Source organism: Apteryx rowi, unplaced genomic scaffold (genome assembly GCF_003343035.1).
Source record: "Apteryx rowi isolate R43461 unplaced genomic scaffold, aptRow1 scaffold_615, whole genome shotgun sequence".
NCBI classification, from domain to species: Eukaryota; Metazoa; Chordata; class Aves; order Apterygiformes; family Apterygidae; genus Apteryx; species Apteryx rowi.
In genome coordinates this window covers 551-72,639 of record NW_020450889.1, presented here as the reverse complement: position 1 = coordinate 72,639, position 72,089 = coordinate 551, and the positions used below count along the sequence as shown (strand labels likewise).

General features: G+C 37.8%; 2 protein-coding genes across 2 annotated transcripts in view; one reads left to right on the top strand and one right to left on the bottom strand.

Annotated features, from left to right (window-relative positions):
- The window catches only part of MPLKIP (M-phase specific PLK1 interacting protein), a 7,146-nt gene extending 609 nt beyond the window's left edge, over positions 1-6,537 (top strand). The window contains exon 2 of the mRNA XM_026083763.1: positions 5,417-6,537. Within this exon, the coding sequence (XP_025939548.1) occupies positions 5,417-5,620 (204 nt within the window). The 3' untranslated portion in view covers positions 5,621-6,537. The remainder of the gene's footprint in view (positions 1-5,416) is intronic.
- A 21,844-nt stretch (positions 6,538-28,381) lies between these two features.
- Positions 28,382-71,459, bottom strand: CDK13 (cyclin dependent kinase 13; the record flags this gene model as incomplete). The annotated part of the gene is made up of 13 exons (XM_026083764.1): positions 28,382-33,184; positions 34,366-34,923; positions 38,233-38,438; positions 41,021-41,152; positions 42,236-42,352; positions 44,457-44,534; positions 44,653-44,754; positions 47,501-47,557; positions 50,368-50,557; positions 61,710-61,880; positions 66,816-66,955; positions 67,805-67,972; positions 70,849-71,459. Coding segments are annotated over 13 exons (3,387 nt in total), but the record flags the coding sequence as incomplete, so codon positions are not given.
- Between the last annotated feature and the right edge of the window lie 630 nt (positions 71,460-72,089).

Sequence of the window (72,089 nt, the reverse complement as noted above, 5' to 3'; positions counted from 1 at the left end):
GCAGCATACTTCTCCTCCAGCTCGATTTTCACGAGAAAGACAGGCTTGCACCGCACAGAACAATATCCAGCCTCCCCCCGGTAGAGAGGGAGAAGAGACCCTGATTCAGGCAGCTGAATCAGGAAATCCTGCTCAGGAAAGGGAAGAGGGCCCCAAGCCTGTCTGAGGCCCAAAGTGAAGAGACAAGGTCCCATAAGAGTGTAGCTTTCCTCCTTTTCATATTCTGACAAGTGAAGGTGGAGGAAAAAAAAAAACAAACATCACCCTTAACTGCAGCAAACATCTTTCCGTTCTATTCACTGCTCTTGGATCAGTTTTCTTTAAAAGAAGAGGGAGAAGTTGTATGCTTTAACTTTGCCTATGATGTCTCACATGATGGAAGCTGCTGTATATGCACACAAAGCTTTCTGAGATATGAGAAAAGTAAGGAATGCTCTACTAAAGAGAATTAAGCTGAAGTTACTTTAAACTGAAATGACAGCATCTGCTGGATAATAGAGCATCTACGTGAAGTCTTACGCATTGCACTGAAAGTTTTAATATATATAGTTTTCCCCAAGGGTTATCAACAAGTTCTGAGTTGTTTGAGTTTTCAGATGGTTTGGTTGGGGTATGTGACTTGCAGTGAAGATAGGCATGACAGTTCTTGAGATGATGTCACTTTTATGAATGTAGCTGGCTATATGCAATATTAGAAGAACCTTAAACTAAAAGGGTAAGAAATGATATTTGCAGTACAGACAGTGGTAGAATTTTCAGATGCTCTTATTGACATTTTAAGGAAAGGGTAATAATGAAGTCTAATCTTAATATAGACTAGTAAAATACAAAGCAACCCTTTCATTCAAAAATATGGTCTGATTATTTTCTACCATGTGGATGGCTATCTTACAGCAATCTCATTGTTGGTGGAAGAGGATCATTATGAACGTTACACATTTTCTTCAACACAATATCTAAAGCTCTCCCAGTGCAGATGCATACAAATTGCTTAAACTTCGATATCTGTTCAAAAAGGCAAAGGATGTGGGGTTCCTGCCACAGTAGTACCTCATTTTTGCATTAAAATGGCTCTGGCAGATTTGGTAGGGGTTTTAGTCACAGATGTCTAATCTACCTACAGAAGATCACGCTTTCGTTGTTCACTTAAGTGTGCTTTTTAGAAAGCCTTTCTCAAACTTACTGAGTGAATATGTAGGAATCTTTTTGCCTCTATTTTTAGTCAGAAGTGTTTTATGTCAGGAACTGAGGGTAGAAACGGTCTCACTGGCTCCATCCTTGGCTTTAGGAAACCTGGCAGTGACATAAAGAAGGTATAGATTTGAATCCAGTCACAGGGTAACAGAGATTGTCACAACACTTTCCCTTTTCCCCTTTCCTTCCACAGACCTTGTGAGTAGTTTAGAAGTATTGGCCAGGTAGTGCTATTTTTTAGGACTAGAAGGACATTTGTATTCCTGTAACTTCACCTAGGACTAAGCTAATGTGTATGTATTTGTACGTTTATACACATTGGGGGGTTTGGCTGGGAAAAGAACAGAGGCAATCATGGAGGGGGGAAATCTCTTAAACCAAGATTCCCCATTTTGTTTGGCATGGGCAACAATACCAAACATTTTGCAGATGCCATCATAGTTATCTTTTTCTGTCTAGCTTCAGTTAAGCCTTCCAGTAACTTTTAACGTACCATTCAAGACTGTCCCTACAAAGTAGTGCATGTCTAAATCAGGCAGTAGAACTTAGTTCAGAGACTACTTGAGCTAGTGGTGACAAATGTAGCATGCCTCCCAGGTGCCACATTTCACAGTATAGACATGCCTGTAATCTCCTGTAAATGTAGACCTTTGTGATAAGAGAAATGAACTGTTCCATAAAGACTTCAGTAATTGTAATAAAGAATCTCAGTGCATGAGTCCATGAGTAGATTTAGCTAGGGGTTTTATTGCACGCTCTAAACTTTGAATTTCTGTTGGGGGCAATAGACTGGTTATTGCCTTTTCTTCTGTAGACTCCATTTTTAAGAGAAATGCTCTTGAAGTTTATGACACTACTGTCATCTTTGAGATTAAAATCTTAAGTGACCCTTTAAAATCTCTCATCAGGAAATCCAAAAGACAGTTTATATTTACTTTAGAGTTTTATTTTATGTCATGTCATTAGTATTCTGTGCTCATTTTTGTGCTTGTAGACTTTCATTTTCTAACATGGACAGAAAGCCTAGAGGAAGAACATAGCTTAAGAACAGTTTTCCAAAATGGCTGATTTACCTTTATGTGGCCAATACTTTACTAAGCTTTCTGTCTTTCCACAGACATTTGCCTACTTCTAAATTTTATGCCAACAAGTTTGTTGAAAGTCTCGAACATAATCACCTCTTAAAATTAATATAGAATATAGAGTTTCCCCTTCTACACTGAACAGGAGTTAGTGAAACAGTAGCTAGTAGTGGTGAGGGGTTGAATATTGTTCCAGAATGTACAAAATCTTGCAAAATGGTACAGTTGTGATTTCTGTATCTTTGTGCATCTGTGAGCAGCTAAAATTACATCCATTGAAACAGGCTGATAAAGGGAGTGATTTTTCAAGGGAAAATTACCACATTCATTAACATGTTAACAAACAGACACAGAAGGCAGTTCCTTTCCTACTGTTTAGAAATATYTGCTGTCTGGAAGGATTTTTTTTGTATTGTATTGAGAATAGGTTGACCTTATCTTTAAGGAAAAGTTAATGATGACAGGCCATTGGCACCAGCAGAGATTTGGACCAACACTAATGACAGTAAAATATAAAGTTTTTGTTTGTTTTTGTAAGATGTATTTAGCACCAGTTTTTCTTGCACAAAATGGTGTTACTTGCACAGGTAGGGTTATATGTTTCCTTTCTCCACAGGCCTATAATGTAATTACGCACCTTTTGATTTTTTTCTTAAGAAAAGAGCATATAATGACTAGCATTCTGAAACAAGAAATTAATATCACATGCTTAAATTTAACACTAATTGAAGCAGTCGGTCTTGAGTTACATCGTAATACATTTCCTAGACTTCAAACATGCAAATAGATCAGTGTTTCTGATGCCCTGCATTATACTGTAGTGAAATTTAATACTATAAAATAAATCCATCCAAAATAATCTTACCATTGAATTATTTTGTTCTCCCACTGGATACTGCAAATCCAGTTATGTCAGGTTGGCTTTCTTCTGAGTGCTGCAAACTGGACATAACATGAAAAAAACTCCACGCACAAACTATCTTACAATATAGAAGTTACAGGGTTTCTACTAAACATGGTGTTTTAATGAGTTAATTTTTGATTTTAAAGATATAATGCACTGTGTAGTAGAGTGCTTTATTACTTAATGTGAGCGCTTACAGGACATTAATGCAACTTTTACTAGTGCATGCTGACTTGCTCTAGGAACTCATTGTCCCTTGGAAAGTTTTTAGGTGTATTCTGTGTGATTCTCTGATCTTTTCCCCTTGGTTTAGGTACAATACTTCAGAGTACTTCTCTACCTTTTAGTGATTTTTCTCGTTTGAGACCATCATTATCTAATTGCACTACGAAAGACTAAATCAGATGCCCTGTAAATTAGAGTTGGATATTCCTGTGTTTGGCTGTGTATCCATTATCATCAGCATTTAGGAGTTCTAGAAAAGTACTTACTGGGACCATACAAGTAGGCTGCTCCTGCTGCAGCACATTTTCAGAAACTGGCTCAAGACTAAGTAGTTTCTAAAGAATTTTGTCCTGGCTAAGCATAAGGGCCTTAACTCTATGGTGCCATTTCTCATTTTTACCCAGATATTGTTTCATATGATCAATTTAGGTACATAGATTCTGTAGGGCTTATTACTCGCATTCAAACACCATCCCCTCTGCTCCCAAAAGCCAGAAAATTAAGCCTTTAATCAGTGTTTTTACCCTCCCTTACAAAGGCAGATGCTGATTATTTGCCTCAGGGAATCCTGTTCTTCTAATCATTCAGAATGCAATAGGCTTATTTGTCAACTAACTTTTGTGTATCTGTAGTATTCGGTCATTTAACTCAGTCTGGTTGAAACAAGCCAATATAAATGAATGCAACTTCCTCTTGTAGATAAAACCTCACTTTTTTAGGGAAGGATGCATCTCATGCTACTTTGTATAATTCATTCATCTTTTTGTCTCAAAGTATAATTGGCATAGCCATATGTGATACTTAGCTTTCTTGCTTAGAAGAATAGCCTCTCTGCATGRGTACATCCCTCATATATTGAAAGAATTCATGACCTCCAAGAAATATCGCTTTAGTAATCGAGGAGGGATAGGAAGACTTTGGAATAACCAGCAAGGTTAGATTGGCCTGTGCAGGAGACTACAAGAATGCCAAAAGAGATTTTATTTACCATGTTTCCACGTAAAGATAACACTTAACTGGAGTTGTTTGGGAGCACTGACAGTGACTGCACATCATGCTTAGATAAATCTTTATCCAAATTAGACTTTCCATGCACTGTTTATTTAGAGGCTGTCAGGGACATTACTCAGAAAAGTGCTTTAAAAGAATAACTTTTAAACCTGCTCCTTTTTGTGTTTGATTTTAGGTATTTACAAACTTTTTTGGGGGGTGGGGAAAGACACAAATCTGTTGCTCTATGAAACAAATCAGAATAAAAGAACAATGGATGATACTTACAGGAGAAAAAGAGTATAGAAATTTCCTTTACATCATGGCCCTCTTAAGATCTGCAGCAGGTTTGTAGACACAGTTTTGGTTGTCCTTGATCTTAAAAAAAGTTCAAATATGAAAGCTGCAGGCAAAAGTTTTTCTTTCTATGCAATTGATGCTTAATCACTGATTACTGTAGTAATGCCATCCAGATTTGCATATCAAAAGAAAGTCATCTGCTCTCAAATTTGACAAAATACTAATTTGGTTAAAACAGGGTATTTTTCACAGTAAGTTCACCAATAAACCAGTATGCTTGGGTCATTTGTAGCTGTTGGCTTTATACAATGCTGAGTTTAATCTTTAAGTACTTAGTATCTGGCTTTTGCTCTTATAAACAGTATTAACTCTCCCTCAGCCTCTGCTCTGTTTTGTTGGTGAGCTTTTGAGTTAGACATGTTGCTGACTTTGTCRGCTTATGAAAACTAGTATCAGGCCTTTTTTTTGCAGTTGTGTGCCAGTGTGAAGAAAATGGGTATTTTGGAGAAGACTTTTTTTTTAAAAAAAAAAAAAACCTTGGTACATCACCATTCATAATTAAAAGTATAACAAAGCTAATATTTTCTGAGGAAGATGCAGTCAGGGAGTAGTAATTATCATTAATAGATCAACTTCAAAGCTCTGCTACATTAGAAGGAAGCTTTTTTTAGCTTGAATTAGACTATTAAATGTTTCTTTACCTGATGGTTTTCTTCCAAAGGGATCACCCAGGACATCTACTCCATTTGGTACAGCGCATGGCAGAGAGAAAAGAGTGTCTAATGATGTGGAAAACTATTACAGACCTTCAATGCTTGAGGACCCATGGGCTGGCCTAGAGCCAGTTTCTGTTACAGACATAAACCAACAATACAGCAGTCAGCAAACAACATATACTGGTAAAAAAGGGAGGTATTTCAGTTAACACTTTTTAAGGCCAAATAACTCCATCTTGTCAGGAAAACTTTGGGACAAAATTTTACATTTACACAAGATGAACAGTATCAAGACCTTAGTTAATGCTTTTATTTGATCACATGTCCACCCTTTTATCCAACTTTTTTTTTTTATTATTGCATTGGATATTTTTATGTATGGGGAGGGAAAAGGAATGGTAAGATAACTTACATTTCTGGCTACGTGGAAGTGCCTACCAGCTTTGAAGAACAAAGTGTTCTTTAATCACCAGCGACTGATTTGTGACTGTTAAAACAGATTTTCATATACTTACCTCTTCCATGCCAGATTGTTAGCCTTTTATTGTTAACTCCTTTAGGAAATGGTATTTTTTTTATGTTTCAACATTTTTAGAATGAAGTAACTTGGAAATACAATAAAGTTTTGTATATCCTTGTTTTGTAATGTATAAAGATTATTTTAGGACTTTTGTTAAGGTGTGCTTATTAAGAGAAATAGTATTAGTGAAATTAGGTGACTTCTGTAAATGTGTTTGTATGCTGTAGTTAATCTCTGATTTTTGTGTACAGTATTTTTTGTTAATTCTAGTGTAAAACAAGTGAAACATGACTTTAAGCCATCTCAGGAAACAAATGTATTGTCTTGGAAAGTTTAATTTGTTAAACCGGCTCTTGAATCATAAACATAATTCTGTAATTATTGACTTTTGTATTTAAAAAAAATCATATTTGGAACAGAATTAGACATTCTTGATCAGAGTAAACCAGTCTGTTTAGTGGCAATTTAAGTTTAACCAACACAAAACACCAGATTTAAATAAATGCAACTGTACTTTCTGGATCTAACCTTTAGAATAGCATAGAATGAATCAAACTTTGTTAAACAGTTGATGTTGGTACATACGTAGCATCTTATTTTTATCGATTTGTATCAAGAGTTTTCAATGTTGCTTTTAATTTTTACCTATGAGTGGCATCTTTGCCTAGAGGAGTCTTGTTTGGTGTGGGTGTGTGTGTGTATGCATGAGCATGTTGTTTTTTCATACTGAAGAGAAAAACAACAGGTTTTTGTTTTAGGGCTTGTCTTTGTACATGTAAGATCCATTCTTAAACCCACTAGTGGACACTTTAATCTAGAATAAATTAGAAATAGTTCTAACTGTAGACATACTCTTAACATGCCATGTTAAGCCTGCAGTAGATACCTATTTTCTTCTGAAAGTACCAGTATTTGTTGATCTTAGCTTTTACACAGCAGGTGGAGGGTGAAAGCTTATTTAAAAAAAAAAAAAAAAAAACTAAAAACATTAATTCAGTTTTCAAACATACATGTTTTGTCTTCAGCTTCTCCTACATTTCACAGAAAAAAATTTTTTTGTGGTCCTAAACTATGGTTAGGTAGAAAAGCACAGGGAATCATATTTGACTGTTTTTAGTAACTTGTCTTTTGCTGAGATACACTAGCCCTGTACTTATTCCAAGTCCATTTCAGGATAAATGTATTAGCTTAGTACCGCCTTCAGGAACAACTTTAAACTGAAAGGAGGAATAACTTGTTGAAGTTTGCTAGCTGAGTCTCTTGTACTTTTACAACCATAATCTAAAGTTTATCACTCATGTCGTCCCTCAGTTGACTTTTGTTGCTTTAATACTACATCCAAGATCTCTGCTCAGAGAAGTGAGATGTAAATGACTTCTTATTTTCAAGCTTTTTGGTATTACCTGCTTGATATCAAGAACACTTAAATCTTCATCCCAGAGTCAAAACTGGCAGCTATCAGTATTGCTATTTTTCTGTAGCACATACCAGCAAAACTGAGATGACTTGACAACAAGTTGTAGAAAGTCTAGAACTAATAAAGCAATTAAACATGTCATCAAGAAGAGTGAAGTATAAAGTTTTCTCCCCCCCCCCCCTTTTTTTTTAAACTTGACAGGTGCTGTAAAGCTCACAAAAAGTTACAGGGTGCTTAATTGAGTCATCTCTGTTACTATTTCTTTTGTAATTTAATGCAGTTTACTTTTTGCGTTTGGTGATCTTGGGGAAACAGATCTGTTGGTATCTGCCGTTCTTTAAGAGACTAAAGCTGTAACGTGTTCCCAGTTAGACATGAGAAGAAACTGGGTTTGGAAAGGAGAAAGGAAAAAAGAAAAGGATTCATGACAGAAGAGAGACTGTTAGAGGTGGGACTGCTTATGCAATAGCCAATATCAGCTGCCCTTGCACAGTGCAAAGATGCATTTTTCCACTTTGGCTTTCCAGTTGACCCAGGGAGCAAAGCCAGCCACCTCTGGTAATAACTGATAACTCCTGGAACCGGGTATCAGACATCAACGATGGTAAATGTTCCAGAAAGAATTGAGGAAATAATCTTGAAGCACTGTTTAATCAATACAGGCCTTMCACAATGCCATCTGTTAAGTTGCTGCTCCTGTGCACTTCAGAATATGACCCAACACTTATAAGTACATCATACTGCTAAAGTCTCCAATAATTTGGTCAAGAATCATCAGGAAATTAAAATATAGATGTGATAAGCTTACTAAACTCACCGTACCGCACCAAAAACTTAAAAATAATTTATCTTTTTTACTTCTGGGAGAAATTCTACAATTGCAGTTAAACTGGTCAAAATTTCAAAAATGTCATTGTTGAATAGCTGTAAAATGCATGAACACCTGTTCATAACTATACATATAATGTACTTAAAGCCAATTTAAGCTTTGCCTTTTTTGCTATAATACTCAGGAAGCTTAAGAACTCACTTCCTCACTGGTGRTTTTTTGTCCTTTTTCCCATATGGCAAACATTCTTTTCCCACATGTTTCTAATGGAGATAGGATATATCACTTCCCCATTTGTTTATGAAGCCTTTTCATAATAACAGTATGGATCTGGGAATAGTATTTGATAGTATAAAGTACAGTACAAATGCATCCTTTCTTCATGAGCCCATGAAACAAAATGGTGCCTGGTCTTGTTGATGAGTGGATTCTTCTGTACTGAACCCAGTAAGAATATGGGCATTATTCTTTCTGAACAGACTTCTTAGATTTTAAGGTAAGTCAGTTAACTGCTTTTCAGATGTTTGGGTTGGTACACTTTTTGTCCATTCTGTTCTGTATGCATTCTTTGTTCATCAAGACTTGCTTCTTGTTCACTTACTGTAAAGGATTTGCGTAACTTGTGACTAATTCTCTTCTAGCAAAAAATTAATTTGATTTCTTGACTTTTACTACTTTAAGTGATTAACAATGAACTGCATTGTTACTACATTGTGCTCATATCACAGTAAGATAACTTACGTCAGCTGAGTACAATTCTGTGTAATATGGCACACTCCAGGTGGGGAGCTATCCAAAGTTGTGTGCTGTAATATTTCAAAGGTARTTCAGGTTTGGGTTTTCACTGTTACTTTATAATATGGAATATTCATTCTTTAGCCTTTTAACTCTGGACACATTATTCACATTGATATTGTAAAATGAAGAATTTAGAATATTAGAACTTCAGTAATAGGATTTTTTTTTTTTTTAATAAGCAATAAGACGTAGAGATTTAGCATTTTTCTTATGTCAAAGCTGGGAACGCTTTGCAGAGGAAATGCTCCTGGGAAACAAAACAGATAACTCTTTTTGTGGTCAGGTAGTTTTTCTTTTCATGTAAGGTATCTTTATGTTCTTTCACTCTGTTTACATAAATACATTGATTAGACACCTAGAGGGAACATTTTGAAACATGCATTATATGGATAGTGTACAAATATCTGTTCTTCAGGAGCTCCCTCCCAAAGAAAAGTTTTTATAGTCGTATTTCTGGGGGAAAAAAAGAAAGTCCTGTTTGGGTTTCACTGAGTTATACCTGTGAGTAATCTTACTGACACAAGAGGCTATATACTCATGCAGTCAAGAGGATTTAAGTTTGAACATTGTATCATCCACTTGTCTTTCAGTGTTCTTCACCAACTCTGCAATAAACTACTATTTAGCAATTTTTCTGACTTCAAATTTATACACTTGCTTTTATGCATGAGGCAAGACTGTCTTGAACTGAATTAAACTTTTTTAAACAATATTTCCCTAAGTCCTCAAGGGTGAAGAGTTTGTTTTCTTTAGTCCAAATTTCAGCACTTGCCCTCTTGCAAACTTCCTTATATCAGGGGAGAGAAGAGAGGATTGGGTCCACTGCTTGCTGAAGAATCTTGTAATGATTTTGATATCTATAGTCATTCACAAGCTTGGGTACTAATTCTCATAGGTTAACTTTTATATTATTTGTCAAGGCTAAGACAAGTACTTCTCACCACAAATAGAGGAAGGAAATCACGAAGTTGTATTAACACTTAACATTAGTATAGCTCCAGCATTCAGCTGTTAGTTCACTATCAATTTTTTTGCCTACACTATTTTTTGCTTTTCAATTTCATTATCTGACCTTTTCCCTAAAATGTGTGCTTTGCTGATTTAGAGTTTAAGAACATGTTCTCAACCTGGAGTTGTGGTATTACCTACACTAGGCTTTCTCCTTAAAGCATTTTAGAGTTGGTTAGAAGACCTTTATCTCATCCTCATTACTTCTTACACGGCACTAAGAAACCTTTGAGTATCAGGCTAGAAACAGTTGGGCAGATGCTCAATGCCAAAACAAAGTCAGCAAAATACCATTCTTTTCCAAGACGTTACAACAAATTTCTTGCCACTTAGGTGCATTCGGGTCCAGAAGGTATTTTAACCCAAACAATAATCATCCATTCTGTTCCATCAGCTCTACTGGATTATAAATTTTACCAGATAATTCACCACTGAATTTGCTAATTTTGAGATAAATTTACCATGTAATTTGTAGTTTAACCCCTAAACTGCAGGCACATTTTATTCATTTGGAGTAAAATCACAGGTGAACTCCAATGCCTTTTATTCACTGATCTTCATTACTCATTCCTTTCTGAACTATAAATGCAAACATTTGTATACAAGAAAGTAACTTGTGCAGCTAATGTTTTAAAAAAAAAGGGGGGGAGGGAGGATGTGCCAGTCTCAGAGTGGATTTCTTAATAATGCTAACTATTGCTATTAAATAGGACCTTCTCCATCCCCCTTTAACAGGAAAAGAATTAAGCCAATGCTGATCATGTTGAAAAAAACACCATTCCACTCCCCAACAAAAGAGGAAAGGGGATTTCTCAAAAATAACTTCACAACCAAAAGAAGAATTCTTAGGCGGCTTCAAAACTAAGAGAACTGGTTCATTCTTATTTTCCTTCTGGAAAAACACCATCTTGTTACTAATAGCTTCAGGGCTGCTCATGCTATCTCCTTCAATTAAAGCCATCAAATCAACATTTAACCTGTGTTCTGACACATGCAAAGTCTGTTTTATATAGAATATTGTATCATAGTTAATTTCAGAAAACTGTAGGCTGTAATAGGCATGGGGTGTGGAAAGCTTTTGACACTAAAATTAGCATGTATTTCTTACCTGTTTATAGTATTCCTGCATTCAGATTTCAGATATCAAAATTTTCAAATTTTTTGGTAGGTAACTAAAAAAAATTAAATCTTCGAGATCCAGCAGGAAAGTAATTTTTGAGTGTTTAAATTAAAATCAATTTCCAAAATTGCTTAATTCTCACTATTAAGTTTTTCCAGGTAACAACAGCAGGATTGTGGAAGATGTATTAAATTTATACAAAACTAAGAAAAAAATTTAAGAGGTTTAATTTCATTCAGATATCAGTCTTAATTCAAGTAGCAGTGGCAGTTGCATAGTTCAGTTCAGAAGAACTTGAGCCTACTTTGTTCCTTACTTGAAAGAGCTTCCATTTTCCAGAATACACTAATGTAACTCACCAAGGTGTGCCGGATTAGAACTTTTAAAGTTGAAATACTTGCCTGGACATTACCGTATGCACAGTACGTGATGGAATATATGAGGAGGGATGTCATTTTAGTTTAGTTTAACCTTTTTAACCATATTAGCATATTCTCCCCTCTTTCATTTTTCTAAGCCTACTGTGAGCCACAGCATTATTGGAGTCAAGGATAAAAGAATTAAAATTCTTCTTTTATCTATTCATTAGTGACAGCATCTTTAGGAGGTAAAGATTTCAACATCATTTCAAGCTGAAATTTTTAGCATGATTATTTTAAGATGGGTTGCATTTATAAAAAATCTCTGCCTCTATTACCTTACTTTTATGAGCAGCCAAGATCATGCTGCTTGATGTTATATTAAAATACATTTAACCTTTCTGGTAACCATATGTATTTTGCCCCAGTCTAATTGCTGTGTAGTCAAGATAGTTAAAAAACTGTTAGCATAGATTTAACAAGTGTTTGCTTTGGGTTTAAATCTTTGTAGTTTTCATGGGGAAATTCCTAGAGTACAAACTGCCAAACATGATGTTGATACAACTATTAGTATAAATACTAAAAAATGGAAGAACAAAAGCTCTTTCACAGTGATGCATCATTTCTTTTTCAAGCATCACACTTAAGCTAAGTAATGCTGAAGCAAGAGAAGAGGAATTAAGCTAAAACTGACAACTTCTGTGGCTGACTACACAGCATAAACCACAAATAACACAGAACAAACACAAGATTAGAAACACTGCCAACTGGGGAGTAGTATCAGCAGTAGTTGGATTATGAACAGTAGTTGCACAGCACTTTGAAAATCAAACCACTACCTCCTGTGACTTAATGAAGATTTTTAGATCAATGTAAAATAAGACTTTGAGTTTTAGTCCCTTAATAAACAGATGTTGGGATTTAAGATGTTACAATTCCTGCAGCTGAGTATGCAGAAGAGAATATGTATTTCCACCAGTCCTCTGCAAACTCTAGTATCTTAAGTCTCATTACACGAGTTTTAAAGCTAAGATAGATTTTGCGTTTGAAGATCTCCATGGACAGAAAGGGAGAATAAACACCTGCAAATGGGCCAGGTGTACAGCTTGGGTTGGTAACTGCAGGAAGGTATCAAGAATCCATCTATTGATTCCTTGCAATTCCACTTTCCAACAGCTACTTCCCTTGTCTGTAAATTTTCAATAGTCTTGTGGTTGCTATAGCAGTTAAATGACACTACTAGGAAAATAACTTGGTTGTTCATTTCCAGATGTTAAGAAAGCAGTATGTGCACTGTACAACAGGTTAAGAAACTCTGCTGTAACTGTTTTCAAATGAATGAACTGCCAAATTGTAGCTCTTAAATCTGAACACAGCTTATATCACGAACAATATTCCTGTACTTACAATATCTTCTTAATTAAAGTCCAAGTATGTAGAAAGCTTGTGAAAAGATCCTTTGAATCCCCAATTTCAGGATTTCTATTATGTCTGGTTATATTTTCTGACAACATTTAATTTCCTCTTAGAATAATCATTGGATGTTTTATACATTGACTTTTCCACAGTATATCATCCTTGCTCCTGTGAGGTGGAGAAAAAATAGCATCTATACTTTGCAAATGTGGAACTAGTAACATCCATGGTTTAATTTCTCTCTGCTATCAGATGGCCCCAGTAAGCATATGGCAGAACTCTGTTTACATTAATTAAGTCTCTATCATTTATCTTCTTACAGTTTGGAAGTACTAGATTCTAGTACATGAATAAGCAGATCAGCAAGCCTTTGTGTACTTTTATATTTTAATCAAATAATTTGAAAGGACCTACTAAAGGTGGGTTGTTCTGTGTTTTTGTTTGGGGGGGGGTGACCCCCTTGACTTCACCCAGAGAAAATACTTACCTTACTCAGTCTTGCCTTTTCCCTTCTGCTGAGTCTTCTGTTGTCTTCTCCTCCGTGTTTTTCCTCAGAACTGTCTGTGCACCAGCTGTATCATAAGATTTATTTCCATGAAAAACCTATGGAGAAAAGTCTGCCTTTCCTACTACTTCTATTTGAATAGGCTTGATCCACCCTTCAACACTCCGCTAGTGGTAGCTGTCTACCGAAGTATTTGGTGGGATCAGTACTGCTCAACYAGCCGACATACCCAGTCCACTACAGATTCTGTTGGTTTAAGGTGCTGGAGATGGTAGAACTATGTCAACAGTAAAACACACAAATCCCCCCAGTTCCTCTAAATGACTATTTGGTTGCTTGGTGGAGTTTGTTGTCAGATGCACAGTGGGAATTGTGCAAGGTAAGCATGCCCCTACTCTCGTTGCTATCTTTTTCTCTCTAGATCAAGAGTAAGTACTCTTTTGAACATGCAGACAAGTGGTGTCAAATCTGTACTAAACATTGCAAGAGTAAAGGCAAAGTCATGCTGTGAGAAGACAGCAGAAAAAATGTATATAAAAAAGGGCATGGGAAAAGAGTGTTGTCTTGATTCCGTTTCTTCCTGTTAGCTTCCTGACATACCTGTCTCTTAAATACTCTGTTTTCAGTCAGCATATCCTTGCRGACAGTAGACTAAGCATGGGAGGCAGGAAGGGGCAGAGAGAGGGGAACTACCTTGTGGAAGTGTAAAATCAGGTGCCATCCCTTCAGCAGCCATGAAACGTTATTGTTTTTTAAGCCATGAATTACAGGAAAGCAGATGTGCATTTCAGAGAGAAGTGACTTTTATGAGTAGCAAAAATAAAAAGTCTTGTGTGCATAGGGACCTTTTTCTATTCAGTGTATTTAATCATTTACCATCAGTTAAAGTTTAGCTTCAATCCAACTCCAATTACTTTAATGCTAAGGTCTACTTTGGAAACTTTTAAACTGCCAGAAGATCTGCTACAGGGCAACTTTTCTCGGTCTTGTAAACTTTCCAATAAGAAGAAGGAAACAGGAAGTTTCAGGTTTCATTCTAGCCATGCTGATGTAGCATAGAGAAAAACAGCAGAAACATCTAATCAAAGTCTTCCCTTCACTAATGCTTGGAATGTTGCTATGTAGAATCCAAAACCTAACTCCAGTTCCTGGTCTTATTTACACACCTGGGAAGAGCATCAGCACAGCAGACTTCGCTCTGTCTCCAACACCTCTTTGCAGGGAGATTCGCCAGTCATAGGGTCTACACCTTCAAAATGATACCATTTCTCTTAAACTTCAGCATGAGCATTTTTTCAGCTGTTTGTGATTGCAGAACACTAGCACAGAATGTGTGTGGGAGTCTCAAATGGGCTGCATTTCTTCCCTTAAATGACACAAAAGAGTAGAAATCTCAAGAAAAGTACTAAGCCCTACATTCACTTTTTTTATTCTGTTTCTTTATGGGCTCTGCAACATTCCTTGTTGCTGGATCCTGCATTAAGTGCCTTCGCTCCAGACTCCCTTTGCACTCACTCTTTGCATATTCTTTTTGACTTTTGACTGTTGCTACATTTGAACCACATACCTCTCTCTAACTCCACTCCTTATACTACTTCCGCTTTTATGTGGCTTAAGCCATCCATAAGGTATCTATCTATCTATCTTCCTCGGAGCCATCTGTATCACTGGAAGATTTCACCATCCCAAACTGATTGATTATCACTGTCCCCATAGTTCAGCTGACAAAGCAGCTCTTGCAAGTGCTTACAAATCAAAAAAAAATAGAGCTTGAATAGTTAAATGTTTTTCAAGCTAAACTTGCTGACTTCTGAAACAAAGCTCACTCAAGTGAGCTTTTCCAACAAGAAAAATCAGGACAGACGCTGTCAATAACTCACTTAGCAGTAATAATGTTATTGTTACAACTTCAACCGCAAAGTGATTTGCAAAATGTATCTATCTCCATCTACAAGGGACCTGCATCTTCTTTGTTTTTCCTTCAAATTCTTTTCAGATGTCTGCTTTATTRCCTTTGCCTTGAGGTCCCTTCCCATTGGATCTTTCTTTCTTTCAAACAAATTCCAAATTCTAAGCATCTGTCAAAGAGGTAAGAAAAAAATATATATATAACTTTGTAAGTTCCAAGCAAAATATTTGCACACTGAGTCCCAAAGAGTGGGTGAAATGAATAGCTTCAAATATGCTCATTTATTAACCGGTATGGGATATAGATCTTTTCAGTAAAATGTGTATTCCAAAAATGAAAACAGTATGTGAAATGTTTTTTTCCTAGTAAGCTGTACATAGATTTCCTCAAATCCCACATCACACTGTCTTTCAGTCAGTGCTAGAGAGAAGTATGTGTCCTGACGTCCTGCACAATGTTAGGTCTAAACCTCACCTGGCAACTTCCACATCAAACCAACAACTTCCACTTAAACCAGAACATACAAGAAAATCATTAGAAAGTTATCCAGTATTTAAACATTTCAGATGGCAAACATTCAACCATCTATCTGTTGAAGTTGATCCCAAGCTTAATCACTGTTGCTTAAAAATCTGCTTTCTATCTAGACTGGCTTTGTCTAGCATTAGCTTCCAAACATTGGATTACATTTTACATTTTTATACTCTATTAAAGAGTCATATATCAAATCCCTATTCAAGGTGGGTGACCAAACCACATTTGAACTTCTCTAACAATCTAAACACAGCCATTAAAACCACATTAGGGCATTTTTTTCTATGACTGGAATTGTTTCCATATCTGTTTTCTGAAGCTTTTCTAATAAGTTTTAGACTAATAATATCATTAAAATCATATACTAAAATCCTACTCTCACTAATATTCCTCTGCGTATGTATCTAAAGGTCATATTAACCCTTAGTTTCAGCATCACACTGAAAGGCAACAGTCAGTCATTTTCACTGTCACTTCATTCCATTTTTTTGTGTCTTCTTGTTTTGTAAATGTGACTAACATCATTCATCTTACACATGTGATCTTAATTTCACTGTGTTAAAATATTAAGGTGTGATGAATAGCACCTAAAATAAAAGCTCCTGGAATATCCCAAATCTGAGCATAATAACCCTCCTTAATTTTAGACACTAGCTACCATATCTCTGGTGCCTTTATGTCTTGAAAAGCAGCTTCTGCAATAGTTGTCTCACAGGCATAAAGAGTTAAAACAGTTAACGGCTTTTTCTTGGAATTATTCTTTCCTCAGTTCAGTGACAAGGCAGAGACCAGGTCAGTCCAGCTCTAGTTCTGTGCAGGTTACATAGAACACAGAAATCTGCTTGTTCTCACTTTGTTCTTCCTTCTTTTAAATTCATAAGAATAAAGAAGTCCAGCAGGGCCAGGCCAGTGATCATCTAGTCCAGCACTAGTCTCCCGCAGTGGCAGCAGCAGATGCTGTTTAGGCAGAGCATACAATCCTGGCCGCTTCCTGTCGTCCCTTCATATTGCCAGGCATCCACTATTATATTGGGGATGCTGAAGTGTATATGCCTGTCTAGTTCTCCTTAATATCCTTTTGTAGACCTGTTGACTATGAATTTGCCAGTCCTCCTTTGAACCTATTGATAGTACTTTTCCTTTTAGAATATACTAGCATACTCAATTTGCTTGTCTTATAAAATACAAGAGCAAAATTGTCCAAGCTCTGTATACCTAAATGAACTAAATAGGTAAATAAAATTTTGAGACACAATATATGTCTACAGTATGAAGACCACTCAACTGGAGTTGCTACCTGAAAAAAAAAAATCTGATTCAAGAGCAAGTGTGGAATTTAAACGGAAGACTCCATTTCTCTATCTTTTGAGTGTCTGTTGGAGAGTGCAAACAACCGCTTTTTAGATGATTTAGTAATCAGTGCTCATCTCTCCAATTACTTTGCCTTCTAGTTGCTCCAGGCAGGCCAATGTGAAAGATCTGCATAGACAGATAGGAAAAAAGTAAAGCACAATTCTAGCAATAGCCTTAGATAGAAATTCATCTTATAAATGTTAACATAACTTTTAATATGAAGTTATCCAGAACATTAATTACACTTAATTAAGCACGACATCAACTTTTTAAGATGATAATACTATTTTACTCCATTTTACCGATGGGGAAATTAAAGCATAGAAAGTGAAGGTGTCTTGGTTAAGTCTTACTACTATTTAGTGACAGAAGAGAACCCAGCAGGGTTTTTCTGGGCTTCTTCTATTCCAGCAAAAGCTGGTTTATCAGTAAAACTTTCAGAGCAAGTTTTAGATGTATTGCCTTCCTGGGGGGAAGAGGGGATGCAAGCAGAAAGGGAGCTGCACTTTTCAACATACATTCACTGTAAATGGTAGCTGTTTAATTCTGTGAGCATCTCTGTGCTGTAACTACTGTATTCATTAAAATGTTCTAGATTCTGATTTAAGCTTGCAAATCTACTTTCAGTTGTTTTCCTAGGCACCCTTCAAATTTGCTATAAAGAATACAAATACATTCAGAAACATTACCTTTAGCAAAGTGGATCCGCTTCCTAGCTTGTTAGTATGCAAGGACTTGGAACAATTGAGAATCCCCATGATTTCATCAATAGTCCACACATTTGCATGGTTCACTGGTTCAAGGAGAGCTGCGTTTCAAGTCTTATGTGACCAAAATAAGTATGCCTATATATATATAAATATATGTAATAGAAGGTAGTTTTACTAGAAAAGCAAGATTCTACTCAAAAAGGAAATTTGGTCACTGATGTATTAAATGGAAATTCCTGCTGAAGTTAACAGGGGTTTTGATTCCATCCTTTATCTGACTTAAAATCTGCAATGGCAGCAGGAACAATTTCAAACTAATATAATATAATAATCTAATTAAGTTTTCATGTACTACACTACAGAAGTTAAGGTTGCAGTCTCAAAAAATAGACAGGAATACTTGTACTAYTGAATTTCATTGCATATGGAAATGATTTAGGCTATAATCAACAAAAATATAGCCATTTCCAGTGGAAGATTCTCAAGCAGTTATCAGAGAGTAAGCCAGTCATTACCTCTATTAGCTATTAATTTAAGGAGGCTCCCCCCCACCCCACCCCAGCCTTTTTATGACCAGTACCTTAATAACTGATAGAGGCATCGTCTGGCCAAGCAGCTGCTCACTTGTCTCCCCAACACAAATATGGTCCTGCTTTACATTAATAAGAAAGCAAAACGTGACAGTATTCTAAAATGCACTGCAATAAACTTTCTGCACTTCATATTACAAAGCAAAATTAAAGCACAATTTCACTTACAGAGTTGAGGTTGCAGATCTTCAGGTTTGATGTTCTTGGTTATTTGTTTTTCATCTTGTACACCGGAACACACATTTCACATAAATTTATGAGAAACAAATGTGGAACTTCACAAAGCAACTTCTTTTTTTTTAAGCCAGGAACTTTACTGTAAGTTGCTTAATCTCTTTCTAGAGCCTAAGACTATCAACAATTATGAGTTTTTCCATGCATTTTATTTTTAAAAAGCTACAGAAAATCAACCCTGAAATGTTAATGCATCATTAGTATAGCTTAAGTTCTGGAAGTGCACAATTTAATATTGCAACAGCTTGTAATATATTGCATGATGTAAAAAAATGTTTCACAAAACACAGGGTAGTATGACTGTCAGAAACCTAATTTATTGCTTTTTGTGACTAACTGCAGAGCTTTTAATGTCAACTGAGCAGATTTTTTCTTCCCACTTATGAAAATTTTTAGAACTGCTTTGAAGAAAAATAGTAACTGCAAGCTCTTCCAGTACACGTTGAAGCACACACCTTAGAAAAATCCTAGTAGTAAGAAATCTAATCCAGGTTGTTGAGTCTGTTTATGTGCTTATTAATTTAACAGTGTTGGTGTTCAGGGGAATAGCTGCTCTTAATGTGAGGCGTAGCTGTGTCCTCTCCTGTCCTGTGAAGTCCTCCAGCAGAATCACACAACTTGTCAAAGCATCGTGCAAACAGCTGATATTTTGTTGGAACATAAATTGAGTAAGTGTCCTATTAAACAATCTATCATTCAGCAGCAAAACACATGGCTTTGCGTTGTTCATGTTGATTCTGTTGTATTAAATTGTTTTGTCTGTGCATTATATAGAAAGTTGGTCATTTATCAATTTTTCCAATAGCTGAAGCCTTTTTCAATATTGATCTCACTTTAAAATACAACTATAAATGGATTCTGTCAAATTGAATTAGTGTCAGTGAAGCATCTTAGCTTAATGCTATATTCTGAGTATGAAATTTGGACCTTTCACTGTTATCTGCAGCCTCTCTTGTTGGGAGGAGGTTTTAGAGTTTTTGATTCCTGCAACAATTGTACACTTGTTGTGTACCCTTGTACAATTGTACACTAAATTGTACAGATTTAGGGTTTTATCTAACAAGCAGTAAAGAATCCCATTCTTGATCATTACTTTTTTCTTCCTAATACACCATTTCTATGGAGACAATCACCTCATTTAAAGTACTTTACCAGCTTTCTTATTTTGTTCTGGACTATATAGTGACTATATTTAATTCTGTTTATGGATGGATGTTGTTTACCCCCCTTCTGCTCTTGCCAACACATAGATGTCATAGTGATGAAAATATTTAGACAGAAACACATTTTAATCAAGAGAGGAGAATACCTTTTATTGGGACTGTATCTCAAACAATCACATATTTTTAGACTTGATGGAAATAATACAAATTCAAGTGAAACAAATATTTTAGGTAGTCATGCCAGTTTCACCAAATGATTTTGTTGAAAATTAAGTTTCTTTAAAATTTTTTGACATCTTCTAATTTAAACATTTTGATTTTTTTGATTGATTGTTTCAAAGAAAATAACATATGCTTTTAAATAAACATTGCTTCAAAACAGCAATCAAAAAGAACCAGTTATTTGCCAGCCTACTAATTACTTCCTGTTACAAGATATGGCGCTTCTTAATTTTTTCAGATCAATTGCATACACATGAATTCATATTTAAATGAATTCTGTGAAATTATAATTTCATATAAATTGCATACATGTGTGTGCATATTGTGAGCACAGTAAAATAAGACAGTTAAAAATTAATTCCCTGTCACAGACTTCATATTAGCATATCCTTTCTGCATTTCACATTTGTCCTTTATGCAAAGACAAGAACACCTTGTTTTCATCATACTGTATCTAGCCATTTATCTACAGTTTAAATAAACCCAGAGAGCGCTAGATTTCAGATTCAAAGTAATGCTTTGATTTAGTACTTCCCGTAATGAAGTGCCTAAAGTAGTAGTTTTCAGAATATAAAAGCTCTGTAATTCTGAAACCATGATACAGGATTTGAGAAATGAAAAAGAAGAGTCAAGAAGCTACAAGGGAGAGGTAATATTTGCTATTCACAACAAATGACGTGCTTCAATAAAGCATGCAAAAGGTTTATGTGAATGTCAAAAAGGAGTTTGCATTCTTAAGACTTAAAAGTTGCATGTAGAGCAAAAAAACCTCCAAAAAACAGAACAGTCTCCCATGAGATCAGTTAAAAACACAAGCCATCTTCTGTTTACTTATTGAAAAAATTTGAAATCAGGCTGCATTTTTGATACAAAAAGTCTCCAAAATTCTGTGGGATTTTTTTGTTATTGTTCCCAAAAGACAATATTGTAATTGCAAGTACAGTTTTGCAAATAAAAATTATTACTACTACCTGCATGTCTTCTTTCACTATCTTGCATAATTGTATGTGCCTGCTTGGAAGTCTCAGAGCAGGGTCTGCAATCCATAACTAGAAGCAATCTGGAGAGGAAAATATACACAGTTTCTAATAATGTCTGTCAGGTTTAAAGTAATACTTTCCTGATGTGGAATCACTGGACCATCTGCAGATAAGTTCCTTGTTATTATTTACTACCTCCTTCTCATACACATCATTAATAGATTTCTGTTCATTTACCATCTTGTCTGTAGTTCTTAGTCTGTGCTCATTCCCTTTTTTTTTTTTAATAATGAACAATATTCACAAAATAGATATTAAAATAAATGGTTACAGCCGATCTTTGTTCTGCAGTAGCAGCATAGCAAGCAGGAAGGAGCCGGCACAGCCAGATGTGCCCGCTGCCCACTCACCTGATCAGGTGCTTGAGTGAAGACAAGTGCTTCAGCCTGGAGGCGACCCAGGAGAGGAAATCGTCTCTTCTGCAATTTCATTTTTTTCTGTTGCAGCTCCTCTGAACCAAGAGAACAATTTTCACCAGAACCCCTGAAAATAAGACCGGAGTGATCCGGACATCACTTACTGTACAGATTTTCTACTTGGAGCAATAAGCAGACTAGACAAAACTAACTTTAAAGCAGCATTTTTCCACAGTGCTGGTGCCTTTAGCAGAATTGTTTGAAGCATTCAGGTTGGGTTAGTGATAACCGCTGATACAAAAGACTATATTCTAATAACTAAATATTGACATAGGTTAAGCTCAGTGTTTGAGCGAAACCTGAGTGTATTCATTGTGCATAGTTAAGTAGTATTAAGTATTTTCACTGTCAGAAGACAAAAGTGCTTTTTTCTTTGTGGGGCGATGAAGGCTACAAGACTGGTCAATGATAATTTTGGGGTTTGCTTTTGTGCATTGCACACAGCATCCTTTGTTTCCCAATGGTAACATGTTTTTATTTTAAATTCTGGGTGGGATTGAAGGGGGAAGGCCAGTCACTCTTGTATAACTTCCATGTATTTCTCACCAGTGGGTCAGCTGCAAGGCAAAAGTCCCGATCTCTCAATTGTATATTGTGGTAAAGCTCATAAAGAAGTTAACTGAAGGAAGTAACCTGAGCATAGGTACATGTTAACTATGAGAGGAAAACAAATGTGGATTGAGGAAAAAAATCCACCTTTTTAAGTGAAAGGTCCAGTTCACACTGTTATTAGTGCAAGCCTGGAGCTAGAAGTTCAGCATTCTCCTAATGATCTTCGGTACTTACCAGCATTTTTGAGGAATTCAGGCAATGCTTTTATTCTAACATTAGTCCTGCAAAACAGGGTATATCTATTTATTCATCTTTTGGGCAAGAAACAAGGCAAAGAGAGGCTAAACAACTTGTCCAGAACAATCTTGTCTAACCTAAGCATTGGTGCCCTGTCTGCTGTTCTTAGAAATGATCATCACCCATTGGTCTGGCAAGGGGAACTGGGGAATAGTGAATGCCGAAGAATCCAAACACCATCTTTTCAGAAGGAATAACAAAAGCAACATAAAAATAGCATTGTGGGTAATGTTGGCTTTGAAGTTGCAACACAGCAATATCTGTTACTTTACAATATAATCCAAACGGCATGGGAACATCAATGTGCTGAGGGACTTGGTGCTTCCTCTGATTTTTTGGCGAACAGGACCTCCAGTGTATCTTGTCTTGGACTTTACAATTTAGAGACAAACATCAGTGCAGTGTGGCAAAAGCTGGGATATCTGCAACTTCTTATCTCTGCGCTCAGGGTTTAACCCAGGCAAAGCAAACATGAGACACCCATGTTTGGTTCCTTACTTTGCTATAGATTTCCTGCATGACCTCAGACAAGTCCCTTTCTCACAGTTTCCCATATGAAAAATAACAGCACTCTTCTAACTGCCTGCAAAGGTAATGTGAAAAGAAAGGTCATGGTACGTTTGCACACTATGCTGATGAGAGGCAGGTATTCCCATATTGCACATCAGTGAAGAATGATATATTCTGGCTCGCTGCCTCGGTGTCACCCATTCCAGATGACCAGCAGGTTGTCGGAAATGATCTTCTTGTTTGACCAGTTACACTACTTCAATTATTCTAGGAGGCAAAAGATGCTTCCAAATGGGAATGAACTGATAAACACCTGGAACTTGGACCCCAACACTTCACATTAGGACTCCAGAAAGGAAACTGGTTGCGGGGGGGGAATCTCTTTGCAGTTTAACAGGACACCACAGTCCCATGACTTCCTTGAGACCTCTAATGCAGCCGTATACTGTCTCCTCTCTGTACCCGCACTCTTTGACATAACTAGAGCAGTTAAAACAATATAAGCCTTGTACTGGCAGATAGCAAACATCAAAGCCCTACTGTTACACCCAGAAGTATCCAAACCGCAGTAAGCTAGCAAGGTACAGAGGAGGTAGCATCTACGCTGTAATACRCCAGAAAGCATGCCTGTCGCACTTGTACATATAATGAAAGAGACTTGCAAGACTTTTGTCTTGCAGTAGAAAGTAGAAAAAGAGTGCAAGAGTTGTGCTTGGTCAGGTTTTGTCATTTTACTGTCGCTTTTCCCCCCTCTCCCCCAGTGCTGCATTCAAGGATGCTTACAGGATCGATGCCTCAATGCTTCTCAGCCCCATGGCAGCCCCATGATGCCACTGATGAGTCACAGCCAGCAGCAGGAGCTGCCTAAAGAGACTGAATTGCGGAAGATGGAAGAGAATAGGGAGGGTTTCTTTACATGCTGTTTTCACTTTGAGTAGTGAGACAGAAGTAGCACTGCTAACAGAAATGTAAAGATGATGTTTGGCAGCTCAGGAAGACCATCTTTCAAATTCTTTGCAAGTTCTCATCTAATTGTCTAACACCAAAATACAAGGTCTGCCTTTCTTCTCCCTGCAAGAAGGGATTTTTAAGGCAGGTTAGGGCTCAGTCTGGCAAGAAAGAAAACAACTAAGAAAATACAAGAGACATTCAAGTTGGATGAAGTTCCAGAGTTGGTGCTTTGTCTATGTAGAGACCAAAGTGGGTCACAGTAAAAACAGCATAGAAAAAAATCTGGTAAATGATTTTAGCTTCCTTAAATTAAGAGCATGGGGTCTTTGGCTTCAGAAATGTGGAACTAAGATGCCTCCCTTGCATTTTACCTGAAAGATATTCTGAGCTTTTCAGTCTTAAATACATCTCCCAACTAGAAATAAAAGCAGATCTGTTAAGCCATGCCAGTGAGTGCATTGCCCAGCCAAGCTGAGCTCAGCAGGGCAGATGAGATCCTTAGCTTCTCTCATTCTTTTTGATTCAAATGTTGATCAAAGGAGACAGTTTGCTATATGACTCTACGACCTGTTATATACACTTTCTTTCCCATCTCCTGGTACATCAAAGAATTTGAAACAACGAATGGAAAAAGTTGTCTATAGTATTTCTAGATCATCAACACATCTATTCACTTATCTTGGTGAAATGGAAAGGAATTAAACTTAAAAGAACAGACGTGGTGTGGCAGGAAACCTTACCACAGGGATCTGCCATTCACAGTGATTTATTGAAGCCAAAGGCATTTTTTGGCACAAGCATTATTCTTCTTAATTTACAGAACCAGCCCAAGAGATGGCTGGGTCAGTAAAATCTAGCGTGTGAATTTTTGTCTCTTCCTTTAACAAAGAAAATACCTGTGTGGGAGTTGTTTTCCCACCTGCTGTTAGGCTGCAAGCCACAATTCTTTGGAAGCAGAAAACTAACTCCCCTGAGAAGTTCTAATACAAGCTATTAAAAGATCACCTTTGAGGGAGGAGATGAGGAAAACATCCTGTCCTAACCCCTGTAAGTTGTCCTGCATTTTGCCCTCACCAGCTGGACCAGAACGGGAGAGCTGCCAGGGGCAGGGCCGCAGACAGGGTCCTTGGAAGCCAAGAGGCACAACACTCAGCAGTTCAGCAAACATGGGAAAGTCAAGTTGGGAAGTCTCACAGCAATTTCTAAAGTCCAAAAGCTCCCTGAAGAATGATATTGGTAAGGAAGCTACCAAGGAAAACAAAGCAAAACAAAAAAACCCCAAAACAAAACAAAAAGAAAACCAAAAAAAACCAGCCCCCCCCCCCCCCATCCTAAACCCAGCGCCTGCCTTGAAACCACTCCTGCAAAACCTTTTTGCAATTGGTGAAGATGAAGGAGAAAGAAGGTAAAAGCAGCCTTGCTGGGCACAGAAGCAATGATTTCTCCCTTGCTCCCTGCTCAGGGAGGATCCCCTCCCATGTATCAGGCTTCTGTCCAGCTCCCCACGCAGCCCCTTCCCCTCCCAGATCCTCTCCCAAAACAGAGGAAGGATGAAAAACAGCATCGTCTCTTGGGGAACTGATGCCCAGAGAAACCTCTGGGGCAGGGCAGGGCATGTTCGCATTCAAGCGGACAACAGTAAGCCCATACCACCACCACCTGGGGAAAAATAAAATCTGCAGAAAACATTTAAAAGACAGTATAAGTAGCATGTTCTGACATGGAAGGAAAAGCACTTCATGTGTTATACAGATCTGTAAAACAGTTCTAAAAAGAAGTGTGTGGGAGGGGGGGCAAAAAAGGCCCCTTTTTGTAGTAGAGCCACACATGACATACTCAGTTCTTACTCCCTCTAGCAACTCGCGCTGTATCTGAGTGCGCAGGCAAGCAGTACGGCAGGCACAGACATCTGCAGAAGTCCAGGTCGAACCACAGAAACCATTAATACCTCTCAGTTACCTTCAGGGCAGAATGTGGCTTTCTGCTACTAAAGGTGCAGCTCTCTGCTAGGTAACAACTAGAAGCTCCCAGGCTGACTGTGGTAAAGCTCCCACTTCCATTTAYGGTTTTCTGGCCAGTTAGGTTTCTTTTATGCTGCATATTTTAAAATTGAAGAAAAAAAAAATCTTTACAAAGCCTCTTTGAAAGAAGCCCTGTTAGAGAAGCATTCATCATGTTATGAGAACTTGCCACACCGATAGTACATCCAAAATACACACAGAGGAATTGTTCAAGCCCAGTCAAAGCCATTCTGGGAAAAACCGTCAGAGGTCTGCCTATTAGCAAGTGCTGTTATACCTGAAGAAAAGAAAACATTACAGTAGACTCAAACTCCCAAGGTGTCCCCGAGTTAAATCATACTAACTGCAAGTTCCCAACATAGGCAAAAAAAAAAAAAAAAAAAAAAAAAAAAAAAAAAAACACTGAAATAAGCAGCCAAAATGAACAAGTGGCTTTAAAAATAAAACCCTCAGGCTTCATGGAAGTGAATACAATTGACCAAGAAAAGAAACAATTCTCCTCATTTATCAAATGAAAGTCTCTCTCCACTTATTTGTTGTGGCTGCCAAGAGGCCTGAACTCTCACTTACACTCTCTTCCACATAATGTGGGAGTTTGGTGAATATAATCCCCTTCTTATGGATAGTTTGTCAGAAGCGGAGCACAGACATTCCCTAGTAGAGGCACCCTAATCCTATCTGATGTAATTTAACAGAAGTTTCTGCAAAATTGCATTGTTCATGGATGTTTCAGAGCTACCATGCAATAACTCATAGCTCTCACACTAAATGGCTCATTTCCTCTTTTGTCGCTGTTCTCACAGACAGCCTAATGCATTCGTTCTTCTGTGCTGATACAGGGCTGCTGTACTGTAGTCTCCTTGATGTAATACTATTTGCATTTRCAGCTGAGGATATTGATTCATGCGCGGATCAAACCGGAATTATTGCCCTGCCTTGCTGGCCCTACCCTTTCGTATAGCTTGGTGGCCAAATGGCACTAATGGCTCAATGAACGGGACACAGCACCACTCTCGAACCATTACAAGCTCATACTCCAGCACAGCAGAATGAATTAGTGCCAGCTTCAAGTTATGTTACTAGGTGCAATAGCAGTTTTGGAGAGAAAAGTGGAGCAGACAACTAGAAATTGTTTCACACATCTGCTACATGTGCGTCAACATCCTAGGTAATACAGCCTAAATCATTCATCCCAAAGCAAACAAAAAAAATCTAGGCTTTCGTTGTAGCTGTTGCCGAAGTATTTCTTCCAAAACAAGAAGAGTCTTTGGGCTACAGCTGCACATTTGGTCACCCAAATGCCAAAGAACAGCTACGTAACTAGTGCTGGCTTGCACAACTTCCTATTGCCCCTTCATCACTTACCTTCTAACTTTATCAACAGCAAATCCCTGAAGCGATGACAGCAGCAGTCTTTCTGACCTGAGCTTTCATAGCACAGAGGATATGGCCAACGGCATGTTTTTGGATAACATTTGTTGGAAGAGGTAATCTCTTTCGTTACATTAGCTGACACAGTCAGAAAAGAGCAGGCAAGCCTCTGGCATCTAAAGAGCAGTTGCTGGCAGAAACATTTCATTTATGTTGCTTCGGCTGCAGTRTATGCATATAGCCAGATACTGCAAATACYTGGCTCTTTGTTTTTTGAATTCCTGTGCTTCTAACATACACATCATCCCCTTTAAAGAGATAGTGTTGGAGAACTGCATCTCTGCTTGGACAGCTCAACTTAAATGTTGCTATTATACATATATGTTAGACTGTCCTAAAAAGCTCAAGCAGTACATGCCTGAAACAGCAGCAGTCTCTCACCAACCAAGGGGTCTGTTCTTCTTGCTCACACCCTCGCAGGTGGCCTCTGTCTGCAGCACCATCACTGCTAGCTCGTACAGAGGCTCTCCCTTGCTTCCAGCATTAACCAGGAGTCCTCTCAAGCACTGTAATAACAAGCGTTCCTACCGCCGCTTACCTGCGTTTTTCCTTTGGAAAAGTAGTGGAGCAGTAACTAATGCTTGAATAACTTACAAAATTTTAACATACTGAAAATTATGTTCATTTGGATATTAAAAAAAAATTTCAGTTCAACCCACAATCCTTTTGGAATGCCATTTGATATCCAGAGAGGGAAAACAATGATAAACTTTAAGTTTTCATGGTATTTTATTTACAGGCTGCACAATACATTTTATATACAAATGGCTTAAAATAACAAAGAGTAAGCAAGCTGAAGCATAACAGTTTATTTTAAATTAGGTTGTCTTGAAATAACTCCTGCAATAAAGTATTCTTCACCCTGATAGGCAAAAGTTAGTTTGATTTTAAGGTCAAGGTTATTTAATTTTTAAATACAAAATCAAATCAGTTTTCTGGTAATTCTTTTACTTAATGACACACTTCTGTGTATGAAGAACATTCCAAAACTATCAAAAAGTGAAATAGCCAATATTTCTCCATATACAAAATGGTGAAATAAAGAATAGAATGGAGAAATGTATGTAACACACAAGTGTTTTATTAACTAAAAGAAGAATGCAAGAAGTACATTGGAGATTTTCTCTATTAGCAACAGAATTCATGGTCTGAGATCTAATTTGCCTGCAGAAAAGAGGTATCCTATGTTACTTCAATACTTTACTTCAGTTTTGACTGCACAATTATCAATTCAACTGATCCAACTGCAACTTCATCAAAAGTGAAACTGGCTCCAGCCACAAGTACCAAGCAAAAGGAGAACATTCAAAACCTCAAGAACTTACATTACAGCACTTATCACCTCTGCTTATATAAAGCATCTTACACTACCGTGGTAAGAAGAAAATTTAATATAGACCATGTTTTATGGAAACATAAGAAAATATAAAAGTTTGCCATTTTAAAATTATCCTTGAAGAAATTATATTAACATTTAAAGATACACCCACCCCCCACTGTTCCTTCTGTTCAAGATAACAACAATTAGTGATCCAGGATAAAAGCTCATTCCTTCTCCTTTGGCTGAATTTTAAGTATTATAATAGTCTAAGTGTTTTAAGTCATGGTCATATCAGTCCAATTGCGTTCATCTGCTTCCTCTTGGTATGGCTAAAGACCACGTAATATAAATAATGAAATACTCACTACTTGATAGTCCATGATTACAATATTTTGTTATGTTTAATTAGAAATACAAACACACAACACTTACTTTTTGATGTAGTGTCCAGGTCTCTGTAGCACACTTTGGAATTGCAGCACAGACAGTGTAAAACCAAAGGAATAGGGGGGAAAGAAACTAAAGCCACTGCTCCACGAAAGTATAACACGCTTCTTAGAATGTCTGCTACGGGATCAAAAATGCAACAGCCACATGATAGAAAAGGCCAAACTAGCACAGATCCACTCTGCTGAGTGAAGTTTGTTCAAAAGGGCAAAACTCTGACCTGACATAAGCACCTTATAATGTGATTCAATTTGAAAGACATTTTGGTAAGTAGCACACGGGTCCGGTCCTAACAAACGCGGACCTACAGTCTAAGCCATTGCCAACGCACTGAACCAGTTGGGGGTTTGAATGGTCCCCGCGGAGCAGGTCCGAGCAGCTCCCGGGGCCCAGGAGCGAGCGTGCCCATGGGGAGCGGCCCCCACAGGGCGCCCCGCAGAGATGGGCAGAGCTGCTGCCCAACGCGGCCCCCGCACAGCCTCCGCCTGCCCGGGAGGAAAGGCTGCCAGTGACGGAGCTGAGGAGATCCCCTTGGTCGCAGAAAAGGTCATCTCTTCAGAGTTATCGCATATGGAAAATTTTAGTCAACTTTCCCTCCAAATTACACTAACACTGTTGTCGCAGGCAAATAGTTTTCAAAGTCAAAGGCCAGTAGTAATCCTGAAGCTAAATTTGGAAGAAAGTCTTTGTGCAATAGGCATCAGCAACAGTGTGTGAAAGTTTGTTTCTGATCCATCTGGAAGTCAACTGTCTACTCCACCTAATCCTTGCAATTCTTCATAGTCGAGATTACTGCTGTTGGCATTCTTTTAGTATCTGAAGACTAAAATCAATGTCAATGAAATGATGCAACATCGGAGTTCTGTCAGTCARTAATAAAACTGCACTGTCGTTTTTTTACATAGTTAGAGGAGGAGATTGGCTTCTCTGCATGAAATGAGGTGACCTAAATGACTTGAAAATTTACCTCCAAAAGGGAAGCAGTAGAAGATATCATATCTTCCTTACATTTTGTATTGAAAGTCAAATCATTTAGTTCTCATTCTTCGGGATCTACTTTCTGTCTGAACTTACCTGCTTTTTTAATGAAGTACCACCTGCATTTACATTTGAAGTGCAGTAGAATAACACCAAACTGCACATTCTTAGTGACAACAACTGTCTAAGGGCTTTGAAAGTCTTCTGCTAGATTCTGAGAAACAATTTTTGTGTATTTGAACATTGTGGGATTTTATTTTTTCTAAGGTCAGTAAACAAAAAGCCATAGCTGACACTGTCCATTCCTAAATGACACTAATGATACTGCCTTTACAATTTTTACCAGCAGAAAAATTATAAGGTGTTCTTACTCAAGAAAAACTTTCCAGTGCACTGTCATTCACATAAAGTTTTGATTTTCTTAAGTACAGGCTATTCAGGTCACAAGCGTTTTGCTCTTAGTTGATTTTATTTTCAGGTAGCAGGATTCTCTACTGTGCCTTGTGAGGGCAACTGCCAGATTTACAGGAACATCTTAAGCAACGTGACTCTCCATTCCTCATTTGCTAGATGCTTGAGCACTGCCTAGTTAGCAAAGCGAGTTTTTCATACTCTACAATGTGGTAGTTAGCCATAAATGAGAACCAGGATTTTAAATTAAAACAAAAGAAAATCCCAACAACTTTGGCTTCAATTCTGAAAATCCAAAAAGTCACTGACAAGACTACATTTGTAATAGTGTAAGTAGAAATTTTACTTTTTAAAAAGTAATAATTAAACACTCAGTTACATAAGGTACCGATTTGTCAACTGGATAATCAGTTGGAAAATTGTTTCCAATATGGGCTTTAAAACATTCTTTTATGTACATGCAAAATATAACCATACCTCCTCTCTGCAGGAGAGAGACCACTTCTTGTCAAAGGAAAAAAACATGCTGGAAGTTGTAATTAATATGAGGAGTGGTTGTTGGTAAGAGTTTTAACTATAGTCATTTTATCTGCTCTTCAAAGAGACTTAATTCCAAAATTAAAATGTTCTGTGGAATAGCAGATATAAAAATGATTAGTTGGCACAATCACAGTTTACAGAGAATTATAACTAATGTAAAATGTTTTGCTGTTGCTTTAAATACTGGTCATTTTTCCTTTGGTTACTTTCCGTAATGAAGTATTTGTGGTAAAAAGAAGACAGTGTCAGCTTTTCACACAAAGTAAAGTAATTACTGCTGTTGACATTTAAGAGAAAAACTATTTCATCACTTGGTAAAGGACATATAAAGTATAGCTTATTTGGCAGAGGAACTAAAACAATTCATACAACTCCAAGAGGGAGCTGAGGAAAAAACTAGTCTCTTCATTCTTCTCCTCACTTTCATAGTTTCTTAGGAAGTTCGATTTGGAAATTGTCACTTCATCAAGACAAGATTAGGTCTCTAAATAACCGGCCCACCTGAAGTAAACAGCACAAGGTTACGACCTATTTGAGTTACCTATTATTTGAATTTTCATGTTAACTACCTAGGTTTAGGTATTAATTTTCATATCAACCTATGAAGTACTTCCAAATTTTTGCAGACCTTAAGCTTACATGTTAAGGCACTTACCATTCAAGTAAAACAGTTTTTATATAAACAAGCCTGGGAGATGGAGAGAACATTTTACCAGAACATCCATTCTCTTTTTTCTTTTTGAAAGAAAAGGAAAATAACATTGACCAAATATTTATAAAATTTTGCATCAAGAGAAAGGTTGTGTTTTATTATCTGAAATGAGCACAAAGTACACCTTCCACAATAACACTGAAAGCAGTGCAAAGACTGACAGTGACCTTTGACTAAAGGTAGTTCTGTAAAAAGAAAAATACCAAATAAATCAGTGCCCTGCTTTGATTGTTGTAAAATTTTTTTTACATAAAAGTTGGTCCAAACTTACAAAAAAAGCACAAATGTGCATAGTTCAGAAGATCTGAGAGTGCCATAAAAAGCTGATGTCCCTAAATTTAGCATCCACTTAAAACTGCCAAAATACAAAATAAAATTCATAACCAGAGTTTGTGAACATGTACAATCAATTTATCTAGTTTTCAGACAGCATGAGTTTTAAGCATTTTTAATTTTTCCTACTGTATGCAAGACCCTTTTCCACATAAAAATAAAGCTGTTGAATTAACATTATTCAAGTCTGTTGAAGTGCTGCTTTAAACTGCAGCTAGAAAACAAAAAGTTTTTCCAGATAAAAATGATGTGCCTGAGGAAAAACATACTCAATATGGTAATCCTCTGCCTCGCCCTCTCACTGCAGATGTGCTAATGTGTCCCCTGTATCCTTGGGAAAAGCCAGGTCCTTGGGCAGGAGAAGTCCAAGTCTGTCCATGCATGTGGCTGATACCACTAGGATTTTCCTGTAAATTACTTCCATAGCTATAGTTGTGCATCTTTGCGGGCAAAGCATGAGTACTCTCCGGCCCCTTGGAAGCATCACCACTGTTTCCCAGAACTGGGATCGGGCCGTGGCTGTATTCAAACCTATGGTCTTTGTCTCCACTAAACAGCATGGGACCAGCGCTGAGGTAAATGTCTCCGTAACCAGTTACTGAGCTGGAAAAGGATTCTGAAAAGGCAGATGGAGGAGGCGCACCGCCAGAGTGAGATGAAGCAGTACTGTAGTTATCCAAAGGCTGAATATCCGAGTTTCCGAGGAAGCTCCTCCTTTCCAATGCTCCTGACGATCCACTTCCTATTCCATCGCTACTACCGTAGTGGGCAGATGAGAAGGAAGATGATCCAAAGTTATCCTTGTAGTCTGGGCCTGTCACATAGGTGTCTCTAGCCTGATAATCCACACTGGTTTGTACTGGCTCCTCTGTTGTTGCCTGAGCTTGATGCTGAGCAAGCAGCTGGAGGAGAGCTGCTTTCACTCCTGCGTGAGGATCTGTTCCTGAAGAGTTAGTTATAGGCAAATGCTGGTTCTCTGTCCGATAATCAAGGTCTTCGTCAGTGAGAGGGGGAGGCTCTGGTGGCTCTGGGGGACGCTGGTCCGGAGGCAAGATGCGAGGGCGTTCTTGTTCAGGCGTTCGGTTTAGAAGCCTCATCTCAGACTGCCTAACCAAATCCTCTTGACCTACACAGACAAAAAAGAAAGGTTCTGGAATAAAAACCTGCAATAATGATACCAGAAAGAAAAGGACAGGACTCCTTCCCCAACACTACAGAGGTCTGTTATTCAATTCGAATTAGCTAATTATTTAAGCTTAGTGCTAGTTGGGCAGATTATTTTGGAGAAGGCAACAGCTTATTTGTCTCAGGAGAGTGATGCAGGCTTCTCCTTCAAATAAAATGACTCAGCAATCAGAGCTGGAGAAAATGCTACAGTTCCTTTAAAAATTACTGGAGTGACAGATACACTAGAAAGTTCAAAGAGAGAACAGAAAAGGTGTGGACAACAGCACCCACTTGGAAAGGTCCTGAGAAAGGGACAGAAGGCCACCCTACCAGGGAACACCAACAATTAAGGTTAAAAACAAAACAAGCAAACAAAAACTCCATACCACACCCAAACACCACAACCCTCAAAAATCCAAAACCACTTCAAAATATTTAACAGCTACAGACAACACAGAGCAATACATAAACTACAACATAATATGGCTGAAATAGCAATCCAAGAAAATCAAAGATCCAAACTTTGAGAAGACCAAGGAAGCCATTACTGTACCCAAACGGAAACCTTCGACTATATGCTTTAGTGAGAGTTGCATGTAACCTCTTACAGGATTTGACAGTAACGAATTGCTGTAGTTAGCATAAAAAACAAAAATAAAATACCCTCCCCCAAAATGGGCTTTATCCAAAAGCAGAGGCAAAATTGGTAAATTCAGCTGATGAACCTTCTAGAGAAACCAGGCTTTTCTATCAACACCACCACTAAAGCAACAACAAAAACAACAATCCCAAACAAAAAACCTTTTTCATCAGAAAAGCTACAGGTACTTGTGTCCCTCTTACAGCAGGGATTATCGTGTACTGTGTCTGCACTGCACCTGTTACAGCAAGACACAAATTCCAAGCAGGCATTTACACCCTACCAAAAATAAAATGCACAGTGGCTTGTACCTGAGCAGAGTGATGGTCAAGTTTGAAAGTCATGCAGACATGAAAGGCGACAAAGAGAAATCAGTTCAACTGTTACGTCTCCTATACTCACACAGACTCATTTGGTTAGCATGTTAACTCTTTATCCCCAAACTGTTAAATCTCCATTGCTCAAGGTATTTGCTGGTGAGCAATAAAGGCTTTCAGTACCTGCAGACGTATATAATGACTTGATCAGATGTGGGTAAACAGGGGCCGGAGATTCCACGTCGTCCCGGCTGACGGACGCAGGAGTGGTGGGCTCTGGAGGCTGCCTGAGTTGCAATGACATTTCATTTCCTGATCCGTTCTCCTTCTCCTCCAACACAAAATCTTTCTGTTTTGTTTGCTGAGCCTTAATTAACTGAGACAACAGAACAGCAAACGCACTCTGTACGGCTGCCTGGGCAGCATCAGTCTCAACTTTAGGCTGACTCAGCTGAGCAGGTGGCACAGGAGGCTGCGTGACGGTTGGCTGTTTTAGAGGCTCCTGTTCTGGCGGTGGTGGTGGAGGCGGCGGTGGCTGCTGCTGTTCTGACTGTTTTTCACCTGCTGACAAAATTCCAGCAGGAAGATTTATTTTATTTAGTTGCTGCTGAGTCTCTGCGTTTACCTTAATATTCAACACTTGGGCAAACTGTGCCAAACTAACACTTGTTTTAGACTGTAGCAGGTTTAGCAGGATTGCCACTTCATTCTGGTTTAACTGCTGTCCAGTGCTTGTTTTTGCTAAAGACAAAAAAGGGTTTTTTTTAAGTATTATTTAGAACTGTCATATTTCAGAAACTCAAAATTAAGACTAATCTAGCATGGCTGATATAACCGGCAAAGCATGGCTTTGGACAACATTGAGATGGAATGCTTTTACAGATTAATTGCCTTTAGGGGAGTATCTATAGGAAATGGAAAAGTAAGATCCAATGCAAAGAAAATGACTTAACAAGGGGTGTGCACACACACTTGGACAGATGAGAAACATCAGGCCAGAGCTCAATTTTCCACAATACATCTAAGCTGGGGCTTAAGGCCACCTGCTTTAGGCAGCTCTAAGACTGGAATTCCCAACAAAATTTCCTATCTTGGACATATCGCATCCCTCTGTTAACACGTGGCCATCTGCAAAACACATTTCCAGTTATATTCTGGCCCATTCTAAATCAGCATCTGGTTTCTAACACCCGCTCAACTGACCAGGCTCTAGGCGACCCAGAAGTCAGTGGCACAAATGCAAAAGAGCTGAAAGAGGTAACAAGTGCTGAGTCTGAAGGGCAAGAAGTCAACCGTCGAGTAGCAGGAAAATGCAGGTTTGTGATCATACACAGTTTCTTTAAAGAAAYGGAGTTTATTTGCCACAAAGAAGAGATGATGGTGAGGCGGGGGAATATGAATAAGGAAGTCAGAATATCAAAGTGTTTTCTTATTTTCAAACACCCCTTGTGTTAGTTTATTTTAAAAGAAGAGAAGCAGCATGGATTTTAACATGTTCCATGAGTAGAGGACTTGAAGAAAGGAAAGTTAAAAAAGCAAGTGTGCGCGACTGTGCTGGCAGAGCTCTGAATTTCTGAAAGCCAGATCCATATCAGTACATTCTGTCCTCTTCTACCCTGCCTTTCTGCTAGTTTATCAATGTATTTGTTCACGGCAGATTCAAAGCTAAGCCTGAAAAAATGGTCACWCAGACAAAATATTTGCTGTGTTACTGTTGGTAAATTGAAAATGCAACAACAACAAAAAAATCTTATGGCATTCAAATTTCAATTACACTTCTACCAAATAAGGAAAAATACTAAAATAAACCAATGTAATTAAAATAGAATAAAATAATAGAAATATGGAATATTAACAAGAAAAAGAAGTTAAATCTACTAAACAGCTTCTCAAATCTCATTATCAGGCATCAGATATGAATAGCACACTGCCCATAACTACAGCTTTTATCAAGAACCAGTCAATGTAGAAACAGGCAGAAGATGTAATCTCTCATTTGCCCATGTGTACATACACAGAACTGTCTGCCTCGCAGGACTAAAAAGAGCACAGCTGGAAACAAAGTACTGCAGAATTCACAAACCTGCTTGAAGTGCACTGGGATGTAATCACTCAGAACCCACTGAGAGAGGGGTTCCAAGGATTGCAATGATTAAAAAACAAAAATACCACCACACCTTGTATTTGGCAATACAGAAAAAAATATAATTTCTAATATTTTATATTGCTGACTTTCAATCAGATGTCAGGTTTACAGTTGACTGTGACATCTATTGATGGTATGCCCAAGTACCAGGAAGATAAAGAATTCCCTCAGACTCTCAAAGTGAAAATTCAGCAGAAAAAGCCAAAAAAAAAAAATCAAAAAAAAATCTACCTACTCCATATTCTTTGATTAGTTTCATGCCCATTCTGGAAGCAAACTGTATTTCGGGAAGCCTGGCAGTTTCTACCACAACAGAATTATTGAGCTCTACATAGCTCCTGTTAAATTATAAAATACAATAACCAGAGGTCTCATTCATGGATCAGAACAATATCAATTGATCCAAGGCATTTTTAACCCCAAATTTTTGTTTTGGCTCAGAAATAAATGCAATGATTTTGATTAAATCATGCACTTGTGCACTGACTTCTTTAKTGTGCATCATGAAGGATTTTAAATAAAGTATATTCAGGATTTCAAGAAGTGCTTTGCTTAATACAGAAAACACATCTATGCTAACTTGTCTGAACTCCACTGCAAATTGAAGTTCCTTCTTTTCTACCTGGATTATTTTTCTATGTACATATGTGCAGTATAGGTCTGGATGATTCATTCTGTATTTGGTTAGTTTGTTATGCATGGTTAGTATTAATGATTAATAAGGTTAATAGTCTGTTAACAGGCCACCTGTTATAAAAGCACCAAGAAAATAACTGCTACCCTTCAGAGTCTCTAAGCTTCTATACACTTTTCATTTGTGGGGGAAAAGAATTCCAAGGGCTACCAAAAGCAATGCCTGAAAATGCTGCCAAAACCTTAGCGTAAATGTAAGGAGTACCAGAAGCCCACAGCTGGGTTATAGTGAGAAACAAGAGGAAGAGGAGCAAGAGGTAATAAACTTCAGTGATCAGAAGAACATACTTTTACATCTTTGCACAGAGTATTTGGAGCTCTGGTCTATTGTTAAATGAAGAGTTGATTCAAGGTGGTTAGTATCAAAGAATTTGCATGCCCAGAGAATTCATTCACTGTCTTCAGCTGGGCTCCTGTATCAGTGTCTTTGGATTTAATGTCACTTTGCACAATCAAAAATGGTCTAAATTAAACTTATGAGGTATCCATTTGATGTTGTTATTCTGTATGCTTTATATACTAATGAGGAACAGTATAAGTATGCTTCAGACTGCAAGTTAAAACACATGCCTGTTGAGAATACTCAGCAGTTTGGTGATGCCTGCATAAGAAAATGGCTACTTTACTCTTCATGTTGTATTTGTAAAATTGGTCTCCAAGCAAGACACTTGGGTTAAGTTTATACTTTAATAGCTGTGCAAACTATAGAGGTAGCTACTTCTTGTTATAGCGGTATTTTTTAAGTTACAAGTTCAGCCCCAAAAGCTTGGAAAGCTGAAGACTAACACAGCATGCTGAAGGTATCTATTTTATTTGGAGCGATGGTTGTTCTAAAATCTGCTTTCTGGTCAGTTTACCATTACCAATAAAATTCCTTCAATCTATGGAGACTGTGATGACCTCAGAATAGCAGCTGACTTGTACAATTACAGAAAAAACATAAATGAGAATGAATAAAATCCCCTGAAAATACAGAGCAAGGTAGTTAAGAGCTTTCACACTGTCCAGATTGAAAAATTAAGTAAAACTTAAAAGGAATGCCCRGTTCCCAAAAGCAAAAGACAAATATTCTGAAACAAAGATATTTAACTTACAATATTGTTTCTCCCTCAAGAATCCAGAAGACTTCAGTACTCTGAAAATAACATCTAAAATTTCTAGATGTGCAATCCAAGTAGTAGGTAATTATAAAAACCGAAAATATTACTGACCAAGTGCTACACTAGAGCTGCCCTGAGTTTTGAGTTGGGAAGAAGTTTGCATGCCTTGTGGGGTGTTGGTTCTGCTCTCATCCATGCCTAGAGACAGATCCTTCCTAGGGACTTTAGCTGCTGTTGTGTCGTCAGTCACGCCCATCTGCTTCTGTCTTCTGCGTTTCTTACTCCACAGTTCATGGCAATCCTGCCACAAAGGAAGGCTGCAAAGAATGATTAGAGATTATCAGTTCAGTTCGACCAGGGAAATTTATTTATGGTTTTTAACCATAGTAAAATAAATGCTCAAATTATACATAATGTAAAGTTTGTAAAGGTGAACCTACTGGAACTTGTAAATACATCAAAAAATATCCAAGGCTTGAACAATCTCAGAAATGCTTTTCTAGGTGAAATCTCTTTGCCTGTTTCACAAGCACAAGGTCCCTCTGGCAGATAAAGGGAACATATGTCTTGAAATGATAATCAATGTTGCCTTCTTGCAACTTGCATTCTTATTTACAAAGGAAATTATTTGTGTAACTTAAGGCTTCAAAACAACTTGTAATCCAACAAACAAATGCTGCATGTTTGCTATAAAACAGAATAGTCAAAGTTGCTATTTAAGCAAATGAAGAACAAGCTGCTGCATTAAGACCTCACGTATGATAGTACGATAAGGTGAGGCCCAGAACCCAGGAATGAACTGGGCTTCATCTTCTGGCATTGACTGAAGCCCAAAGCCTAAATATATTATGTGACCTCACGTTGCTGAGATCTGAGACAGCTCATTTCTTCAATACTGTGAGAGCAAGCCATTAAAATAGATGGTCAAAGATCTTAAATAGATCCAATGCTTCCTGACTTCCAAGTCACTGCTGATGAGCTCCAGCAGTTAAGTTCAACACTGACCCAGAAACAACTTAAACTTCTGCGCAGCTTTTTTTTTAATGCAACAAGGCTGAAAAACATAGGTCATGGTACAGTATTAATATGCAACAGGGTTAAAATTTTGTCACAGAAGAATTAAGAGCCTCTGTTATTAAATCTCTAATTATAATGATAATATCAGAAAGTAACGCTCTGCAGTAAAATCCTTGACTACCTGTAACAAATAAAAGAAGAGAACCTACTCAAAACATGAATAACATTGTGAAACCACTAGGTTGTTTAGGACAGCTGCTGGACCACATTCAGGTTACCCTATCTTCTTCTGATAATTCCCATCAAAACTACTAGAAACTGAACATAAATTTATTTAAGAGAACAATATTCTTAACGTTAAGCCTGAAGGGAGCAATTTGGTTAACTTGATCTAATTTGCAGAGCAACAAATAGTAACAAAGTTATCAAAATGAAGGATGCGGGGGGAGATGGTGGGGGTGATTACTTCCTTTGTCTTCTTGTAAAAGTATCACTTCTGCTGATATTTGTCCACAGTAACGGACATGGCTATATAATGTTTATAAYCTTACAGTACAGACGACCGAGAAAGTAGATTCCTTCTACTACCATCCCTAAATAAGAAGAAGGGGGAGAACATCCCCATTCTGATCCGTGGAACACTGAGAAATACTGGGAAAGGCAGTAAAACAGTGCCTTCTGTTTTCCCATTACATACTAAAAACCGCCTGAGCGGACATTCATCCTCACCCAGGAACATGGAAAATGAGATGACACTCAAGAGCTACTGGAAAAAAAATGACACCAGCTGTTTCCTATGTTCTCTCCCTCCACACGCTGGGTCAAAGATGTGCCGGGTAGCTAGTCAACAGCAACTGGCAGCAAGCAGGAAGCTCATTGCTGAAAGTATCCCACAGTCCTTGCAATCGGCACTGTCACTTTCTTTAAAGGAACAGCTATATTTCTTTCCTGAAAGCAGGAAGATATTCTTCCAAGAGAACAACCAACTTCCGAAACGGACACTCTTTAAAGCCCCTGAAAAATAAATTTCTTCCCCTTCACTTACTTTATATTGCATATAAGCAGTATGCTGTGTAGGTGATTCTGAGATTTTAATGAACAGCCTACTATTCAGATTGCTGATTAGTGATATTCAGCCAGTGATAATATAGAGTGATATTCAGGCACTGAAAAAAACCCTCTGGCAATGAAATCTCAGGCAATGAAAAAAACCCTCTTAATCTCATGTATCAGGACCATTAGGAACAACCTTCTGTAACAGCTAAGTCCCCAAAGCTTTTAATAAAATTCTCAGATAAAATGCAAATAATTTTCCCTGTTGGTAACTACTAAAAAAGTTGTCAGTTATTTCATTCACCTTTACAGGCTGCCTTGCAGGTCCAATTTACTGAAAGAATATTAAGTGTTCTATGTCTTGATAATTATATTGAGGGAAGAATTAAACCTACAGATTCTGTAATGCTTATTCATTTGTTTCTCAGGGCCTGTTCAAACATGATTTGCGCAGATTAAACTATTTAGTCACTGCAAGCACCCTACTGCACATTGCAATACATTGCACCTTCGAAAAAAACAAAAAAAGAAATGATCCTTTTCAACACTAGAACATTCATATACAAGGATTTCTTTTTTAAATGATACCAGCAAGGTCACTAATTCCGGGAAATATAAATCAAACAGGTCTCAGATAGACCCTCACAACCATTGCTATTATGATGCAAGAGCCACTGAACTGCACGATCCTTTTAGTGGAGAATCGTCATTATCCAATTAAATGCATTAACATTTTTGTTTTGCCACAAGCTACTTTAACCAAAACACAATGAGTTTAATGAAATCTTTGTAGAGGTAAGTACCAACATTGCCGAAAGAAATTACTTACTCCGGGGGAGGCATTTTAGATGGTTCCACATCTCGCAAAAACTCGCACTGAAGAGCTTGTTCGGCCGTGCAGCGCTTGCTGGGATCCAAAGCAAGCATATAATCAAACAGATCTAGTGCAGCTGGTGGGATACTGCAGAAAGAACAGAATTGGGAAAAGTGTCACATCTGTATTTTGGATCACACACTGTCGTACAAAGTTTTAATACATACCCCATCCACCTCCAAACTGGTCATTGAAAAATCATTCCTCAGATAACCTGTATCTTAATGAAACCCACACAGCTTGAATTGGGTAGAAGGCGGGAATACGATAAAGCTGAGATAAACTTCACCTTTTATTACCTGTGCAAGCATTGGGGGGGGGGGGCAAGGGGGGGCATGGAGAGGGGGATGGGATTTTCCTGGGCAATCTTATGAAAACACGATAGTAAACAATTGTATTTCTTTAGCTTTGTTTTTATGCATGGTTTACTTGTTTAAAACATCATTCTTACCCCCCCCCCCCAAAAAAGGCAAAAAACAAAAACCCACCTTTTAAACCAAGACTATATCGTTACTATATACTCCGGAATTTAGCAGAGGGGGAATTAAATTTTGATTGGTCTATAGATAATACTTCTATTGCTTTAGAAACATAAGCCCCATTAGTATAGACAAGATGATACATTTCTCCTAAACCCCAAAGTAGCTGAAGAAGGGGAAAAAATCCTTTTAAATAAACTTACAGCTGCTTTCCATAACTTTCATGTTTGATACTTGCACAAAACTAGTCCATTGGCACCTTTTTAGAATACATGGCTCGGATAAATTTATTCAACACAAAAGAAGAGTTATGACCAAAAAGACTGTAATGTTTACCAGATTACATATTTAATTGGAGCCAGTTGTCCTAATAAAAAGCAATTAAGTAATCCAAGCTGGTTTTTGGACAAGGACAAAAAGCAGGTGTACCAGTCATGGAAAGCAAATGTTTCTTTAGGTGAAAGCTGGCAGGTGGCTGAAATTCTAGGGCTTTCTTCCCCCTTCCTGAAGCTCCCATTGAATAGGAATTAATTAGAGCTCTGTGGGTAACATGGGAAGGATAAGAACTTTAAGTCATTTTTCTTTACACCCAAACTAGGTTCAGTCAGCCTCTAGAAAACAGTGAAAATTGTAAGTGTTCCAGGAAAATGTAATGCTATTATAGTTGGCTAAGCTAGTTCTTCATCCTTACAAAGCAAACTCTTCTCTCAGTTTTCGACGATACTGCTTCTTTGGTTTCATTGTGTTGAAATAAGCTAATTTTATAACATCAGGCCACACTGCTGGACAGGGACTCCCGCAAATTCGGCTGTACCAAAAAGAGGGGAAAAAAGGGTATGAGATCCAAAAACACAAGTGAGCACAGCTGTCATTTTAATTCTAACAGGTACAGTGAATACAAAAATAAACCACAGTTTTCATGTTCAGGCTCATTTAGCTAAACTTTCTCTACAGTTCATTAAGTAATCATGAATTGTGTAGGAAAGATTGCCATCCTTCACTGACCAAACTTACTTTCAGAAGTCCATTGTGTGTCTCTCTCTTTTTCCCCCCCTAGAGGAAGGCCTCTGCCATAACAAAAAAATTGACTATATTTGTAAAAATGGAGAACTTAAGCAACTAGATCTGGACAGTATTCTGGATATTTGACTTGGAGAATTGGATATGCCAGGTTTAGAGCTCTGACTTACTTTTATGCTGTTAGCTCCCATGTCAATGAAAGACATATGCCAAACGCCTGAAGAGCACTTTTCACTGACAGCTTTAAGAATAAAGAGAATTTAGTTGGGCAGGGGGGCAGAATCTCAATAAGGCTTAAGGATAGAAGTAAGATCTGGCCATTAGAAAACTTGTATATTTTTACTTCAGTGATAAGTTTTATGTCCCAGGCCAAATACATCTCCACAAATGGAGTTGCCTTAACCTCAGTCTTCTCACCTCATCCCCAGCTGTTTTGCCCAAACCAGGATAGTTAGAATGGGTTGACCAACACCACACCTCTGAGAGGAGCAGGCGCTGGAGTTCACCATACTACGTCAGGTTTAAAACTCTATGATTCAGCCAATCATAAAGGCACCGTCTTGCAAATACAGTCCCCTAGTTCACCCCCTCCATTAATTTCATTTAAATGGTTAGTGCAAGACATTTAATGATCTATTAGTTATCTTCCTAACACTGTGCAGACCAATCTGCTTTTATGCTTGTTAGGGTATGTAACTTTTAGGAAGGAGGAAAAAAAAAATCTAGCTTTTCCTATCAGAATTTAATAGCACTCCGTCTTTGAACTATAAAGTTAGGAAAGGATAAATGCAAAATTGTTGACTGCAACATGATGGCAGTAGAGATGCTGATAAAATAGAATTGATATACTACATTTTAAAAAATTCAAAAATGCACAGTATCAACAAAGAGGATAAATCTGCTACAGATAGCTGCCAGTTTCCTTCCAGCAGAAGAAGGAAACCTCAAAATTTTAGTTTGCTGTACCAAACTTACAATGCAAACACAGAAGACCCCAAATGACTAAACTCCTAAGTGCTTCAGTGCCATCTAGTGGTCAAAAGCAGAAAAACACCAAAGCATAAGACAAGTTTTATTCTTTTATAAAGAGAATGACCCCTAACATGCTTTGCACCTCCTGGAAAACTTTGTTTTTCCAGACCAGCTAAAGGATTAGTAATTTTGACCATTTACTCTTCAGATTCTGTAAATACCGTGGGACTTGCCCTCTTTTCCCCTTGCTTCTAGGAAGAGGACCTCTCCCCACTTACAAGGTCAATTACAATATCAGAAGCAACAGCAAAATTTTTGCTTGCTGAATAAAGGAAAAAAAGAGGCTCTGGTTCCACTGAGTAATATAAGTATCATCATTTATTGGGTTGAGGAAGAAAAGAGAAAGTTTACCTCCATCAAGTGCCTGGCAGTTTGTAAGGGAAGAGAAATATTCCCTCAAAAAATAAAGCCCAGGTGCATATATGTGGAAGAGTAAAAGCAAGAGCTCAAGGCCAGCAACATGCAAAGAACCTTCTCCTCCTAAACACCTACTTGTCTTTATTATTCTCCATGTTCTCCTTTTGATTTGCTGCAAAGAAGCTGTTGCAACATCTTCTTAAAAAAGAATGGGCGTTTTGACTACCCTGCTTTACAACTTCAGTAAAGGGCAACTCCAACTGCACTGCAAAAACCTTGCTGTTCAACTGGACCTTGTTATGGCCCCAGAATACTTACAAAAAATCTTCTCCGTGTCTGATCTAAAGTCACTTACTTTACATGCCCCTGAAAACCACTATCATCCTCACTTTGGGTAATAAATAACTTAGTGTTGCTAAACATTAGCAGTGCATTATCTGATTTAAATATTGGGGGGGGGCAGTTTATGAGGCATCTACCAGTTGGTAGTGCCTGCAAGTTACCTTATAAGTTCCAGTTGAGCAAGTTCTTGATTTGCTTGAAATATTGGCTTTTTTGTAAAAAGTTCACCCAGGATGCAGCTGTAAAACAGTTTTGCACAATTCCATCATTATGGCTTCAATACAGATTGACAGAAACATCTAAGATTTATTTTCGGCTTGTTGTTATGCTTGCTACACTTCTGTATCAAATTCTTACCCACAGCTCCAGACATCAATAGCTGGCGTGTATCTTTCTTCTCCAAGCAGAAGTTCAGGAGGCCGATACCATAATGTAATAACTTTGTTGGTATACGGTCGGCTGTTGGGGGAAGGGGAAAAAAAAAAAAAGAGGACTATCATTTTACTATGATCTCAATGTTGAAAGATATTTTGAGGGCTTTATGTCTGCAGAGCTGTTTAAGAACATTACAATCTTCCAATCCCTTTTCCTAATTTGAGTCCTGCAATTGTACAAAAACAAAACACAACTGCATGCCCAAGACGGTTCAAAAGACAGCCTGAAACAGACCTCAAAGATGTAAATAATCACAGAGTCATCTTAATGCTCTGTGAATCCTGTATGTTGATTATTATTTTAATAGTAATACTACTTATTTGTTACACTGCTAATCAATTCAACAGAAGGACCTGACTGGATAAAGCCAGTAATTTCTGGGCAGCTACTGATTACTAGAATAATGAACACAGGATCTCTACAGGCATATAAAAAAGGAGAAAAAAAGTCACTCTCCTCTTGTAAGTAGGAACAAAAGAGACAGAGCCCATCTCTTGGATTACATTCTTCAACAACCTTGATTTCAAAGACTGAACACTTCCAATATCTTCCTATATTTCAACATCTTTAAGCCTCTAACTGGAAGTTCTGTAGATCTGAATAATCCTTTCAATCCTGACACTGAGGCAGAGATTCCCCTGTCTTAGGCAAAACTCTCATAGGCCAAGAAACACCATCAACAGTTCAGGATGGAAGCCATAAAACAGACACTAGTTTATCTCCTCTTTCCAAACAGGATGTCTTAGAAGTGATCCAAAAACTCTTTCAGTTTTAATAATTCACTCTTATCAGTACAAAGTAAGTCCAAAAAGAAAGCAAAGTAACATGAAATGTGGTATTTGAATAAACTTAGCATAAAAGCCTAACAAGCTCTTACAATGTACTTGGTGTTATCATTTCCAAAAAAGCACCCAAGTCTTTTTCCAGGAAGAAACTCCCCAATTCATTTTTGAAAACATAGTATGCTTTTGGAAACAATCCCATCATTTATCATATTTCTCGCTGAAGCATGCATTCCTCTACGAAATGTTTACATGGTATGGACTTTCTCTACAGGTATACCAATTGTATATATACTGGTTTGCAGTGCATTTTGTTTGAACAGATGTTTTCTTACACAATCTGCCATATCTCTTACTCCAAACATATTAAATCCAAGGAATAATATTTAAAGGAGCACAACTATAACCAGTTGGAACTTACTTCAAATTAAAACTTTATTTCTTCCCCATTATGCTTGTACTAAATTCTGTATCCTTTTGAACAATATGTAGCTCTAAACAACAGTGAAACAAACGTAAAATATATAAACAGCAGCTATTACACAGTTGGAGTACGTTAAATTGCGTCTGTTACTGCAGGTCAGAAGCTATTCAAAAGGAAATTGAATGACAAAACAATTGTCAAAATCTGAGAAATGAGAGTCCAATTATCATCCCAAGTTCAACAAGCAATTATATTAGCCAGCATAAGCACATTTTAATCTTTGTTTCATTGATGTATAAATGCGGTAATAGTATTGCCATTTTTATATAGTAAGATCTGTCATTTACACTATAAAGACACTGAACTTTAAATCTTTCAACTTTTAATGAACACTTACTTTTACAATCAAAACTGAAATAAATAAATAAGAAATTAAGAACAGCCACAGTAAACCAAAGCAAAAAATTAATGTCAGTTTGGTGCACATTAAAATAGTGAGGTAGGATGGCATCCATCCATTTTACTACAAATACCTCCATAGAGAAACTGCATTGCCCACCAGCTGCTTAAGATGATCTTATCCTGCTACTATACTCAACAGTTTCCATAACTGTACTTAAGCACATGTTCCTGAAAGAACAGCACAGAAGATGATGAGACAATGCCATCACCACCACCACCAAGCTCAAAGTTCTGTGAGAAGACAATATACTCATAAAACCAACGTTAGGGGTATCATTTTCCAAATCAGGCCTGCAGAAATCAAAGTTCTAATATTCTCTGTATGCAACTGCTTGATGTAAATATACAGCCTGAACTTTGAAAATCCAGTTCTATATATTACCACTTACACCAGTGTCAAATACAAGACATAACAATAAACATTTAAGAAGTTCTTAATCATATCAACCATGCACCTGTTTCTTAATTACAAATATACTAAGGCCAATAACAACAGAAGCACAAGTCACAAGAAGTTTCAGATTTTTTTTTAATTTAAACTCATATCTGTTTCCAGGATATTCAACATGACTGACTGTCTAAAGAAGGAAACCAATTTCTTCAAATTTAAGGTTAAATCTTACACAAAATCAATGCCTTTTTAAAAGAAATTGTACACTGATTCTTGTCAATATTAATTCCAGAAGCATAAGAATTTCACTTTCCTCTTCCTAAATAAACCTTTCCCAGGTATAACAACAAAAAGAATATATTTTAGGTTTACAGGACCAGAAACTAATATTAAGCATAAACCTATATCCTGATGCAGCCTACTCAGAACTGCAACCCCTCATTTCCAATCTATTCATGTCTCTTTTCTAAAATTATTTATCCAGAACACGTGGAAAGGCAATATATTTACACAAAGAGAAATCTGTGTCTTTATGCAGTACAAGACATACACACTTCTTTCGTTCTCCTAAGTGATCATTTATGTTGCAGTATCATAACATCTCCTCTAAAAAAAAAAAAAAAAAGTCCTCTTCTCTGGCCCTCATAATACTCAGAATTATGTAAGAAATCAAGCTTCTAAATGCTTTTTCACATTATGGTATCATCTTACCTTTCTTCTGAGTTGTACAGCCGAGCAAGCCCAAAATCTGCAAGCTTAATCTGCCCTCTGGTGGAAAAAGCAAAGAATTATTCAGTGGTTAATCCTGTTTGACTTCCTCCCCAAAACGAGGTTAAGTTTCAGATTTTCAGACAGCGGCAACTGAACGCTAATTCACATCAACGAGGAGGAAATATCTTACAATCTACGCGTCTTTTCAAATAACAAACATGCTAACTGACTTCATATCAAAGAAAGGTAAGCAAAATAAAAAATATTCAAATGGCAAGTATATCACAGGATGTTAATCAAAATTCTGGGTGTATACTGTAAAGCATTCAAATCAGTAACATCGCAGTAAAAATCTGAGGGAGAAACCCGCTATTTTCTCATGCCTAGTAGTTAAAATAATGGCAGCATAAGCACGAGTACAACAGATGACAATCAGCAGTCAYGCTTCCTTGTCAGAAGTTGTCAATGGCCTATTTTGCTCTTGAAAAATTTGTAAATTTGGCCTTTAAACCAGGGTGACTGACCAGATAATGACTTCTATTTTGGCGACTGTGGCCAACTTGTGAATGACACTGCCCCCAGGCCCTTCTTTAGTTTTCCTATAGGTGAGGAGGGGAAGAATGGAAGAAACCCCCAGAGCTCTTGCCTGGCCTTCTCCATGGCTGAAAGGCACTGCACAAAACACACATACCACTAACCAACCACATGCCCCCACCATCCATAAAGTTTGGATGTTTTATACAGAAAGGTATCTGCACACTTCTAACAGATGAAATTAGTGTGGAAGTGGGTTTTTTTGTTGTTGTTGTTTTGTTTTTTTAAAGTTCTGAGCTTTTAAAAGTCCTGCCACTTTCAAATAACACAAGTTCAGGTTYGTTCATCAAATTAGGGTAAGACTTGCTGATGTGTGCAAGAATTACTATTTTGTGATATCAAAACATACAGATTAGAATTTCCATTGCATTTTCCCCTCAGATATGTGCTTGGAATTGCTATTACATTTCATGGAGATTTCCCAGAGCAAAAAATGTATCCCTCAAGTTTATATGCTTGTTCCTCAGATATTGTATTTCTGGATTACCAATGAATTTCTGACCAAAGATATTTAAGTTGCATAGCTAAAAACAAGACAATCCATGTGTGTGGCTTCAGGCTGTAACTGGTAATGGGATTTAAGAAGCATTGGTTTAAAATCATTTAGACCAACTTTTTCTTCCTCCAGTGGAAACCTCTAAGGATGCTCAGAAAGTATCCTGGGGGAAAGCACTGTGTATCCTGGAGTGGGGAGAGCATGGTACAACAGAAAGTACCGCCTCTACTGTAATGAGCTCTTCTCCACCATCAAGTTATAGCTCAGCTCCTGAGCTCCCAAAGGCGCACAGCGTCAGCATCAACACTGGAGATTAGGACATAAGCAAAAAAATAAATGGGTAGAGCATGGGCAAGGTGAGAGATGCGGAGATGTGTACACCTGTGTAAGGGTCAGTGTCTCAGAATCCTGGAAGACTACAGTGGGATCCAGAACTGAATACAGTCTAACATTAGATCACGGTAAAAAAACAGAAGGAAGAAAGGAAAAATTGAACTAGGTCAAAACCGGGGACAAAAATGGGTCCTGCTAAGTGAGACCAATGATCCAGCTTGCCCAGTATTCAGTTTCCAACAGTGGCAGGCAGAGATTAATAAGGAGAACACATGAACCTGCCCACTTTAAGGCTCATTTTCCTTGTGCTTGACCACTACCCACAATCTTTGGATTAGGAGTGCTAGAGCATGTATCCCTATCTATTCCCTTTAGTATCTTAATGATGCCTTTCACAAACTTGTCCCGTCCCTTTTTGAATCTCCTGACACTGTCTGCCTTGACAGACTCCTGTGGCAACAAATCCCAGAAGCTACCTGTTCTGTTAGGGTACTCTTGGCTGTTTTAAATCTATCTCTTACTAGTCTCTACAACTGCTCCCTGATTTTAGAATTGCTGGATTCGGTGAATAACAGTTCTGCATTAAAGCTATCCACAGTCTTCATGATTTTGCAGGCCCCAATCATACCTCCTCTCCAAAATGAGGAAGAGTCCCTACTTTTTTCTTGTGTCTCCTTCTATCCCCTTAGCTGTCCTTCTCTGTATTGCTCTAGTTCTACTTCGTCTACTTTGAAATACAGGGATCAGAACTGCACACAAAATTCAAGATATGGACACAAAACTTTACACAGTAGCAAAATTTTGTCTGTCTTGTTCTCAATACCCTTCCTGATGGTGAACAGCAGTTTGGGGGGGGGGGGGTTCTGTTGTCATTACACACTGAACAAAAGCGTGTTTACCAATTTGGTTTGTAATCACAACTAGTTAAAAAAGTAAGAAATATTCTTAGCCCCATTTGATTGTTGGCTCTCATTGCAAGCCAAAATTAATAGAATTTAGTTTGAACGTGTCTGGTCAAATACTCTTTTAAAGCATTATGCAGACTGATGGCGACCTCAGAATTACGTTGCAAAGAACCAGCCTATCGACACTTCATTTTGAAATGAGATAGCAAAAAGAACACACATGAAACACTTATTTCCTAAAATTCTGTTTTAATATATTTGTACTTTTTTTTTTTTTTTTACCCATAGTGTAACCTAATGGATTTAAGTTTTAATCCTGCTATTCCAACACAGATGAAGTTTAACAAATAATTGCAGGATCCAATGTCAAGCTGTAAAATCAGATTAATATTTTACAATTGGTTTTAAAGAAACTAGGCAATCAAAAAAAAGGGGGGTTGCCAGTGATCTAAAGCAGCAGGTGAACTCTGATGATTAAATGAAAGATTTAAGATATTCTTAACATACAAATTTTTACATACATGAAGTAATATTCATACCTATTATTTAGTAGAATATTTGAACATTTGATATCTCTGTGCAAAAAGTTCTTCTTATGGCAGTAGGCCAAGCCCTCCATCAGCTGTCTCATAAATGATTTTATATGATTTTCATTAAAATGAACCAAACCAGATTCCAGCAGTCCCATCAAGTCGTGGTCCATATATTCAAATACCAGATAAAATGCACCTAAGAAGAGAAGCGATAATGGAAAGAGAGAGAAAGAAAGAGACTGGTTAAATGCAGTCCAAAATGCTGCTGCTCTCTACTTTTGAAAGCAGGAAGTATTTTTCACACATATCTATTTACATTTTTGCAGTATTTATAGCTACATCCCATTTTCAATAACAATAGTGAAATATAGTGTTATAAAATATTTTCCTAATATTTTTTCCATGTAAACAATTATCCTAGTTGCCAAATATTTGAGCAAACAAATAAAATTCCACTGCACAGTGCTTTAATCTAGGTAGACGTACTCTCCATGTGGCTCTCCATCAAAATACCATTTTATTTAGGGAAAATTTAGCTGGATTAGTATTCCCTACCTAGAGTTTGTGGAGAAATCTAGAAACAAAATATATACAGCACTAGTTCATCTGTCATCATTTTTTTGATTTTAAGCTTCCACTGCGAAATTGGGTCAGAAATAAGTCTGCCCTTCTCAGACTAGATGCACCTATAAGACAAGACAAAATGAGAAAGCAGAGCTAACCTACTAGACAGCAGCAACAGCTTTGCAAAGACAAGTCCATGTGCCAAACTGCCACATACCTATATTAAGCGGAACAGAATCTGGTCTTATCTTGTATCAGTGCATGTTATTCCACAAACAAACCAACTGAAACCAAGACTCTGATATAAGTAAGGGTACTTAAAGAGGAAAAGTGCTGAGTACTTTAGAAACAGCAATAACTAATCTCGAACAGAAACACCTCCCCCCCAGCATAATCCACTTTTTAGTGCTTAATTCTTCCCCTTCTTCTTAAACTATGAGGCAAGGAAGCCAGTGCAGACCCTGCCGAGCACTTGCTGCACTGCAGAAACCACATCCCGGGGGTCTGTCTACCTTCCATTTTCAAAAGCCTTCCCAAAAAAGATTTCAAAGGCATCCTTCTACAAAATATAAACAGCTTCTGCCCAACAAGAACTCCTTATAGGCTCTAGTTCTTCCCTCATAACAGTTTCAATTCAGAAGCTGGTGAAAGTCTTGGAGCAACAACTGGCAGTCAGCCTGCCAAAACGTACACATACATGGCCAAATCCTACCGCGCTAACTTGACTTTTACCTAGTAGCTGAAAAGTGAATAGAGTGTCAAATCATCAAGCTTAAACTGTGTCCTCTAGTATTTAAGCAAATAAAGAAAATTACTCATACAGTAACTATTAAACTTAAGACAATCAATCAGCCAACAGCAACTAAACTACAAGCCACCGCATAAAACACCTGGGGTTTGTGGTTTTTAATGCAGCTCCTTTTTTCCCTGCTGTATGTTACATGGACCAAGCAAAATAACCATTGGTGTGCACGGAGAAGATGGAGCAGCATTTAAATTGACCAGGTATAACCCAATCCTACTGCTTCCAGAAAAGAAAAGAAGGAAGTGTTAAGAGCTGTAGAGAACCAGAAGTCTGCCGTGCTGTAATATTTGCATAATGGGGTTGCACAAGTTCAGGATGGTAAAAGCACAAAGGTTTGGAAACAAGATGACTAGCTACCTGGTGTTCAGGTTATTTCACTGTCACCTGCCAAAGGATGAACCAAAGCTTTTAAAATCCCTTCAAACACAACACCTGATCTAAATGCTACAGTGCCAGATTACTCTAGATGCCCCTTTTTGTGGGCAGCTCAACAAACTGAATACCAGTGACCTTGAGATCCTCTTCCTCTGGAATACAAGTGAAATTCAACTATCACGCCAGCAGGCTACACTCTGGGTGCACACAGCGAGGAGAAAGGCTGGGAAGGGTCAGTGGGATTTCGGACCTGTTTAGTTAGAACAGCTGAACCCAGACTTCTCTTTTATATGAAAAGCAAGCTCCATGCCTTGAGCAATTTCCTGCTCAGGGGWTTTTCCACCACTGCTCGTAACCAACCACCACAATTGGTACCCTCATACAAGAGGGAAAGTTGACAGCAATGGAGACAATTCATAAATAAAACAAAGTAATACCCAGCTGACGACATCCAATTATTTATATTCTCTGCCACTCTCATTACAAAACATACACTAGAGCAACAAGTATAAATGCCAAATGCTCCTTCCATATCAGAGCAAAGGCAAACACACAGTTCCGTCATACTTGTGCATTACTGCCCACATATTATACAACGTTGGAGGTGAAGGCTTTTTTTTTTTTTTTAAACAAATTGTCAAAGCTGAGTCTTCTTCCTTGGTTATGAGGAACTATTAAAACCAGCCTATTAGCCTTGACAGTCTAGCCATCACAAATTTGATTTTTACTACTACTTAAGCTATATTTCGAAGTAAACATAGCTGCAAAAAAGGTATTAAGCAAACTGAAGTGAAAGCTGTTAGTTTATTTTTGGATGCGTGAATGAGGCCATCTTCTGATGGAAGTTTGCAGTTTCAGTTAACGTAAGTTATATTATTCCATCTGATCATTTCAAATCGCCATTAGCTTTCATTAGATCAGGGGATTTGACCCTTCCTAATATGGAAGGAAACTATAGATACTCAGGAAGAAGAAAACAGAAGATTTCACAAACTACGCACAGGCAGAAGCCTGCTTATTAAAGCACAGTTCTGAGTTCAGGTTTACCTTGAACTCATCGCCCTTTAGTTTAATCTAAACAAATGCCACACAAACATTCATTTCTTAGAAAGGAAAAAGACAACAGACAAAAAGAATCGTTCTTCCCTTTATGAGGCCAAGATGCTCAATAACTTGGAGATTATGTTTTAAAATGACCCATTGTTCCATGTTAGCTTTCCCCAATATCCCCATTTCTCAAAGGGGTGTCATAGAAACACTGAAAGCAGTGTTACCACAAAATGCATGCAATTCAAATGAACTCAGAATTACTTATTGACTTTTATCTTACTCATCTTACTGCTGTTATGTTAAAGACCTGCACTGCTTGATTAATAAGTACCTGTGGGGAGGGAGGCAGCCTAGAGTCCATTTCCATATGCTGCAAGAGAGCACTGATAGGGGGGTTATGTCTTTGCCCAATTTTCTTTGCTAATACCACGTAGCTCATCTCCGTTCCTTCATCTACTGAGATAATAAGATTCCTCAATGTCACTGCATGTTGATGGAGCAGCAGCTGGAGCAGATGAACAGCAGTAATATTGCCTAGTTTTGAATACGGGATAAGAGATAGCAGCTGAATCTATTAGGGAGGTACACAATAAATAAAGGAGACTCACGTGGTTGGAAACAATTCTAGCCTTACCCCTTTTGTTTGCATTTAGAAAAATTCATCCTTTGGACCAATTTGGGAGTCTATAAGGGTCAAAAAGTGAGATACTGGTTTAGAATAATTAAAGGATAAGCACATTCCCTTCTCCAGCTCACACATTTCCAGTCATGGAACTCTAACACTAGTGAAGTAACCGAAACACCAAATGAGGTGGGTATAATGCTGTAAAGCTACGCATACAAAATGGGTAAGTCCACAAAACATGGTACAGATGTTCTGCAATATTCAAAGGATCTTCCAAGGGGCTGAAAAACCCAACAAAACATACTTTGCATTTCTGTGATGCAGACAGGTTCTGGGGTTTTTTGTACTGTCATCAAATCAAATCATTTGTTCGCAAAGCAAGATACAAGTGCTTGGGGTTGGAGGGTAGGAGAGGATCCAAGAGCTTAAATAGATGACAGTTTAATCAATGCTTTCCAAATGTAACTTCATAAAGAAATTGCTTTTGTTTTCTCAAAATATCTGATTAAACACAGATTAGAGCAACTGGCTGACCAGAAAGGCCATACTATCTGCAAACCTTAATTTGATCTTTGCATATATGCATTACAGTATCTTGAAATATAAAAGAGCTTAAAAAAAAAACAAGGATCCTTGCCTCATTCAGTGCACCGTATGTACAGCGCTGAGTTGATGAACAGCTGCTCACTGTTTGGCTCTATCCTCACCATTCAGAATGGGGCCCTATGCCTTATTTATTGCTATCTTTTAAAATCCTGTTCCAGCGATACAAGTGTCAATTTCCCCTTATTTTTTAAATAATGTTTTCCACTGTAATATACGTTTCAAGCAATTTGTCTTTGCAATGTTAAGCATGACATTATTATAACTATCTTACAGAAGAATGGTTACAGCAACGAAAGACAATGTTCAGATCCTCCAAGAATTTTTTAAGTTCAATCTGAGATGCTTAGTGTCTGATTTTTCAGATTATTTCACTATTTTAAACTTCATACATTAATGCAAGTCTTACAAACATCAAGTGCAGCAAGGGGCTCAGAACCTTGGCAAACTGAAACGCAGCTTTAAGTCATACATCCTGAAAACCTATGATTATGATTAACAAGCATCTCAGCAGCATCAGGCAAGTGACTTCTCCAGCATTAAAAAAGTAGTATTTAGTAGAGACAAGGAAGAAAATCTAGGCCCCCAAATTAGTATGCAGGTATCTTATCTACCTTTTGCTGGAATCTCCTGCCTCACTCATTAAACGCTTTCTAGCTCTACACTAAATCACCTTCCTTATTCCCGCAATAAATTAAGATATGCCCACCAAATGAAGCAAAGTCCAGCAGAAAAAACCCTATTTGCTCAGACTGGAGTGCGTTATAAACAAACGCATAAAGAGGCAGGTGAAAGACCAGCCACTGGGTTCTGGCATTTCCAATAATTAAGCATTTGACTTTGTAACCTTAACATCCATAACATATTCATGGCTACAATGTGTTTTTATTATTAAAAACAATCAAACAAACAACTTTGAGCCACCAGCCCAACAGCTGTACTGGAACATCTAGAACCACAGCATTGAAAGGTTCCTCTCTACTACACAAAAAACACTAAAGCAGATGGCACTATGGCAGCGGGTTTCACAAGTCTTTGATGTCTGCTGGGATTTCACTCCAGGCTCAAAGCAGTAGAAATTTTCCTACAGGCTACGGTAGGAAATGAGACCCCATATTCTTGGTGTGTTTTAGCCCCTTTCCTGTCCTGGCTTCTTCCTGGTTTCTGCTTCCTCATACCAATCCCCTTCTCCATTCCAGAAAAAACAAAAAACACATCCACCACACTCCATGTGTTAGTACCTGTTTTCCTCCTGCACAGCATCTATCCATCTCTCTCCACCCCTCTCTGCAGACCCCCAATTTCAATGCTAATGCAGTCACCCCAATTCCTCTTATGGGGTTCTTTAGATTTTCATTTTGCTAGCGAGTCTCCTCAGTTTCTTCTATGCAAAATGTAGATAATTTCTTTTGCTTGACTGATTAGAATTAATTGAATATTTACTCTTCCACATCCTTATCTTTTCTCTTCCAGGACTCATGACATACTGTCTTCCATGATGCAGTTTTTAAACATAGAATGCTAACAAACTCATAGCTTTAAAATTTAAAAAGAGACTGTCCAGCAACTCCTTAAGGTTACTGTGCTTTGGGGAAAACAGCTATTTTCTTTCTATTCAACTCTTACAAACCTATTTTCCAACTCGAGAAACATCAAGACAAGACTTGGCCTCTGAATTAATCGGCTAAAGACCAAAGAAAGCAACAGTGACATAATAATTTTTCCTTCTAGCTATCATAAGACAGAACAAATCTTTTTGTTTAAGCCAAACTTAGTCCCCAATAAAAGAAGAACTTTTCCTTTCTTTACATTTTCACTCAACATTAAAATTTTCCTTGATGACAGTGTTACTGCCTCATGGCAAGTTCAGTTGCATTCTCCTCTTGAAACAAATCCAATCCAAACTCCAGGCACATGGATACTCGTGTTCTGAAATAGGTGTACCAGCCTAAGGGCATACTGAAACCCTCAAAATAAATACTGTCCTTGTTCCACAAAATATTACTGAGAAATTGGGGGGGGGACGGGACGGGACGGGACTTAAAGCTGAGGAAAAGCAAGACAACAAATCAGAAATCTTTGTTCAATAGACATGGATTTTTCCCTCTTACTGTCCTAACATGGATCAAGTTGAACAGTCACACAGCTAGGCCTGCACTCATTCCAAATCAGAGTCCTGTAAAACACACAGAAAAGGTCAAGCACCACACAAGCAGTCACACTATTCCTGACAATTYAGCTATAGTGAGAAGACTGTTTAGGCAAGAAGAGTCTACCAACTGTTTTAGGAACAGCAAGGCAAGCTGTATATCTATCAGAGCTTTCTGAAATTCAGTACAGTCTGGTTCTGTAAGTGCTTGTTATAACAGAGACCAAGTGCTAACAGGCTGCTTTGCAGGCAATGGGATCAGAGAAGAGGGGACAGTGACAACTAGGAGTGGAGATTGCTTGAGCTGGAAGAGAAAGCAGCATGAAAACAGAGGACTGTGCACATCTAAAGACTACTACGCCAGCAAACCTACAGAAATACAGTGGCAAATCCTTAAATTTAGCAATAAAGAAGATGCAAAATCCTGCATTCACCACAAGATGCCCTCCACCTTACAAGAGAACCACCACACCAAAATGCGGAGCCTCAAGCTAAGCACAATCCATCATCTAAAGAAAAAGCAGCACTTGCTTTCCTGCCCAAGGACAGAGGTCCACAAGAGGGACCATCCTTTCTTCCAGAGCTCTCTCTCCTTATGCATTRCATTACCAAGAGAGAGCTTCCACAGATGGGTTAGCACTCACCTAATTTCAAAGAAAAAAAAATCACAAACAAGAAAATAAAATGAAAAACATTTGATTATCTACCCAGATTCATACTTCCGCTGTTCTGCCATTCATTCCAACTGTAAGTGACATAGGAAATAAAAATGCTGATTTTTTTTTTCCTCCCCTTGAATGACTCCAAGCAGTGTGGATTCACTAAATTCTGCATTTCCTAGTAGACTTCCCAGGAAACCTGGACAAAGCCAGCTGCAGTAGGAATAGAGAAGGAACCCCGGAGTGAAGCACTCTCTGACAACAGCATTATTGCTGCCACAGACTCCTTCCAAACCACAAATTTTCAGACAGACTAAGAACGCCTTGATGGCTGTGAGAAAGTAACTAGCTAGTTGTACAACTATGTGCCACAGAGTCAGTCCTCATGACAAGTGTACTACTGTACTGTCAGAATAGAGACCGACTTCATGCCTAAAGGGTTTTCTTTATTCTTGTTCTGCAAGTCAATTCAAAACTGAATCTACCTAAAGTAAAAGTAGATCTTAAAATGAATTATAAACACACAAAAAAATCCCACAATCCAAAGAAAATCCACACACACACACATTTAAGTGTGATGTCAACCAGATCTTTCTTACTAAAGTCTCCCATGCAGAGTTTTACATTCTCCCTTGGGTTAGCGGTGGAGAATGCCTCTTCCAGTTGAAAGGAATAAGACAAGTCAGTCAGTACACCTACTGGTTTTATGCTTACAGCAGTGAAAGATAGGTCAGGCACCAGTTTGTTTTTGCAGCAGTAATAAGCTAAGGAAATAAAAGCAGGTCAAATTCCCAGTCTCCCTGTGTTTAGTAAGAAGAGACAATGGCAGGTCCATAGCTAGGCTGTTAAGCACTTGCCAACAGCTAGCAGCTATTAAACAGGCAGCTGAGAACCAAAGGAGCATCTCAAGCACCCAAAGAACAAGAAACAAAGTGATAAAAAACAAAAAAAGAGAGAAAGAAAAGTGGCTTCTCACAATGAAAAACCTGAGACATATACATGACAGACTGAGAGGACAAATGAGAGCTGACGAAAGCATATTGGAATAAGAAAGGCCTTTTTTCCAATGATTTTCTCTGTAACTGATAAAATGGCTTGATTAACTTTGCTTATGAGGTGTACAAATTTGAATATATCTAGCAAATAGCCCTTTGTTTTAAATTCATTTCTGCTTTAAACCAAATCTTGTTTTCTTTAATTACTGCTGCACTGGTAATCTCACACAAAATTCCCAGACAAAACATGCTACGAAGATAAGATGGCTTCCACAAAGTACAGTCTTTCCTACTCCAGACTCAACTACCCAGCTACCGAAGTTCATGAATGTGAACACCAATTAATTTGCACTACTATCAAACAAACAAAAAGGAAAAGCAAAGGAAAGACTGCTGACAGCAGACTCTGTCACAAGCACTGATACTATCAGATTGCGTCCTCTACAGTCAAACACAGACACCCACAATTGTTCCTGCACCAGCTCACTGGGATAAAACATTAAAATATATATATATATATATATATATATATATATATATATTCAGAGTCCTGAGATTTTAGAAAATATTGGGCGACAATGACGGCTCACTGTGGCTAGCAAGTCAAATGAGGCTTTATGTCCTGAGAGAAGCAGAGCAAGTTTTAACAGTATGTTCAATAGAATTTTTTTTTCTCATTGACTGTTATGCAGATATATACACAAAACAGAATACAAACTAGGAGTCATTCATTCCCATCCCTATGCTTATGTATTCATCTATCTTCCTTTGAAAGACAGGAAAGGGAAAAAGCCTACATCCGGCTAACTGCTAGAGTAACAAATAAAATGGASACTCTTTCCCTCCCACCTTCTGAAGTACAGGCTTTACGCAGGAGATCCTGCCTTAGAATCAAGGTGTTAAAATACCAGTTAGTAAAATATCAACTAGTAAAAGTAGAAAAAGGCATTACATGCCTTTTTCCAACCTTATCATTAAGCCTTATACGTACTGAAGACTGCAAAGGTAAAAAATTCAGATCTTCAGTACAGCAGATCCACATATAACCTACTTAGCTGTGTGTGCACCAAATCTATACAAACAATAGTGCTGCCTGCAAGACGGAAACACTCTTATGTTTGTAACTCACTGCTTCAGTGTGTTGCATATGTTTTTCTAACGGTAAATCTAATCCTTTCTATTGGTGTCATTGGTATTTTTGAGCTTACATCCCAAAATGGTCAGGGCAAATCACAGATATACTTTTCTTCCACTTTCCTTAAAGTACTGTTAAAAATACTGAGATAAGTCAGACACTCAAAAGTGAGGAAGACATAAGATTACGTAATTAAAAAAAACATGTAATACAGCTCAACAGTATGGGGACAAAGTGGTACAAGCAAGCCACTGTTGGTTTGTGTGCCAATGTTACCATCTTAAAAAGCATCTTTAAAACAACTACTATACAGAGTGTTCCCAATATTTACTTAACTATCAGAATATTAAATTTGCTGCATTTTAAACTATTAAGATACCATCAAGAAAACCTTATAGTGAATGAGTACATGAATAATGGGTCTGGATATGACAGGCAACCTTAGACACAAAATTAACTTTACCCGTATTAGCTAGAGGAACATGCATGGGAAGAAGTGTTCTCATGCCTGACTTTTACATATGCGATTTCAGCAGGGTTTTGTAAGGGCTATGTTCCAAAGTAAAATTAAGCAYATAGCATAAATTAAGCAAAAACATTCATGAGAAAGCAAAACACTACACTTTTACTGGAAACTCTGCTTGAATAAGACATACGACTGTCACTTTCGTAGTTTTTCCTTCTTAACCCAAGCATCTTACTATTATTGATCTTGCAATAGTTTACCACGAAAATGACTGAATTTCCCACTTGCATTCCTCCTTGTGTAGACTACAAATTGACCACAACTTCTCATCTAAAAATGCCCACCTTATAATGACTACTCTTGTTGCAGAAATACAGAATGCAGTAGCCTGAAAAAAAAAAAACAAACAAACTATCTTTTTGCAGCCAAATCACAATAGCACAGTCTTACTTTCTTGCTACTGTTTTCAAGAGACTACCAGAAGCTAATTTTATTCTAGCATCTTCAGAGAAGTCCCCTCCCTTGCAAGGTTTACTAAAGACATATTTAATAAGCTGTTAAATACGAACATGAAAATAAATTGAAAGCAATATCAAAAGAACAAATATAGAGTTGGACAAAAAGCACACTATATTTGAAAGTAATGAGACATACAGTTTGTAATACACCCCCAAAAACCTTCCAATTCAATTCTAGACATGGCAGCAAACAAAAAGGGAGCAAATTGATAAGACATTAAGTATTAACTCAAGGCTCARTGTGATCTCATTAGCCAGGCAGCTTAGACCTAATGAAAACTCAGTACAAAGTGGGTGCTGACCACTGAACCTGCACATACCTAGAGAAACTGTTTTGGTAGATGTTTCCTACTCTAAACGAACAAACAACAAAGTCCCCACCCCTACCCCCCAAAAAAGCATGTCAGCACTGTATACCCCTTCAGGGTCTTACTTTCTAAAGATGCTAGAAAAGTAACCCAATTCCTGCCTAATTTTGACTTCCATCTTCTGACGCACAGTGTCAGCTGATGTTTCTGCTGCTGATGCAGTATATACACTGTTTTCTATCCACATTTTTGCTGGACATTCCCTATAGTAACTCAGGAAGGCAGAACAGGGAAGCAGCAGAGCGAACACATTCCAAACATGCTCCTCAGCCAAACCACACATCAAATTGCCCACAGGACACTAAAATACTGCAAAATTATAGGTTTAAGACTTGTACTTAAAAGGAAACAGCCCCCAAAGACAAAGTGACCACTCCAATATCAAAAGCAGCAAGCAGCAACACTGCATAACTTCCATCCTGTTTGCTTGATTCTCTAGGCTAAGGAGGCTCCTGTAACTCAAACAAGCCAGACGATACACTGAAGGAACAAAAAAAGCAGAAATCTACTGGCCTTCGGGGGGGATGGACACAGGGAAATTTGGGGGGAAAACAAAAACAAATCTTGCTTTCATTTATCCTTCTAGCCTTCAAGACACACACATATCCAATTCTGAAAAACTGAAACACAACTCAAACAAAAACGAGGCCCGAAATGAAAAACATCTCTTCAAATGATATGACAAAAGATTACAAGGGAAGTAAAAGGCTAAAAAACCTCCAGTGCACGATCTTCCCATTGTTGCTGCCCTCTGTAATCTATATAGGACAAGGAGTCAAACATCTGTTCTTCTCCAACAAGACTGGAATCAAGCAATAGAAAGAAACCTTTTACTCCACAGAATAATCACAAAAAATGTTTCTATGAGCAAAAGGCATCACTGAGTTAAGTAAAGAACTTCTAATAATAACCAAGTCCCATTATAACCCCTTGTTAAAGCATACAATTTGCAAACGTATTTTTAATGAAACTTTTTTCAGGCCCTGCATAGCAGACTACTGCTACAAAGAACTATCCCCCGTGGTAGTGTACATACCTTTGTCCTTCTTGAAGTCCAAAGCATCTTCCTTATCTGTCACTATTTCCTTCATATTGATAATGCTTTGGTGATTTAGCTGTCGAAGAATCTTAATCTCCCGAATAGCTGTAATTGGAAACCCTTCCTTTTCATTATCCAGACGTACTTTCTTTAGTGCCACCATTTCACCTAAGAGAAAATTCAAATACAAAACATTAACACTAGTAAACAAATTATGGGATTCAGATTTTTTTTTTACCCCCTTTCACTCTTAGTCTATTTCTGAACAGAAGTAATACAACCAAATGTTAACATTTTGGTGCTTGCATCAATGCTATGCTGAAGGGAAATAAAACTAGGCCAATTTGGGGAATCAGTCACACAGAGAAGTGAAACTATATATGAGAGCTTTCAGCTAATGATTGTTAAGCCTCTCTTCCTCCTTAATGCCTCACTTACACCTGTGATCTGCCACACTGGATCTATCAATAAACCCACATGTACAATTGATTCTCAACAGTAGCTTTAGAGTCAGATGCCTACGTCTGCTACAGATTTCTTACTACTGTATCATCACAGGTCAGAATGGAGAAAAAGATTCTTCTCACCTTCCTGTCCTTCAAGGAGAAATGTGTGTTTTATGAGGACCAGAAAGGTTATTGACTATTAGCTGTACTTCTTAGGTACAGGCTAACAAATACATTTAAACCCAAGGTTTTCCCCTGCAAACACTGGAAGTCAGAAGAATTTAAATGTTGTTAACATTTTAATGAAAACTTCATTTTAATGAAGTACTTGCAGAAGTGTAGGAAACTCCTCTCTTGGTCTACATATCTCCCATATGGCTCTTAGAAGGGAAAAGCACATCCTTGCCTCAGAACTTCCCAAAGTCCTGCACAGACTTGGAACAATAAGATTGCCAATGTACGTTTGGACAGACAAAAAACGTTAAAGAACAGTTGCAGGCAGATCACCTTTCTTTCAAGTGGCTATGAGTACATTCACATTACAAGCAACTCCAAACAATACTGCTCATAAAACACCAGAATGAAAAAGGGTACTGGAGTTCCTGGTTGAGTAATAGTTAAGGACTGCTCTCTCAAGGGCTTGATCAGAAAGCATGAACAAAGCTCCATRGGTTATCTTGGGAATGGAGATGTTCTACAAGGAGGTCACCAACAGCAGTGCAAAGTCACAACCACCTTTGTTGTCTCGTAACTGACTCAAGTAGGAGTTAGCCTCTAAAAGAGTCTCTTGTTCATTTAACCAATTCCCCAAATAAGGCAAAAAGCCTTCCAGAATGCTCAGTCTTTTGTTGACAGAAAGAATACGCCTCATATCCAGAAGAACAAGTACAGAGTACTTTAAATGCAAGAACAAAATTCCAGAAATAAGTTGCTAAGACAAAAAAAATGCAAAAACTGATTTCTTGTCTCAGAATATTTCTGAGAAGACAGTCCCCTAAAATAAGGGATCTCTGCTATAATACTTCCTGACAAAGCGACCACCTCTGGGAAACTGCATTCATCAGAAATGAAGGAGGGAAGAGGCAGCCATCAGTTCACATCATTTAGTTATCCAGAGCATGTGAACTGGTTTAGATCCTGTTGAGGAATGATCTTTGATGGAGGAAAAGACTTGAGAAGCTATTCAGACAACATTGCTCTAAGATGGCAGAACGTCAGACATTTCTCATTCATTAGCAAGTTCAGGAAAGAGACAGCAACCAAAACAGAGTGGATAGAAAGACAGTCCTCTTCAGCTGCAGCCTCATGTGGAAGGAGCAGAGAAGTTCAAGTAACATATCTCCTTGTGTATAACATAAGGCACAACTTCACAGACAGGCACGACTCTAGGACTTTTACCAAAAAGCACAAGTGATGCCAATATCTAAAAATCTTTGGCAAAGCTGAGATCAAGAAGATTGCTGCTGACATTTTGGGACTTTACTGCACAGATTAGTCTGGGCACAAAAGCCATAGAGGAAAGGCATATCCTTAACCTTCCTGACTGGACAAGTGAGCAGGGAGTGGTCTCTCACACATCTTCCTAAGGCCTGACTCAAACAGCAGGAGGTACAGCGCTGAGGAATGCTGGCCAAATGAGAGCACCATATCTTTCAAAAGTTTCTGTTGCCAACGGAAGGACTAAGATACCAATAGCACCAGGACCACTTAGGCTTTGGAAGAGACAAGGTTTGTTTCCTTCTCCAAGTCACTGGAAAGACCTTCCACAGAGTTTCCCTCTAAATGCAATGCCTGGATGGCACAAGCCCTGAAGGCATGTTTTCCCTCAAAAGGAAGATCTTAGGCTGTAGACTGACTCTCCTTGGGTAAGGTGCAAGACTACAATTATGAGCAACTCTATAACCAAACAGCCGTTAGGAGGGTATGAGCACCTATACTGATAAAGCGTGAACCATAACCCGCGCTCCTGGTCCCATCTGACTCTACTAATAAAGTCTCAAAATTATTATGAAATCCTGAGGCAGAGAGCTGAAAAAATGACAATTCTGCCAAAACATTTAGGTATATATCTGGCCAGAAATGCTAGACAGTTCAAGATATGAGACAGACAACTAAAGAATTCTCAAATTCATCAGTATACTTATAATTCCTGCTAGCAGAAGTGTCACTGCCATATTTAACTCTGTTCCATATACACTGTGAGGAAAGATTTTCTTCGTTTGTTTTACTGCAGGCTGGGCTGGATAAAGCTAGATTCTGCAAAATGGCAGCAGTACAGTCTACTCATGATGGAGGATATCTAAAAACTGTATGCCAACTCAACCATTTCCTTCAGTGCAAAGTTTAATGAAAGCACAGATATCTTTGTTAGCTCTAAAAAGACTTATCTTACAGCAGTATATATGGCACATACACAATATACTGCACTGCAGTATGCCACACATTCAGCTGGAAACTAACATTGAAGCAACAGAACAAGAGTCAGCAAGGATAATAATCTGTGACATCCCTACAAGAAAGTAATTCAAATACATTGACATATAGAGGTAAGCATTCGAGTTTACAGAGCTGTAATCAAGAAAAAATTTATGGAGAGGGTTCAAAAGAAATAAGCACACATAGTCACATAGTTCCCTTATGCCAGTGTTGGTCAAAAATAGATGCTATCATTGGAACTCGGGATGCCAAGATGTTGTCTGCAAGCTCCTGTAAGATTTGGGAGCTTTTATGGTGATCTGTCGGACAAAGCATAGCAAATTACCCATAAACCAGACATGACAGAAAGCAAAGGCTGTAATAAGGAGGAAGGAAATCCTAATGTTGCAGCTTATGTCTCTTTCAAACCAGCATGTCTTACTGATGTAGTGAGACCAGTTCTTAACCTCAGAAGATAATGCCTCTCAGATCACACCTAAAAGATGACGCAGCAAACTACAAGGAAAACTGGAATAACACAGGATTTAAAGAAATCTTTTGAACATATAAAAGAATCATTGTGCAGTTTTCTAGGCACTCTTAACTGCTCCAGAGAAGGCAATAGTGCAGATACTGGAGAACCTGCTTCCACTATAACATCAGAGGCTGCAAAAATCAGAAAAGCAGACTCTGACATGTCCTTCATTTTGAGCAGGCTACCTGTGCGAGAAGCAACTGCTGCAAGCACAGCAGACATTCAAATGCTTTGACAARATTCATCAGTAGCTGTTACAGCCAAAGAGTCTCAAGATAGATGCCATTACACAGAAACGCGAATTCTCCTCCTCTAGAGTTGGAAGTACTCACTAAGAACAGACCATGGACCTGAACAAACTCCATTCTCAAAAGTTACATTTGTAAGCTGTGGTTTCAGAGACCAGACCAGAGCTGGCACGACAGCTTTGCCTTCCCTCTTCACTCAAATTGCTTTGAAAGCCCAATGCTGAGCCTGCTACAAGACAGCTCAAAGGGCATGATGCCACTTTTAGCACAAGATCTGAATCCCAAGCTAATGGAACATTTACTGTTCTGTATTCATACAGAACAATACATTCAATACAGAGAGCAACAACTTCTACCGGAGGATAAGAAATGACTGCCATGCACAAATACCCTCAAAGCTTACCAAAGAGGCCAATATGGTTACAAAGGCATTAGGAAGTTAAACGCACACAGAACAGAATTGCAGGAGAGCAAGAAGAAGCTTCTGACAATGACTTGCAATGGCTCCAAGGTAAGAAGTAAAAATAAAATCTGTGACAGTTCTACTTAAGGTAAGAATTAAAGTTTGCAAACTCAGACAAGCAGAGGTGAAGAACTCAGAAGAAAGTATAATCACAGTGCTCATTCTTCTGGACATCAGAGAACTGAAGCTGGTATGCGATCCTAAGTGCTTCAGGTACTCCTAAAGCAGAAAATCATCCAGTATTCAAGGTATGCACCAATAAGCCAGAAGGGCATGTAGTCACAGAGAGAACTACTAATTGAACATAAAATGATCAAGCCAAGGACAGCATATAACAAAAATCCATGTCAATGTATTTTCTATTCAGAAGCAGTGACAATGTTCTTATACACCATAGTGGTAAATGCTTGCTCATTTGAGCAACAGTTTAACACAACATGGAATTTAAAAATATCACTGCTGTAAAGTTAGTTACATGATATACTGCAAGAAAAACACCCAACATCCAACTTTTCAGGGCCTCATGGTACAGAGGGAGATTCTCTCCCAACTGTCAGCTAGTGACTGTCAGAGTATGAAGAAGAAAAATGGCTAAGTCTGGTGAAGAGCTTCTTTCACCCTTGCACCCCTTTACAAACTTCACTAATCTCTACCACCCTGTCGAGGGTGCCATTTTGTTTCCACACAGCTTTTTGCCCCTCTCTTCTTCACTACCTTAGTTGTGTGCAGAACATCAAAGCTTAAAAACAAAAAAGAAAAAAAAAAAGAAATTGATCAGGACTATTCAACTTAAGCTTCCAGTCACAACTTTACAGGTAAATGATTTTCCAAGGCAGCAAAAGATAACTTCTGAATTAGACAAATACTAGATTAAAGAAAAAAAAACACTTTCCAAACATTAGGGGGCAGAATACCACAAATTTTACTCAATATACAAAAAATAAGCAACTGTTGATTCTTCCAATTGCAGTATTACATTTATACTTTTGAACCTACCTGTGTCTTTATCTCTGGCTTTGTAAACTTGCCCATAAGTGCCTTCACCAATAATCCCAATGATGTCAAATTTATCCACACAGCGCTTTCCCCAGTCTATTTCTTTTTCTTTCGTTTCACCATGTCGTGGTCCACATATTCTAGAAAACAATAAGCATATCTAGGAATACAGCCTTAAAAAGAAGAAAAACAACCTTACTCCTCTAAACTTTGAAAATTTGTAAAAAAAAAATGAAGGCCTTTTCATGTCACAGCTTCTTTGAACAYAAAAGGGTTTTAAAAACTTAAATAAAAGAGCTTTCAAAATTCAATTTGTTGATATCTGGTTTAGACAAAAATAATTCACTTTTTGTAAAATCTTTCAAATCATTTCTCTTTGCCATGCAAATGTTGTAGCTCTGTTGTTACAAAACAAAGGAACTGTAAACACTGCAGGAGTGAAATATATTTTAAATAGTTTGCACTGGATTTTATAGCAAAGCCATGGATGGCCCAAGCAAGTTTTCACACTTGATATTTGAGATGGAATCGTATAGTTTAATAACCAGCAGGCTTGCCCCAACTGACTGTTCTCTGTCTACTACTTCTATTCACCTGCTTATCACTGTGCAGTACAGAACTGAAAACAAACAACAACAACAACAACAACGAAAACCCCAAAGCAACAAAAACAGAGATATAAATAAGGGATGAGATTTTACCAGGGTTTGCACAAGTGATAAAAATAAGAAAGAATTATCAATCCCCCAACCTCTGGCACTGCTAATACACCTAAGGACTGTTTTAACCCTGAAGAAAACTCAAAACCAAGACATTATTAGACAACAAGCTTAATACATTAAGTGGCAATAAACCATGCGCTTTGACTCACACCTCATGAACATTAAGTAAGTAACAAAAAAGTATAAACATTTTCAACATAACACATTTGAAAAACTATCATTTTTACTGGAGCGATACACTTTTAAAAAAAAGTATAGTAAACATACTTCGGTCTCCTCTTGCTGTGTAACTGAACTGTTGGTTTCTTTTCTTCAGGACTTTTGGATAAGTCAGCTGCTCCAGGCAATTCAGGCGGGAGCGGCAAGTCTGCAAGCAGGTGGCGAAGTTTCTTCTCTGCTTCTTTAACTGACTTCACTGAAAGATTCTCTCGTAAACTATTAAAAAGACCACAGATTTACTAGTATGTTGAACACAGTACAATGGTATTAAAACAYATACATGAAAACCTATTGGAATTACTACTTTCTTTAGTATATTCTAGGTTTGTTCATGCATGAACAATTGAAACCTCTGCTCTTAGAATCTGCAGGACTTTGATTTATGCTTTACAAATAGCTAGCAAACAACACTCTGAAAGATGCACAGCTAACTATTGAAATTGTACAGAAATTGTGAAATCAGATTTTAAGACCTCACACTTCTGGTGCAAGCTGAAGTTGGATGACACAGCAAGCCTTACCAGCCAGAGCAACAAAGCACACATGGGTTCCAAGCCAGATTTCTTCTGCCACAAGTTTTTTTTGTCAGGCTCAGAGCTTAGATTATCAAGAATATCCAGGGCTCTGTTGCTGCTAGGTATCAGAAGTGCAGAGGCGGAATCTGTATTCCGACTGACTTCCCACCCAAGAGAAGATTATCCTAATCCAATGCACTATAATGTTGCTCTCCAAAGATAACTAGCTTCGTGGTCACAAAAACTGCAGGTTATGATGAGGCAATCCACACCACATCATTCACAGATCCCAACAAACTCATATATTCACTGAAACACTTCAGATTCAATACTTCTAGTGATCAACGTGCAAATCAAGTGAAAAAACATCAGGTGAAAWATTGATTCCATTTTTTTCTGCCAGTTACTGATATCTTTGGCTTTCAGTATCTGTTGGCTAATTATGATTGATTATAAAAAGTGATCAATCTCTGTCCCAAGAATCCCCCAAACATATGTAACAGCAATGTATTTCCATAACAATTATTATAAACAATAATTCCAGAGATTATCTTCCTATTGTAATAAGGAAATTTTGCAAATATCATACTTCTTGCAGAATGTTTTTTAAACACGTGGTTCCATTTTACCAGAAGTTCCTTTAGTTTAGCTAGCTTCTTGCAGTATCCTATATCCAACAATTTTAAAACCACGACTATCTCTGGACTATATACGACTAGGTAACTGATTCTCCAGCACAGGACTTTCATAGTATTCTCTCTTTAAATTCCAAACTTTGTCACTGTGTGGAGAAAACTTTCTGTCAGACTTTGAGAGAATATTTTCCAAGATTGCTGCATTTGCAAAATCATACTATTCTACTGTCATCCTCCTCCTCCGGGCACCTTTTATGGAGCTTTTTCTGCAACTTCGTATCTCCTTGGAAAGAACTTGCTATATTTCATCGTGAAGAATGCACATATTCTTTCTTATATTTATTGTAATTAGTAATCTACAKATATTTAAGTAAAGCATTCCAGTGTTTCCAGTGGCCTGTATCTATGTTTCATCATGAAAACATAACACTTGAACATCTTCTAGCATTTCTCAAGCTGCCACTGCCTGAATTCAAAGAGGAACTTCAAGGAAGCATATACTGCCCTCATCACGGATATAATGGTTGGCATGCTTTAAAAAAGCAAACCACCTTTGAACAGAGCAAATATTCATCATGGTAAAGAAAAATTCTTAATTTTGAAGTTTGAATACCTGCATTGGTCTAGCAATTCTGCACCCTAGCTTTCAGTATTAGTGAGAGTACAATATACAAGAGGTTCTGAAGCAGGTTTCAAAACAAGTACATGAAAACAGAAGCAGCCAAGAAAAGCCTTTTTTGCAAGTCTGTTAAATCACACCCCGCTGACCACCAAAACAGTTTCCCCTTTCAGCTAACCTATGCAGTGGTTTTGCAACACTGCTGCTCCTATAGGCAGTTTACTTATGGGTTTATCAGATTCCTACTGAACTTCACAACTGACAGTATATAGGGAGCCAGCCAGTTCTGCAGAGCATCAGGCTTTCTTTGTTGGCACAATTTCTCCATAGTAACTGTGAATCCAAGGTAAACACCATTGCTGTCCCCCTCCCCCCCCCAAAAAAACAGATCATTTTTCTTTGATGACTTAAGGTTTATCATAACTTATAACCGTTCTGATCCAAAATCTAGAATATCATACAGGCAAAACAAAGCAAAGTATTAATGACATTCTATATTCTTGCCATTAATCTTTCCAATGCAGCTATTCACAATCATTAAGCTACTCTGCACCCCCCCCCCTTTTTTTTTGCAAAGGAGAATGAGTTTGAATTCTGATACACCTGTTTTAACTACAGTTAAACTACACAAACTATATAAACTCATATGTGTGGTTTAATAGTAGTTAAAACAGTTCTTAGATTAAAAAAATACTAATAATTAGAAGCAAATAATAATTAGAAGCACTACAAATGAATTTTTAGGCTGTAAAAGTGAAGATGAGCGACAAGCCATGAACCTCACTTTCATTATATACATGCACATTCAAAACAATACTGATCTCTGAAGTAAGTTACACTAAAATAATGTACAGCTACAAAAACAATTGCCATCCAAAAGGAAGAGAATCCTTGCCTGAAATCCCAGCTAATTAGAGAAAGTTTTTTCAGATATGGCTATTGAATTCATCTTTTTTCTCACAAGCATGTACGTTTGCACTTAACTTGAAATCTCGAATTTTATGTGTGCAGTATTCCCAAAGCTATTGTGTACCTGCAATTTTAAATCAACTCTTCAGTCTAATTTTTATTGAAAGATTCCTCCTAGAATAAATCCTTCTTTTTTCAACAAATTTTTCAATAAGTTATTTTCATTTTAATATCACACTCCTTCAATTCACTAATAACGACCATCTTAAACAACTAAAGAGCAAGAACAATCTACCTAATGCATCAGTCTGATCTAGGAAATGGGATTACACGTATCTGTTCTCTAAAGAACAATTAAAAAAAAAACAAAACAAAACAAACAAACCCCCAAAACAAACCTATGTCACAACTCACCTATCAGTATCTTTATCTTCAGGCAGCGTGGGAGGCAAAGGCAAGGGTGGCAGTGTKGAGGTTGGTAGTGCAACATTTCGATCCTTCTCCTTGGTTACTACACTTGGTGCACTGGGTTTGCTTTTCTCTTTTATAGTGGCTGGTTGCTGTTTTACAACAGCTAATTTATTCTCTTTTACTGCTGTAGCTTTCTGCTTAGTAACTTTCTCTGCAATTAAATTATTCTCCCCTTTTGTTTCTGGAAGAGAGACCTTTGCTTTAGCCTTATCATTTTTCAAATTTGCACCGCTTGTAGGAGAAGGCGTATGCTCAATTTTTATTTTCTTCAGGTCCTTCACATTGTTCACTTGAGGCACACTTGCAGCAGTGTCAGTGTTTCCCTTAGTAGGCGTAGAAGTGTTTGAAGCTTTTGCACTGGCTTTGGCTGCCTCAGCAGCTCTTGCTTTTTTGTTTTTGTTCAACTCAGCAGCCAGGCTACTCTTCAGCGTCAGTGTACTCGGAGAAATACTTGAATGACGACTTCTGGATCTAGATAACCTGTGTCTGCTACGAGACCTTGAGTGCCTTGATGAATACGGACTTCTGCTTCGAGACTTTGCTGACCTCCTGATTCAAAAGAGTAAAGATTTAGCCAGTTAAAAATTAGTCTAGTTTCTTTCTCAGTGTATCTGCTTTTTTGAAAAACATTTTTTTTGCCGACCACTATCACCATGCATATTAAATGAACAAAAGTCTAAGAAATCGGAAAGATGGGGCCAAAACAAAACAAAAAACAAACAAAAAACTAAACAGAAAACCCCACCCACCACTATGGAGTTAATATATTAAGATTCTACACCCGAACAGGTTGTTAGAAAATGTTAAAGCTTTCTTAGATTTGAAAGTTTCTCCCATTAAAGAACTGCAAGAGAGAAGTGTTCCTTTTTCCTCACTACATGCTAGAAATATTTTTCTACTTTAAAGAATATCTGATGCTAAGCAACTTACACAATCTCCTTTAATACATGCAACATTGATCTGTTAAAATTTAGAAATATTAAGTTACCTACACAACCAGAATTCAGCAACAAAATGAAAGTGTTCTAATGTGACCAAAAAAACTAAATAAAATACTGAAGCAGTAAGTGTAGAAACTTCTTAAGTTTTACTTTACAACTATCATTAGTTACCTGAGAAATAATACTGAATATTAAAAGACGGAATGTAACAGAGTGATAAACCTTAGCTTTCATTTTTCAAAA